Consider the following 58,137-nt stretch of genomic DNA (forward strand, 5'->3'; position numbering starts at 1 on the left):
CCTCAAACAGGAACATGACATGAGTCCATATGAGACGCATGAGAGACTACATTTCTGCTTCCGAACGTCATATCACATGGGTGACATCTCACTGCACCAACACACAAAATATGCTCACACGGACAGTTCTTTTGTTCTACACTGAAGCACAAGACCAATACGAGGGATTTAATTAGAATCACAGCATCTCGGGCTATTCAATAAATTGTCATCTTCTGAATCAGATTCTATCATCGGATCTCGTATAGCAGCTTTGACTTGATGCTCAAGACATTGCAATTCGTAATTATCAATGAATACAGTGGCACAAAATTGTTTAGGGCTAAATGGTGTAATTGTTTTAGGGAGGATGGGGATGGCATCAGCCAATGAACAGATTTCTTGGACTTTTCTGTTAGACATCACAATTTTTTGTCCAAGAAAACAAAGATTATTAGTTAAAGCATCAACTAAAGGTCTTAATCCGAAGGTTTCCAAAGTCGTGCGACAAACCCAAGTCTGAGGCCATACATCACAATACAACTAAACATTCACTATAACTCTCACGATTTGCAGAGGTTAGCATTCTTTACACCCCATTCAGACGTCGTCGTAACCATTACTTGACCCAGCCATGCTATGAAGTTCAATCTTTCAAGCACAACATTTCTGCAAGGCTTAGCATATCAATTTCATGAACAGTTTCACCGGTGATGTTGTTTTGAATACCTTTTAAAACCAAAATACTAATAGGTAACAACTCTCTTAAAAAATAAGTTGAAGGTAGACATGTAACAAGATCCATACCTGCATCTAAAGTGTAAAGAGCGAAACTTGATATCGGTTACTTCTGTACAGGAATAAGCCCATCAATCAGACAACCATCGGCTCATGTCTCATCGTCAAAGCTTTCCATGTGATAGATGGCTGCCAGATCCATCTTTCACGAGGCCAATCGACTAACTTTTTATTTCATGTCAGTTCCTTTCAGGGGCATCACCTGTCTCTTTTCTCGAACATAGTTCCCTAGTATATGACCATACCTCATCTGCATTGCCAGAAATAAGCCTCTCCACCTTCCCCTCTTGTTGTTCTTGTCGGCTGCCCTTGCTCAAGGAAGATGGCACTGTTACTGGACTTCCTATAAGTGGAGTGGAAGGACAAAATGGTGAGGCAGAAGGCGTATTCTGAAACGAGAATGGGCTGGGCGATATCCTCTTATGAATTGGAATTCCTCCCAGTCCTCCCCGGTTAAATATAGAAATGGATTCCGGAGCTGCACAATTCTTTGTAGCATCATCCACAAAGATCAAGTCATCAATCCTTGCCACGATATTAAATGCCAAACTCTCCATAACCCTCGAGTAGCTCTCAAGTATAGACTGCCCTACATCCTGAAAGAGAGGTTAACATGCTTAATCACATGTCCCCAGAGTTTCTCACATGAGATAATCATGTCTGCTAAACAAAATGCAGTACTGCTGGTGTAATTTCACTACACATAATGTACAACTAACATTCATGATGAGGCCAATAATACAGACAATTTGGAGGAACTATGCTTGGAATTTGTAAGTTAACAAGTAATATACACCACTAGTTGTAATAGAAATATTCTACTTAGAAGCATCTGAGACCATTTGGGCAAAATATCAGCTATTAAGAGGATGTTACGAATTACCTTATTGTACTGAATCTTGTTCATATCAAGAATAGTCTGTGGAAGAGCAGGGTAACGAAGTCGTAAGCTCTGCAAAAGACCCTCACCCCGTTCTGCAAGGAACAGAAATCTTTCCGTGTCACCAACAAGTCCAATGAACTTTCCACTCCATGAGTTCTTTGCCTTAGATTGAGACTGCTTGCTTTGGCCCTTCAGCCGCCAAACATGTATTGCTGCCTCAATCCTATTCGCTATTTCTAGAATATGGTGCTCAGATGAAAGTTCTAAGCAGTCGAGTAGACACTCAGGTGAAAATGAATCAGCGGTTATGTAGCGGTAGATGATGTCACCTAAACAGGTTTTCCCATACTGCAATTCATCACAATTGAAGAAAAATGAAGAAACTCAGGCATAATGAGATGTGATAAACTTTATTGGGTATATACAATTAGAACGACTAGTGAACTTAAGAAAAAGAAAGAAAGAATAGATGGGGGCTGGCTACATTGTTTTATCTGATTGAAGCTTACATATGATGGAAGTAATTCCAGATCAACATCTGCAACAGCTCAATGTGACATGTACCAGCTCAACTACTTGGAAAAGCCGAGAACATCACAACTGTCTCCACTGAATGCATCTTTTTTTTGTATGTATGATCATTTTATGACAATTGCACTCCTATTGGACATTCAGGTTTTTACATGATCATGCTCCTATCTCGGGCCAGATAACTTGGATATTATGCCATCTAAACTCATCAACAATGTGTTCCCTGCTTTTATTTGTGCTTGTGTCATCTCATGTTTTATTTTATGTATTTTTGCATCTTTTCTACCCAGTCTTCTGTGAATCATGTTCATCTTTTATGTATCCCATTTATCATGTGTGCTCATTTCAAAATTCCCTTAACATATCAATCTGTTGTTTTATTGTCTTTGGTGTATATGATTTTATTATTCTACCCAAGCATGAATCACTCTGCTATTTGTCCTCTTTCAGGTTACTAAATTCCAGCACAGAGGGTATCAAGGGTATGTTGCTAAAAGTGTCATGAAGTGTTTACAGGGTTTGTATATCATCATAAAAACAACAATCAGTATCACTTTTTTGTTCTCTGTTCATGCAGTCATGGGTCCAGTTGATGATAACCATAGCATTCTTGACAATCTTCTTCCTAACTAAATCTTGTCCTCCTTTGTGCCTTTCTGTTCCTTGGTTTCAAAATAACACAATCTATAGTGATGAGAAAACAGGTACAAATCAAATATCACATGAGTTCTTCACAACATTTCTTATAAAATTCTTTCCCTTTATATGCCTTACAATGCCATGTCATTGGCTTATTGCATTCATTACAGAGAAGCACGAAAAGGCCCCCTATCAAAACAACAGTTGCTCTCATGCAAATGTTAAAATCACTTCTTTTTTAGTCCAATGCATGTCTGTGTCAGTTTTAATATAATGCACCAACAACAAAGCATCAAAGAACTTCAGTCAGCAAATTCATGAAAGTTCCCAAAGGAATCCATCTTCCCATCAAGAACATGTTAAATAATTCATCTTTTTACATTATTTGTCATGACAAATTTTGATTACAAGTAAATAGTTACTAAAAGTATCTAAATAAACAATCAGGTTATATGATTTCCTACTATGGGACACTTAGCATAAAAGGCAGTTGATCAGAAGAAAGAACCTTTACAGAAAAGAGATTTGGTATTGCAACCATGTTGCACCTTCAATCCATATAGAAATGATAATTTATGTCTATATAAAGAATCAATTGCTAGATATCCTTCGAGGGTGGCAAAGAAGAATGTGAATATATAGTGAATGTGAATCAATTGTTAATAGTTAAAGCTAGCACTAGTTGAGCATGTCTTCAGTCCACATCTTGGATTATATAGAGAATGTGAAAGATGAAATATTCACCGACAAGTAGAATTAACATGAATCTTAAAATTGCTACATCATAGAAAAATAAGAGTTATTTAAAATTGTGAATAATCGTATTCTTCACTATGAAAAATTACACAGTTGTAGATGATCAACTATGCCAATGTCATTGTAATAAATTACAAAAACAAGCAAAGATGTACCCAATGTCCACATCCACAAGGGTTGATCTATTTAGTTGTCTACAACATATAGCTTCAGATTTAGTTGTGTACAACAAATAGCTTCAGATTTGCTATTTTGGGATCAAAGATTCTCTCTCTCCCTCTCTATAGTTTCAACAATGTCTCTCATTCAATCATATAGTATTATGTCACATATATGCTTCATTTTAACCAGGGAGAAGATAAATAAACAAGCTAGTCATGGTCTATACCTTAGGTAATGTTTCAAAGTAGACATCAGGAGTCTCCATCTCAGAGAGCACTGCACTATTGATTGCCATGGCTGCCTTCAGGATCTGATTCGCACAATCCCTGGACAGCTGCAATCTCTTCCTTGCCTCCTCTGACAGACCAGTTGGTGGAACTCCCGGACAAGGTAACCACCATTTTTCCTCCTGCCTCGAAGACGCCCTCCTGAACGAGGAAGATGGACAAGTCTTGCTTGCATCTTCATCAGCATCAGTGACCAGGAATCCCCGGTCTACATACCAGAACTCAGTATTGCAGAATCCATCCAGCATGCCAAGAAGCATTGCGTCGAGCTTCTTGAGCGCTGGGAGGTTCATCTGGAGATCAGTGCGGTGACAAGAGACCATCACCTCGAACGACCTGCCGCCGGGTAACTCTTGGATGGAGGGGACGAGTTCCACGATATAATCACTTACGCTCAAGAGCCAATCCATCTCCCTTCGCCACATTGTCTTCTTCTGCGGCGCCAGGGGCTCCAATCTCCATAATTCCCCAAAAACTGCAGCTGATTCAGCATTTCATAACAAGAACAAAAATGTCAACATGGTAATTCTAACAAATTAGAGTGAAGCAAACAGAAGGAACAGGGTATCACCGGAGAGATTCGTGATGGCGTTTGAGATCGCGAGAGCGGTGCAGACGCCTTTGGCACCGCCCGACATGTCTTCGCCAAGGAGCAGCTTGGCAAATCTCTCCTTCATCATCTCCACCTCTGAGAAAGAAATCAAAGCATAGTGTCAGGCTGATTAGCGCATCTGTTTCAGCATAACCGAGTCAATAAAAGGAAAAGGGATTGAGACTCGAAAGCGGAAATGAGGTAAAGATGTTGGTTGCAAACCGGAGAAATCCGTCGCCCTCTCCTCCACGTTCGCCTCCCAGAAGAGCACATCCCCTCCGGGATGCAGCGGGACGCCGGCGACGGGGAATCGGCGGCCAGACAAATCGATGGAGGAGTCGGACCCGGGCACCTTGGCGCTGGGGCTGTGGCTGTGGCTGCCCCCGCCATCGTTCGGCTGGTCGGAGGCGTACTCTTCCTCCGCCTCCTCGGAGGAGACGCTCCCCATCGCCGCAGCCCGGGGAGAAGTGATGATGCCGAAGCCAATTAGGTAAAGAATGCGGGACGTCCGCCGTCGGATTCTTGTAGGGATTGCCGCGATCGCTTTTCGCTTTCTCTCTCGTCCGCCTGAGGGGTGGGTTTCAGATCGGAGAAAAGAGTGGGGGAGAATGATGAGAGAGATAGAGAGAGAGAGAGAAGAAGGCGCCGCGAGCGAAGAGCTCTCACTTTTCTCGCTTTCCACCTCTCACTCTCACTCTGTTACAAATGGAAAGGGTAGGAGCGAGGATCGATGCCGGCCGTCGTCATCTTTTTTCCGTCTCTCAAATAATAAAACAATGGTTTTTGCTCTGTTCTTTATTGGTCCATCCGACTTTTTTTTCTACATTAATTTCTCGTGACAAGAAATAATGTACAAATATGATTTTTTTAATAAATGAACAAATATGATATTTAACTTTTATTACATGATTTTGTGGTAAATCGAATTAAACAAGACCAACTCGATTTGATTCAACCTTCTCGTTTTCTTTCGCCCATCTTCTCCATGACCCCTAAAAGATGGGGAGCAAGAACGGGTGAAGTAGGAAGAAGAGGTAGAGGAGAAGAAGCGGCACAGGTTGACCTGAATTGGTTCTAAATTGGTTCTATATATATATATATATATATATATATATATATATATATATATATAGTTTTTCAATAGAGCTGTGTTATATGTTAAAAATTAATTAGTATGAACTTTTTAAAGTAAATTATCCATAAATCATAATATTTCAGTTACCAATGCATATGCATAAATTCCTTTTTAGCTTACACGTATTAATTCTTTCCCTAGTGATGATATATTATAGGATATCTTCATCTGCTCTACGGATTTGAGTTGAACATGAGGAATAATAACTCATTTCATAAATTACCTATCAATAAATTGAAGGCCAGAGAGACCATTGCAAAGACTTTGCACAATTAATAAGATTCGAGTTTGAATGCCTTGCGTATTAAAAATCGGACAATCATATCCAAAAGCTTTTTGATCTTGTTGCTGTTGAGAAGTGAAAGTTCCTTATTTTATTTTCTTGTAACTTTCATTAATAGACATATGGTTTGCAGTTTCTATTAAGGAACTATAGAAAGGTGCATGATCCTCGTCCTCCTTGAAATGGGACGGGTGAGTTTTATGGCACTCAGAAAGTGAAATAAATGGAGAACATAAGTGAGCGTACGTTTATGCTCTCTGTGACCCATTGTAGCATCATCTTCCGCACAGAATGAGGGAATTCACTCACTCCATTAATGCTGAACCATTCATGACCGATCCACGAGGAAAAGGGTTGCAGGGAGACGGATGGTTGAGGTGGTGGAGCGAAGGAGTAGTTGCAAGAGTTAGCTTCTGGTTTTTACTCGACCCGTGAGGACTTGTTGGCTGCTGTTTCGTTCTCCGGTGAGGTGCAGTCGTGCTTCCCGAAAGAGAAGACGAGGGCGTGGTGCAATCATGAAGCTGGGAATCCCATGGATCACGCCCTCGCGTTTCTGAAGCCGTAAGGAACAAGCAATGCCTACCGAAGCTACGTAAAAGCACTATTTTGCTGGAGCACTTGTAGTAATCATCACTTGTTCTACGATTGCACGTGAATAAGTGTTTGATTAACATAATATAATGAGTTTGCCGTATAAGTCTTCCCATTTCTACAGTGATATGAGATATTTTGGTATTACCTTACGACGATAGTTACCTCGGAACCAACGTGATATCTCCGAATCGACATAACATGCATATATAAAAGTAATACAATTAATCGCATCTTAAAAAGATAAAAAATAATAATAATCACGTCGCTCGGATCATACGAAACAGCATACAAAATCGAATAAGATATCTCTGCATGGTATAGAATCGGAACAGTCGGCTCATACCTTCCGGAGTGGACGAATCAATCGTTTGGAATGTCGAGAGTCATTAAAAGCTCGCATACAACTAATCTTTGACGAGAGGTATAAAACGTTACTCCAGGACATATGTCAGGATATTAATTATTATTATCAAAAAAATTGACTTAAACTTCGGAGAGATTGGGCAATATATCCCCTTTCTCGATATCGACCTATTGTATAGGAACTGGACATCGAATGTAACCTTACGTCGAATGGAACCTTGGTTCCTGGAGAATGGACAAGTTCAAGAATGGAAATTCCAAGTTCCGTTTGCTTCTCTTATTAGCTGGGCTACTAACTAGCAGCACGACGTAGGAGCTTACAATCTAGTATTTGATCCCTTTTAAGATCAAACTGAGATCATAAAGGAGCATCCTCCTTGAACTAATCATCAGTTTGATATCTTAACTTGCCGTGACTGTGTAAGCTTGTTTCAGTGAAGAATGACAGCCAGCAAACCAAGAGTAGCTAAACATTTCTCTTTAATTTGTTTAGTGCCAGCAGTTGGAGGATTCAAATGCTACAGGAGTTTTCTCTGAGCGGACAAACGAGCTGCACTGTCTCACTCGTGGGTGAAGTCATAACAAGGCACAGATTATAGAACAAAGTTAATCGGCATCGTGACCCTCACAACATTAACTGCTTAGGACGGAGAGAGAGAGAGAGAGAGAGAGAGTGATTGATCGAGCTCACGGTACAGTACTAATAATACGAAGGGCGACGGAGAATAGTACGAATCTGCGTTGGAAGAAGCGGGGGATTGGGGAGGGCACACTGTGGGCGCAGCGGAGCAGCTCTGTGACCAGGTCCCCTTCTCTGTGACTGCGGGTCCAGCTTCTATCTGCAGCAACTCATGTGCGTCGCCTGCTCGCCGCTCGTCATTTTGCGCGGCCGAGGGGCTCCAATATGAGGAGGCGGCAGGCAGCCCGGATACGATTGGTGGCTGTCCTTCACCTGGTGCCCACTGTTTCCGTCAGAACTGCTTCCGTTACGTTTTCACGAACGTAGTAAGTTCCTAATTTCTACAAGACATTTTAGGATGAGTTTGATCTATGGATACTAAATCTTTGAATTATTCAGATAAGAAATGAGATCAAGCAGTTCGACCACTTGTTGACATAGTATTCTCCTCTGGAAGCTCCATTGGCAAATACTTCCAAGAAGCATTTAGGAAAACATGGGTGCTGGTGAAGTATTCGTATCTATGCCTGCAACCAAGAAAAGATAAGCTTCTTAATATATCTTTATCGTGCATTTTTCATGTGCCCCAGAAGTTATGTCAACTTGAAGGCCAACATGATCGAACTAGTATGGTGCTTTAGAAATCAATTGTTGGAAATATTTATATAAGTATCATGAGAGAATAGTCTCATATTATTAATTATTGAAAGAGTCAGATTATATATATATTAGATTTAACTCATAATTTAAAAGTTTAAATTTTAGGATTGAATTGATATCTGTCATGATATATGTTAACATTAACTAGAATGATTCAAATTAGCCATTTCAAAATTTTTGATATGATCTTAGAGCCAAAAATAAAAATAAATTATATTGCCATGGATAGACGCAGATGAGTGAATCGTCCCGTAGCATCGGAAAAGATGTAAACTCTACTACTCATAATCGAGAAACTGAAGGGTTGATTCGGTGTTAATCCCGATATATGTTAACATATATTCGGGCTTTACTACGTTATAAATTGACTAATGAATTGAAATCTGTCACAATGGGATCAACCTTCTTGTTGAAGACCTCACGATCATGATGCAAGTTACAGTAAGAAATTTGGTTGAATTGAATCCACAATTTTATACGTGCTAATTGATGTATTATGGTCATCAGCACCTAAAAATGGTTTATCATCTCCACGCTGTATCAGTCATCGTTCATGCGTTATAGAGCATGGCAAATCCGTAATGAATCATTCACGCTTACTGTGCAGCTTTATTGCTCGGAAGTTACAGTACCCGAAGTTAGACTTGATCGCTGATATTATTAGGATCAAAATTTTCGAGGGTGAGAATACAATGTACAGATCCTACTTGGAAGTGACTCTTTCAGAAGCCATAGAGGACCAGCTGCTGGTTGAGCCCCTCTGGAGCTAAAGCTGTGGTGCACCGACTACTGGCGATGGAGGCAAGCACAGCTCTCTCCACCTCTCTTGGGACTCGGCTGTGAAGCAAGGAGATGATGTAGTCCATGCAGGCGGCTTCGCACGGCAGCGTTATCGGCCCATCGGTCGGCAAACCGAACTCTTCCTCGGACATCCTCAGGAGCTCCCGGAAGATGCTGCTGGTTAGATACTTCAAGGGCACCATGAAGCGCTTGCCGTCGGTGGTGTACATGAACACATGGCCTTTGCTTGCAACCAGAGAACTGGGTGAGTCTGCTGTAGCACTAGTATCTGAATTCTTCGACATGATTCTTCTCCTACCCAAGGCAGACACCTTCTGCCACTTCCTCACCATCTTGATGAGCTTCTTTGGGTTCAGCATGGCTGCTGTTTGTGAAGGCTACAAGAATGCTTTGAGGCACAAGATGTAGGAGAACAGGGTTGGTGAGGGTTGTGAGGCACAAAGAAATAGGACGGATCGAGCAGTACATATATAGATAGATGAGCAAGAAAGGACATTCCATGTGGCAGTGGAGTCATGGACCAAAACCATGTGCTGATTGGATAAGCTAGCTGCCCTTGTAGTTGCATGTCTGGATTTTGGCGAAGACTCTTCTCTTGAGGTGGGGAAGACAACACGGAAACAGCCACATGGTAGCTGGGCCAATATCATTTTGTCCTTTTATATAAGATATGAAGCATGACAAGCTTACCAAATATGCAGGTGCTCTTGAGATGAAGCATGATAGGATTAGCCTAGATGCTCTTGTTCATTGTATAATGCAAGACATTATATGTAAGACATCATATAGTTTAATTGGTAAAAATTTTGACAATATATCGTAAGATACCTAAATTTCTTCTTCACTACTTATATTTTATTATTATTATTATTATTTTGGGACATAACACGAGTTGCTGCTCATGAGTGCCACAATTACAAAGATGTTGATGTACGAATATGCTAATGTTTTCTAAAAGCTAAGTGCATGTGATAATGTCCCTCTAACTTGGAGTTTCTTCTTTCTTGGTGGATCATGCATGGCAATCATTGTTGACAAGCATCATTGTCTAGTATCAGAAGGAAAGAAAAACCATGGTGAATCTGTATCTTTCTTCGGTATCGTTTGGTGAGAGGCAGAGTCATGTGCTTGGGAGACCTGAAAACGATCTGAGAGTAACCCTTGTTGAACTGGTTGGATCCATGCCTCATTGATAGTGATGCTTATCTGAACAGTTATCATCCTATTGTGGCTTGTGGCTATCTTTCTGTGACATGCTATCGTACATGCCATGCAACGTTTGATATTCTGTCTGCTTCCAACTTGCACTTCTTTTTTCTATAATTTTTGAAGATCTTTCTGGAATGCAGTTCGATACAACTCACCGAAGACTCTTGCCATCCATGAGAGAGAAAGAGAGAAAGAGAGAGAGAGAGAGAGAGAATTGTGATGTCACATGGAACTGGGGCTTGAGAAAGACCCACTTGTACCAATGGACAGTTTCTTCAGACAAGGAGGGCAAGCTTGTTGTTTGCTGTTCCAACTTACTTTGGCATCTGGTGCTTTTTACTTTACCTACATGTTTGGGGAGGGGCAAACATGCGTCTATGGATGCAATCTATCCACGAACTATTTCATGAAGGCTTTTTAGGTGGACGAATCTGAACTGCAAGAGTTCCTGGATACGTATCATAGATCCTATATATCGGGTGTGAGAATCCGATATCCGACCCAAAATGTTGGATGTGAATCCTCATTTGGATCTGTATAACTATCAGTTCCGGGTCCATGTGGATGCAATTGAGTCCGACCCGGTAACGTTCCTGCTCATAGCGTCGCCGGTCTTTGGTGTGGACTGAAATCCGGACAGACATCGGTTGGTCGACCTCATCGAGGGAGAAGGGAGTATGGGCGGCGGCGGAGGGCACGGTGAGAGCACGACGTACAAGGGCTTCACCATCCACCACCCCAAGCGGTGGCACGTCGTGACCGGGAAGGGCCTCTGCGCCATCATGTGGTAACTTCATCTTCCCCCCAGCCGCGAACCCTAACCCTCTGCATCCCTCTTTCCTTTAATTGTGATGTGATACGTGGTGTCGATTTTGGTGATGTGATCTGGTACTATTAGATGATGAATTCGTGAAAAAATCCTAATTCTCCCACTTTTGGGGTTATCCTAATCCCTGATCTATTTGTCATCGTGGTCCTTGGACCGTATTTTAGAACCTGTAATCTCGATCTCGACTTTCTTGATCTTGGTATATGCATCGTATACACTAACCACAAATATCTCGCATATACAGTGCTAATCTAAGCTCTCTTTGCGACTTGGACTCATCCCCTGATAACACTATTTTACTGTTATAATTTGTATCTTTAGGAGAGTCAGAAATCATAAGAAACTTTAACAAGTTATTTATTTGGATAGTTCATATTGATCTATTGCTGAAGACCATTTGATTGGTTCTATTGTTCTTTGTGGCATTCCATCTGTCACATATTTGACTGAGTATGGGAAGTTGTCGCCAGATGATGCTTATTCTGTAACCAGTCGTCTGATTATTGATTTGTCAAGTCCAGAAACACTTGCAAAGATCATTTCTCAATTGGAAGCAAACTGCAAGCTTTAACTGATTCTCTTTTTTTCGTGCTCACCAAAACCATCTTTATCAGCTATCTGACTTGTTTACATTTCTCAATAATAGCTTCCTTCCAGTATGAATTGGAATATTATATCAGGGAGATGTCTATGCTATATTTAGCAAAAAGTTTTTTATTTTAATAAAATAAATATTGACTGCATCATTTAAACATATAATTTAGCAAATGACTATTATATATGTTATGCAAAAGATTCATGCAAGTATAAAATAGTGTGCACTAACCCTTCCTAGATCGTGGGCTGGCAAGAACCTGCACACCAATTAAAGTTGGTTGATTCTTTCTCGATTTTGATTGATTTTGACAAGAGGTTGGGAAATTGGTCAAAATTAAATTCTGACAAATATGGATCCAGTGCATCAAACTGGATGCGGTTCATAATAGGAAATATTCTCCTAATCAGTTGGTTACTGTCTGAAGCACAAAGGGCCTGTAGCTGAAAATTAATTTATCCCAGAAATTACTCCATTCCCTTACTCTCATACCAAATTTCATTTTTCAGTTTTGCGTGTCTCTATTGGCAAAAGGTTTTCTGTGACTTAAGAAACTACTATAAATCTCTCTCTCTCTCTCTCTTGCTTTCTGTGACTTACGAAACTACTGCTGATGATTGCAAGAATATGTTGTGCCCTTGAAGCATGATGTCAGGACTTGGGATAGAAACCACTCAATGTATATATATTGATAGAAAATCTTAAAAGCTAGATACGATACCACAGTGGGATTGTGCCTTCACAAAACATTGATTTAGAATAACAGATAAATTGTCAAACATTGCTGAAAAATATGCTTTAGGTAACAATCCAAACTTTTATATGGAAATATCTCTCTGTGAAAGAAATAGAAAGTGTCATTTATTTGATTAATCAACAATGTAATATCATAACAATGGAGATATGAATTAAGGTGTCTATTATGGTGCATCAATTTCTGGTCAATCTTTGAGCAAGAAATAAAGATATATGGGAAGTAATGCACCTGTGCGGCAGTTGTATGTAATTTATCTTTAAGATCCAAAAGTGACAGTGAAATATATATTGGAGAATATTCTTGTGCCGTGTGTGAGTAGTGTCTGTTGTTATCTTTTCTTCTTTAAATGGTCCTCGTGCCATCGGTCTGGCATTATCATTTGGATATGAATTTGATATTCTGATACAAGATTATACATGTTTGGATGTGTATCTACTGTTTTCCTGATACAAGATTATACATGTTTATTCATGTCTTTTCTAATTGATGCGAAGACATTGTTACCATTCACGTCACTACAAATAATTAATCATTTTCAACTCAATCACATTTTTTTTGTATGATTTAAGTCTAAGAATAAATAGGTCCTCTTTTTGGTTGATAAATGTTTTCATATCCTTCATTATCTGTTTAAATTAACCATGTTAAGTGATCCTGTGTTTTACGATCTTGTTAGACTTGTATGGTATGGAGAATTGGTCAGGTTTGGACTTCTAGAATTGAAAATTACCTTTTTGATGATGTATCTTCTTCTGAATGCAATTTTCATTTTCGCCCTTGAGTGTGATGGAAGATGTGCAAAGGCTCTGGTGCATAAAGTTGTCTCCACCGGCTTTGACTAAATGTTGGCATCTGATTTTCTGGGACATAGCAAGTGTCGACAGCTTGCATATGACTTGTAGATGCCATTGAGTTGAAAGAACTAGTTATTCTTGAAGTGTAGTAATTAGCATAGAAACAATGTAACCCAGTTGCAGATATTTCCTTTTGCAGGTTTTCGGTACTTTACAGGGCTAAGCAAGATGGTCCAGTAGTATTGGTAATTTCTCTTTTGGAATATAACTACATCCACTGACTCCTTGCCATTTAATAATTTTAATATAAAATTATGATACCATAACTTTGTTCATAGGGTTGGCATCATCCTTGGGAAGGACATGGTGACCACTCTCATGACCATGGGCATGAACATGAGGTACGACAGTGCAACTTATGCCTTGAGTTCATCGGATGCCTCCATAGACATGGAAATATTTCGTAATTTTGTTTGTGCTTTTACATGTGTGAAAATTACGCATCTTCTTTCTGCTTGACTTAGAATACGTTGACATATGAGCATTAAGAACCATACATATTTCTGTTTTTTTGTATTGTTTGCCTAACTTCAGTTGCCTTATCACCTCTAGTAAAGAAGAAAACCTCTTAATAACTTTGTGTATGTATTGTGTTTGGCTTGGGCCGGTTAATTGCTAGGATTTTCTGGGCTATTTCCAGCGTACCTTGTTTAGAAAATCTAGTATCACATCACTATCAATTTTAGTTATGAGAGATTAAAAGGGAGATCCTGTGTCTGATTTCAGTCGATGCAAGGGCGATGTGCTTACCGTTACACTCTCAGTTGTCGTAAGACCTAGTGATATTTCATCATCTAACCGGTTTACTCCTGTTAAGAACACGCATGTTACTGGTTTTGCACAGATAAATTGAAGTTCTTGATTAATAAAGTTGGCATTTCAACTTCCATGTCACGCAGGCGTCTCACTAGGGTCCTCATTGAGGCTACAGAGGGAGTCCAGCTTGTTTCACTGGAGTGCTTACCGAATAAAGTTGGGTGTGAGATATGGATCTGAGATAAAGATATCTTTGTCTCCTGTTTACTGACAACTCATTTCATTTGCTTTTATTATCTTCTTTATATGTGACAGGTTGATTCTGATATATTAAATGAGTTTGACAACTCATTTAAAGAGTCATCCCTTCTTGTGGCAAAAGGAAGCAATGGCCATTCCCCAAAGTTAAAAGTGAGCATCCATTGCCATACACTAGGAACCGCTCGTTTAAAGAGTCAGAATAATTGGATAACTTTATTATTGTGGTGAGCTCTCACTATCATCTATGTCTGCCTAACTTTTTGGCTTTGTCAAACAATCATCACATGTTTTGTCGCTATTTATTGCTCATTATATCATTCTCTGTTAGCTTCTAGTTCGTCTTTGGTTGATCAAGATGACGAAGGAACAAGATTCGCCGAAAAGCAACACTAGCCTTTTGAATAAAAATGTCTCTAAAGCTCTTTATCACTGTGTTCTTTAATGCTGATAGAATTAGTTTTACCTGGAAACCTTTTTTCTTTAGTCCTGATGCATCAAATATATATATATATATATATATATATATATATATATATATGGTATTTCATGGTTCTTAAATGAAGAAAAATATTTCCGAATTTGTGTGCTATCTATTTTAATAAGAACGGTGCACGTGTGTAACACATGACTCAACTAGTACAACTATATAATCATATCTTCTCTTGCCGAATTCGTCAACTAATCTCGAGTGCTGTATCATCTTCTCTCAGTGTTTGAAAAAATGGCGATGATTCTGGATTTCTTCCTATCGAACTACCTACCGAAGCTGGCAAACTTCATCGAGGGTGAGATCTGCAAGGTGCTACAGGTGGGGGGCGAGCTCCAGAAGTTGCAGGAGACGCTGGAGAGGATCGGCGGTTTCCTGGAATCCGCAGAACGGAAGAGGCTCACGGACTCCGACATCGGCAGATGGGTGAGAGAGCTGAAGGACGTCATGTACGACGCCGACGACATCATCGACCTCTGCATAGTCAAAGGTGAGAGGCTGTTGGAAGGCCAGCCTCTGGCTTCAGCTATAAGCTTCTCCTTCGCTTCCCCTTGTTCTTACTTCAGATGCGTGAAGCTTCGCCATCAAATCAGTAGCAAGATCCAAGGGCTCAATAGCAGACTGAAGCAGATCAAGGAGGACAGGTCAATTCTTCCGAGACTAGAGCAAGTTCCCCAAGAACATAGAGCAAGCTCCCGAGAAACGTCTTTCCTAGAGGTTAAGACTGACGTCGTAGGGACACGGGTGGAAGATGATGCCCGAAATCTAATCAAGTTAATACTGGAGAACGACAAACAAAAGTATCGGGTATTCGGGATTGTCGGTATGGGTGGGATTGGCAAGACCACTCTGGCACGGAAGATATACAATGATGAATGGATAAAGGAGAACTTCCCCATACGAATTTGGTTGTATGTCTCCAACAATTACTCGGAGAACCAGTTGCTGAAAGAGGTAATTAGATGTGCAGGAGGGGACACTGATGGTTTTGAATCCGCAGCGACACTTCAGACTCGAGTAGTCTCTCTCCTGTCGACAAACTCCCTTATAGTACTGGATGACGTATGGTGTTCAGATGTGTGGGAGAATTTACTCAGGAAACCTGTAATGAATGGAGAAGGTAGCAGCAAGATCGTGGTTACCACCAGAGATGCCGGCATCGCCAGAAGCATGAATGCTTGCATCCACCATGTTGAGCAAATGGACGAAGAGAGTGGCTGGGAACTGCTCCGAAAGATGGCTCTCGGAGATGGTACGGAGGATGAGATCTCTACGTTGAAAGAGATTGGGGTTGAGATCGTCAAAAGATGCGACGGGCTTCCTCTTGCAATCAAAGTTATCGCAGGGGTTCTTAGAAAGGCAGAGGCGAGCAAGGAAGCGTGGGAAGCGGTTCTCAGAAGTGACTCGTGGCATATGAACCAGATCGACAAGGAGGAGCTACCGGCGGCTTTGCACTTGAGCTACGCCGACCTACCGTCTCATCTCAAACCATGCTTCCTTTACTGTTCTTTGTACATACCCTACAGCATTAGTTGTCACGATCTTGCTCGGGCTTGGGTGGCCGAAGGATTCATTGGAGCAGATGATGGAGAAAGATTAATGGAGGATATAGCCGAGGACTACTACTGGGAGCTGATCTCCAGGAACCTTCTACAACCAGATCCGAGAAGTATGGATGGGGACCGGTGCACGATGCATGATCTCCTGAGGTCCCTCGCTCACTTTTTGATGGAAGGAGAGGGCATTTTGTTCAACGATGGTGCCAGGTTGCATACGAGCCCTCTGACAAAGGTCCGTCGGCTGTCGATGGTTAACATCGGCGAAAGATTACAACTTCCTGAAGTGATACTGAAGCAGAACTGCTTGAGGACCTTAATTCTCCACGACTCTCCCAAGACCAGGATGGTCAATGATGTACTTGTAAGGTTAGAGCATCTACGAGTCTTGGACGTGTCCGATTCATGCATCGAGGGCCTTCCGGATTCCATCGGCAAGCTGTTGCATCTGAGGTACTTGGATCTTGATCGAACCAACATACGAAGGATACCAGAATCCATTGGAAGCCTTGCAAACCTGCAAACCCTGAACATCGCCGAGTGCAAATGCTTGGATCAACTTCCCAAGTCCATCATGATGCTGCGCAGTCTGAGATGTCTTCGGCTCAAGCGTACACCACTCACCCATCTGCCGAAAGGGATAAGCAAATTGGAGAACCTCATCGCTCTCGGAGGACTAATCATCGGCTGTGGCGAGTACGCGACCGGACCTGACGAGGGGTGCCAGTTGGAGGAGCTGCGATCTCTATCCAAGCTGAGATATGTGAGGATACACAACTTGGAGAGGGCAGTTGAAGGAGGAGGCGAAGTGCTCGCGAACAAGCCCTTCCTCAAGCGTTTGCTTCTGTCATGGGACAATCAAGCACCAGTGTGGCAGGAGCAGATGCAGAGAGCAGAGGTGACGTGCGACTCGCTGTGCCCTCCACCCAGCTTACGCGAGTTGAACATTAAGGAGTTCCCATATCAGCGGTTCCCGATCTGGTTTCGTTCAGCCTCCGTGGATGCTTCTTTCCCTAACCTGTCGTATTTGATGCTCAGTCACTTCCCTTCATGTGCAGAGCTTCCCCCTCTGGGCCGGCTGCCGAAGCTAAAATTCCTTTCTATTAGGGAGGCAGATGCGGTTGTGGCCATTGGGCCTGAAATCCTCGGCCATATTCCTCCAGGAGCTGCCGCGTTCCCCAAACTGGAGGTGATGCGGTTCGTTGACATGCGCAACTGGGAACAATGGTCATCATGCATGACAGAGGAAGACAGTCATGGAGAAAGACTTCAACTGCTGCCTAATCTACAGAAGTGTTATCTCATCGACTGTCCAAAGCTGACAGCTGTTCCAGGAGGCCTACGTCGTGCCACGAGATTGAAGTTGCTTAAGATTCGGAGTAATCACAGATTGACGGAGATCATGAACCTGGCCTTCTTGGATGAGCTCCATGTCAATAGTAATCAAGGCTTGCAAAGGATATCGGACCTTCCTTCGCTGAGGTATCTGGCCATCAGCGACTGCCCGCAGATGGTGTGTGTGGAGAATCTCGACTCGCTGCAGCACCTGGTCCTCGAATGCTCGCCATCAACGGTGCATCTTCCCCGGTGGTTGCCGCTGCTGATGGAGCAGCACCGGAGCGAAGGTGCGAGTTTCAAGAAATTTGAGTTGCAGTGCAGCTTACCGCTGCTGGAGAGTTGCCGCCGGAACGAGGCGAATTGGGATGTTGTGCAGCAGATCCCAGATGTCAGAATCCGTACCAAAGATGGCAGCAGATTCATATGGTACACGAAGGATCCTCAGCTGTATAGTACAAATGCAGGATTAGCATGAGAGAAGCCTCGTCGTCGTTCCTGTTAGTCTTCTTGTCTGTTCTTCCTTTTGGTGTGTAGCGTTTGCTGCATGTGCTTTGAGTTCTTGGCGTTGAATCTGCCATTTCTGTCGGATCTGTGCTAATATGACTGGTGCAAGTGACACCATCGTCTCTCCACGCTCCTCTCGTTGCCGCCGACCTCCTTGTTGACACCACCCTCGGGCTTGGATAGCCTAAGCATTCGCTGTTCCGACCAGTACCTCTTCGTCGGCGGAGAAGAAGGTCCTTTGTGTTGTACTCGTCTACTGTTGATTAACGGTTGAGATTAAACCATTTTTTCGTTCAATTGTAGTGCATCGTGTTAAGTTCTTGGTCGATAAGTGACTATCACATAGCTCTAGCAACATTATTACTTTCTAGAGCAAAAATCAAAAGATCAGTTATAATCTTATTTCTAATGCAGCCAATCTTCCTATATACATCTTATAAAATTGAAGTGCAAAAAAGAGGCTAGAGAGATTAAGAGTATACCATCATGATTAATTTCATGTTTAAAATGAATAATATTAATATTAACTTATAAGGGATTGATGAGTGTAATAAGTGTATTATTATTATTTTTAATTTAGGTAGACTAATATTAATATCAGATTAAACATTTTAGTTTCGGTTAGACGAAATAGATAAGCCAATTAGTCTATCAGGCTTAGTCGTGATATTTGGTATCATAACCGATCTAGTATTTAGGTAATGGTAAGAGACCTTAAGCATACACGATAGTGTTTGATTTAGGCTATATTGATTTTGACGATGAAGTCCCACATCTTAAGTGGATAAGATTAAGAATAATTTATAAGATTCTAATAAGTGTATTATTATTATTTTTAACTTAAGTATTTTGATCAGTGATTTATGTCTGATGGACTAACTAGTCTACCAAACCCGGGTCATGACAAAAGTTCTCAAAGTTTATATTATTTATGTGTTATTTTCTTTTTGTCATAGTTTACCTTAGGAGGAGGGGATGAAAATGACGTAAAAGTCTTTTGTAGCTCGGAGAAGAGAATTATCTAAGGAAAAAAAAAGGAGAAGATTAAAATATGAACTTCTTATACAATGATGATTATAGCCAATAAACTAAGGAATTGTGGCAAAGGGTTAAAAAGGACCCTTAAAAGATGTGTGATATTAATGTGCCTCGTCTAAAACTTAGATTGTTACAATAACGGAGTGGACCTATAATGAAAAATTAATTATTAGTTTCTTCTAATGCTTCAAGGGTTAGATTGGCGTGGTTATATCAAGAACTAGTGTGGGTCAAAAAGGTATAACCTCGATTTTGTCGAATCATTATGGTACATCTTGAGATGTCTCAAGGATACACTGAGATAGTAATGTTATAGTGAGTCAGCCAAAATGGATATATGTCGATAAATTTTAATTAGTTCTGCACATCATTCCGTCACTAAGAATGCATAATCAGAGAGGAAAATGTTATGCCAATGACCAACACATAATTTTTCTTTTTTTAAGAAGATACTATAGGAAAATATATTTTAGAATAATAATCTTAAGTAAATTCGTAAAGATACTAGAAACAATGCTATAGAGAAAAGGGGTCCATTTAGTGACTAAAAGCCCTTTTCAGCATTGACGCATTTCGTTCGTAGTGAGGCTCGGATATGTCTATCGATCAGGTAGAGGCTATTAGAGTCACTCGCTTCTTACAACTAAAGTGGTCATTATTATTTCTTTTGCCCATATACAACATTAGCACCTGAACTAAAATTAAGAGAAAATGTTATTCATGTCTTGATCATCCCGATTTGGTCGAAACTCATATATGCAAGATTGTCTAAAGTGCCTTCGAGATAAAAATGATAAGCTCCTAAGATGCCACCTAAACCAAAACCATGGTTGGGAGAGGTTTCCCAATCCAGTACTTCCGATATTCAAGTTAATAGCCTAAGATATGTGAGTACCGATGTGAATTCTCATTTCTCTATGTTAAAGGTGAGTTTTTATACATAATCGTAGAGAGCAAGAATAAAACCTGAGATTGCCTTTCTGATTATAAATAATAAGAAGGAAGCTTGCGATTGCCTTTCTTATCATAAATGATAAGAACGAAGTTTATGATTGTCTTCCTAATCATAAATAACAAGAAGGAAGCTTCATCTTCTCCTTTTTTAATCGTCATGTGGCGATGACATATCGAATGATTAGCCGATAATATATCCCCTATCATTTGTCCCTCATCCCAAAGGCATGCTTCAAAGCTCTTGCAAGAGGGGCTTGAAGTATAACATTTAGGATTTTCTCTCGTGGGTCAGGTTTTTCTAACTCAAGTACCTTGGGTACATTTGGTCTTATACTTTTGTCATGGCATATTTCTTGTCATAGCAAATTTCTTGTTATGCAGGTTAGGTTTTCTCGACCTATGCACCTCATGCATATTTTACTTTGTACCTTCGTTGTGATAGATTTCTCTTCACACGGGTTGGGTTTTCCTGACTCATGCATCTCGAGCACATTTTATCTTATACCTCTATTGTGATAGATTTCTCTTCATGTGGGTCAGGTTTTCTTGACTCATGCACTTCGGACATATTTTATCTTGTGCCTCCGTTGTGGTGGATTTCTCTTCACGCGGGTCGAGTTTTCTCGACTCATGCATCTCGAGCACATTTTACCTTTTTGCCTCTATCGTGATAGATTTCTCTTTATGCGGGTCAGGTTTTTTTAACTCACACACTTCGAGCACATTTTACCTTATGCCTCCGTTGTAGCGGATTTCTCTTCACATGGGTTGAGTTTTCTTGACTTATACGCCTCAAGCATATTTTATTTTATGCCTTTGTAGCGGCAGATTTCTCGTCACGTAGGTCAGGTTTTCTCAACTTATGCATTTCGAGTATATTTTACCTTGTCTCCACCGCGACATATATCTCTCCACATGGGTCAGATTTTCTTAACTCACATGCCTCGGGTATATTTACTTTGTGTCTCCACCATGATAGATTTTTTTTCATGTGAGTCGGGCTTTCTTAACTCACATGTTTCAAACATATTTTACCTTATGCCTTCATTGTAACATATTTCTCTTCACATAGGTTAAGTTTTCTTAACTCACATGCCTCAAACACATTTTACCTTATGCCTTCATTGTGACAGATTTCTCTTCACACGGGTTGGGTTTTCTTGATATGCGATTCATATATATTTTACTTTGTGCCTCCATCGTAATAGATTTTTCTTCATGCGGGTTAGGTTTTCTCGACTCATGTGCCTTTGACACATTTTACCTTATGCCTCCACTGTAACAGATTTCTCTTCAGGTGGGTCGGGTTTTTCGACTCATGCACTTCGGACACATTTTACCTTGTGCCTTTGTCATGGCAGATTTCTCTTCACATGGGTTAGGTTTTCTTAACTCAAGTACATCAGGCATATTTTTATTTTATGCCTCCATCATGATATATTTCTCTTCATACGGGTCATGCTTTCTCGACTTATGCGCTTCGAACATATTTTACCTCATCCCTCTTTTTAATCCTCTGTAGTCTTATGATTGTGATCCACTATAGACATGAGTATGCTAGTCATAGGTGCCCTATAAGCCAATCACATGAGTGATGATATGTATGACACGCTACACAGTCTTTTTACTTATTATTATTATTGATATTTTCTCACTTTATATTACATGTTGCATATATTATGATATTCATGGATCTATGCAATGAGAATCGGATCGTAGTGAGATCATGATAATGAGACTGATTCACCGTTAAATACATACCCTAAATAATTCTGATTGTAAGTTACTCGAGAGGGATATCGAGATAACCGGACGAACTGGTGTGCTATATACTCATCCATATGATGGAGGCAGCTAATATCATAGCTACTCGTGTGGAGACACTAGGAATATAGTACAGGTGCTCATTAGAGAATGAGTTTACTATCAGGTATAAATGTTTATCTTTAACATAGAGAAAGAGAACCATTTGCATCGGCCCTCGTATATATTGGGTTATTAACTTGGGTTTCGGAGGGATCGAGTTGAGAACCCCGCCTCCCCCCCCCCCTCCCCGACCTTGGTCTTGGTGTAGTGGCATTTTTGAAGCTTGTCGTTTTTACTTTAGAGGCGCTTCGGACAACCTAGTGCATGTGGGTCCATACTACATCGGGCCTATCAAGATTTCAACGATATTTTCTCATAATATTTTGACACTAAAAGGAGGGTCTGATGTCGTAAGAAAATTTACTTACCAATCCTACCCCTGACCTACAATACTTTCACTCGAGGGGCAACAACCTCCCTTTCTGCACGTGGATGCATCCACATTTACACAAACACTGACACGATACTAATATACGTTCAATGATCCAAGGGCGACCCTAAGTTCCTTGCTCGTCCCTACTGAAGCGTTCCTCGACCTCACCCAATAGATGCAGACACTAATGAGCATAATACAAGTTGTTGCTTCGATCTTTCCCCAACTAACCCAACAAGCGGTGTCATCACCTTAGTCACGATCAACAATTCAATTGTTGGGAAATCTAAAGCAACATCACATGCATAACAGAAGAATAGAAAACAAAATTTCTAGATTTTCACAGAAAATAGTTTCTTGTCGTCGTGCGAAGATTAGTACGTAAAAACTCGTAAAACCAAAAAAACTGCACGTGTTAAGGGATATGTGTTACTTAGAGAGATCGTATATCCCTAAAATCCTACAGATCTATGGGAGAGAATAAAGGAGGACAACTATTCTATTCTTTAGCGGTGATCCACATAGTAGATGCGGTGAAGACGCTCCTCAAATTGCTGTACAAACCTCTTCTTCACGAGCACAACAGGATCAAGAAGGGGGTCGACCCTTCTTGCTGTCCACATACCTCAAACAAAGGTTATTGGCTAAGGAGGAAAGGGAGAGAGGAGAATATAATATGGTAGCCAAAAGAGGCCTAGCTTATGCCCTTTTGGTTTCTTTCTATTTATAGAGGTCCTTATCAACTTTACCTTAATGGATCTTATCCTATCGTGTACTAAATCTCCATCCAATTACTCAAACCTCTTGAATTAGTGGATCTTTACCCAATAATATGTCATTGGTTCTTATTGGATCTTATCCATAAGATCCAATAATTCATATGTTTATTGGATATCCAATAAGATAAGGGTTCAAACATATATCTCATATCCGAACCTCTACTCGTCGCAATACCTGCCATATGTGTGTGACCCTCTAAGCCCAATATCAAGCTGACCATAAGTCATACCTATTATACCTCCTTCTGACTTAGTGAATTAGGATCTCTTATAATAATTTACTCGATTCATCGACTACGAGCATACTATGCCACTATGTCATAATTCTCAAACGATACAGGGGGATTCAATCCATTGACTTGTCTATCCTTAGTTACTATGTATCTATAGTCCCTCATTCATCTAACATCCTAGAGACCGTATATCGAGTATGGTGTTGTCAGACCCATATGGAATCTACTTGTGTCTCGCTCTAATCAGATTCACTTGAAGAACTCTTTATCTCTCAATCCGAATGACTCTAGCTAGGGATTTGCTTAAGCAAGAACACATAGGATATTCCTCTCATGACACCGAGAGTAATTGATCATCTATCAATATTCAATTGTCATCGTAAGGTTGGCTACCACTCACGATAACCGGTTGTGCTAGATTTAGAACTTCCAAACCTAGAAGTCTGGTATCAAAGAATGGAGTACTCATATAGGACATCCTTTGTGTCTCAAGTTTAAGGACCAAACATACAATTGGGATCACGAAATTGTTGTTTAACAATGAGCATCTTAACTATCCAGCATTCCATGTACGAATCATGTGCGAATCAAGGATAAGAAGGAAGCATTACCTTTTCGGTCATAAATGATAAGTAAAAAATTTACGATCATCTTTCTCATCATAAATGATAAGGAATATTATCTTTCTCTTTCTTTTATAACAGTGACGTATCAGATAATTAACTAATAATGTATCTCGTATCTGATATCATTACCGATATTATGACCTAAAGCAAAAGATGGAATCTCCTTTCTAAAGTCCTGAGTAATTTCACATGTACAAATGTTAGTATATGCAAACACGTCCCAGTCTCTCTGTGTACGAACACGATAAGACCCGATATCACAGGCAGATCGAGCCAAGTTTTTTGGATGCTGAGTAGGAAATCGAAAATGTCAACTTAAAAGAGTAACATTAATTATGTGAGGATTGGTCTATCCCTTCAATCAATTACCACCCAAATTGTTCTAAATTTCTTTATATTACGATTTCTAGTTGACTCCTCGCGAACGCATCGGGTACGCAGCAGCAGACGAGGCATACGGTTCCCCGAGCACATACACCTCGCACACGCGGGGAAGAAGAGGACAGCAGGAATCTCCGGTGACTAAAATAAGGCATCTAGTCTAAGCCATGCAGGCATGCGTCTACCGGAACGAAGGAGAAGAACCTACTAACCTTGGTTGGCTTGATGCACATTCCATTAGTTTAATGCATGATGCCATGGCACTCGTGTACCTTGCCACGAACCACTACAGAATGGTTTCTCCATGCGTTGAGCTGCCTTCTGCTGTTTCATTGATGGGACCATCTGAGGTTTTTGGACGCCACCTCTTCCCAAAAGCCATTACAGCTTTGTTCCCCACCTCCTCGGGAACTCGGATCGCCAACCCAAGAAATGCCGTCTCACCCTCCGACTGACATCTTTGCTTTGTCTCCACATCCATCTCTCTCTCTACCGTTTCTCCATTTCTTTATGATGTTTCCTTCCTTCTTCGTCGCCGAGGGAAAACCCAAATGCACACAGTCGTAGAACTCGTGGGCAGTGAGCGACAAGAAACGCCGCACGTGGATCCGAAACCACAGGCGCATATGATCGCTCCGGGAATCCACCGCCGGTACAAGTGGCAAGGAGACATCAGGAATCTCGACCCAACAGAGAAGAAAGAACCTCGCCATTTGTTTTGTCTGATCTCTGTCGATTGTATACTAAATCAAATAGAATTGCCAAATCATCACTAACCAATTATGATATGATTCCTAAAACAAAAAATCAAACATGAGATGTTGCTTGCAAGAATTTTGTTCTACCATTATTATGATTTAAACATCTACAAGATGGTTCATAAAGTAAATTATATATTTATTATTTCATTTACTGTACGTGGAGACTCACAAAAGATCGACACGAGCCTACAACAAATGGATAACAAAAGAGGCAGAGACAGATGGGATCCGTGGTCCTGCTTTTATGCGTTGCCATGCTTCCAGATCTCGATTTGCATTATTGACATGGTTGGATCTTGCTGTTCTGCCATTTATTATCTCTCCTCCATCCCCGTTCTCCTCCTCCTAACTCATTCTTCATTTATGCAGACAAGCTTTGGCCATCTTAAGATAAAATCCAGTAATTTGCGATGCTCATAAGTTACACGATCTTTATCTAGTTTAAGTTAAACACGAGATCAACTACAATTGAGCATGGATTAGATTAGACCTTGGTTTATTAGCTGATACCCTTAGCTACTCCTCCCCCCCTCCAACCTGTAATGACTTAGATCAGACTACTAAACTATGCGTTTTATTAGTAGAGACCACGAGATAATGTTGGGTCGCCACGTGTTCCGTCCCACGTCTGTTCCCTCTCCGCGCAGATCGGCGAGTGGAGTCCTGAGCGCCAGCCCATTCCGTGCTTCCTCTGTTCTTTAATCCCGTCTCATCTCCGACGCACTCCTTTCTCTACTTATAAATCCCGTTTCCTCTCCTCTCTCTCCACCGATCAGCAGAAGAAGCCAAAGATCAGACAGACAGTTAAGCAAGCATACCCGAGATTGGAAAGACGAGATGATCTCCGGATTCCGCCGCTCCCTCTCTTTATCGGGCCTGAGCCCTAACGCCAGCCCCGCCCGCCGGCGCCCCCGCGACGCGCCCCGACACGCGCGTTCCGCCAGCCTCCCCTGCCGCTCCCAGTCCGCCCTCTCCCTCATCCAGGACGAGATACGCTCCCTACGCTCCGGCACCGCCTCCGATCTCGAGCGGATCGACCGCCTTCTCGCGGCACTCGACGACCTCCTCCGCCTCTCCCGGATCCAGGATCCCCTCCGCCGCTGCCCCGCCTTGGCCGATCGCCTCCTCGACGGCTTTCTCCGCCTCCTCGACGCCCAGGGCTCCTTCCGCTCCGCCGTCCTGGCGCTCGGGCAGCACCACGCGGAGGCCTGCACCGCAGTCAGGCGGCGCGACCCGGTGCGGCTCGCCTCCGCCGCCCGGTCCCTCCGGCGGGCGGAGAAGGAGCTCGTCCTGCTCGCCACGGCCATCAAGGATCTCACCAGATGTCCACCCTTCACCCCGGGGCTCTGGGCGGACGCGGCCGAGGCCGAGGTCGCAGGGATCGTCACTGAAGCGGTGGCAGCGACGGCGACCGCGATGTCGGCGGTTTACCTGGGGATCGCGGCGGTGTCGTCCGCAGCGGCATCAGCGGCGGCGGCCGCCTCGACGTCGAAAGACTCGTGGATGGTGTGGGCATTGAGGAGGCCGTCGCCATCGAAAAAACGTGAAGCAGAGGAAGCGGAGATGGGGGCGATGGAGAAGCTGGAGGAGAGGATGGAGGGATTGGAGGAGGGAAGCGAGAGGGTGTACAGGAGTTTGGTGAACATAAGAGTAGCCCTCCTCAACGCTCTTACTCCCTCTTTGTAGAATGGCGAACCAAAGAAACACTACCGAAGAGTGTACAGACGATGAGGATCAAAGGGGAATGAGATGATCATGTTCTCTCTTTATAAATGGAACGGTTTTGACTAATATAATTTGAATCGTTGTTGTTACCTCCACTCTTCAATTAACACCATTTTGATGCATTATGGAAACATATTATGAAGGAATATGACTCTAAACTAACTATTAATCTAAATTATCAGTCTATTTGCGTCGCTACATGTTCAGATCCAACCTTCCAACCCCATTCCATAGAAAATTTAAGTATATATATATATGTCAACTTGCAACTCATATGTCAATAGAACTTTTAGATTACTTAATTGACTCATAATATCTTGAAGGTCATTGCTATATTACTTCTATATCAATATCTCAAATGAATAAGTCTTTTAACCATAAAAAAATTATTTTATGAGATTTTCCTCTTGTATAAGTTTATCAACTTCATCTACAAATAATATTCATTTGTTCCCTAAGATAGATGATGGAATACATTATTGTCATTCATCTGTTCCCACTCTTTATCTATTTTTCATTTGGTTTTGACCTTCTATGCTTTAATGAAATTATATAAATCTTTATAAAATGACCTTCCAGATAGAATAATTAGTTATTATTAATTAAGATATAGTACTATCTCAATCTTTCATTTGATTCATACAAGAATTTGAGATCACTTTGGTGTGAGAAGAGAGATGCCGCGAATCTATGGAAGCAATAAACACCATAACTTATATAATTTAACCACCAAATATGAGATTGTAAATACTAAACAAATTACGAGAGAAGATTGATATGAAAAATCATTCAACATGAATAATGAGATTAAATATTTTTTTAGTTTAATCGGATGATATAAAACACTATATGAAAACAGATACTTAGATGAGGTTCGTAAAAATCATAGAGAGAAACTAAGTAGAAAAAAAATCTCAAAATACACACTAATCAATTTAGAGAGTATGGGTCTATCTAAATCATCATATCAGAAAATAATGACAATTGGGTTTGAACTATCTAAAAAATCATGGAATCTTTGTTTTCCTGTGTATGGTGGCTCTATTTTTGATTTTTCATCTAACCCTATATTAAGTTAGCATTTTAATTAATCCTATGGATCTCACTGCTTAGCTCGTGGACGAGACCACCCAACAACAAGTTCTCTCGTTCCCCATAGATCAAGACTAATTTAAAGTACATTTACAATAGTATATATACTTGGTGAATTTTGTTAGAATTAGAATACGTTAATCGGAGAATGGGGTTAGAATTGGGTTCAGACTGATTACATGGAATTTTAGTTGTCTTATAAACTCGCATAACATTGCTTTAAATACAAAAAATATATAAATGAGAATCTTGGATTTAATTTTATTAAGAAGATTTCGATGGTTGCTTTTTCTTGATATCGTTGACTTTCATGAATACTTGGAAAAGTATTCCAAAATTACAAAATAGATTATTTCAATTATGATTTGGTTTTAATTGCATGGAACAACTGATTTATAATTACCCACTAAATACAAAAAAAAAATCAATGGAATTTAATATCATGGATTAACACCATTAGCATATTACATACAAAATCATACCATCAGCAATGGTCACTTTGTGCTGTTTCTTTTCTTCTTCTTCTTCTTCTTCTTCTTCTTCTTGATTATGATTTAAGGGGAAGCAGAATGGAAGCTCAACCTCCATTTCAGTTGTGGTCTTCTCTTGTAATCCTCTTGTCTGGAACTTATTATGATTAAGGGGATGTTGTATCTTATTATTTCTTGAAATTTCGTAAATAGACATGGTAATAAATTAACTCTTCATGATTAATTGTATATTAATCCTTGAGAACCATATTTTATGTAGGTTCAAGCCTGTCCTACTATAGTTTCGTGACTCTTATTCCATTTTATTATCATTCATTTTAAATCATATATATATATATATATATAGACATGAATAAAATCAAAAAATAGTAACAATAAAGAAGAATAATAGAGAAGGCACTTAAAAAAATAAACTAATATTAAACATCATTATAGCTTACAATCTTTCAGAGATTTATATCTTTCTTTTGCCTCTATTTATCTCCTATTCCAATTACATGACTAAAGCATTATATGAGTGATAAACTCAAGACTTTTACTTCAACAATGAAAGAAACCTCAATCTTAACTAAAATTCCTAAACCAAATTCACATCTAATTACAGATTTTTATTTAATATTCCAACAACGTTCTTTCCTATATTTGTATTGGTCATCTTCAATTAATTAAATAATATAAAAATAAACAATAATAAAGTGAGATTTTAGAGCTGATATGCAAATACAAGAGAGTACGAAGATGCAAGGTATTATTATATGTAAACAATTTCCTATACATGTAGCTATGATATAGTTATTTCGACAAAATGTTACATACAAGCTAACGACAAAGCACTATATATATATATATATATATATATATAGAGAGAGAGAGAGAGAGAGTGTGTGTGTGTGTGTGTGTGTGTGTAGATTATACCTCAACAAAGTCTAAAAATACCTATTTGAACACAGCCAAGGGTACTTTTCACCCACTTCTGCAAACGAGAAAGAACTCAGTTCTACTGCTAAGAAAAAAAGATATAGAAGAGATTAGAAGCAGAGAAGAATCAGATAAAAGATAAAAAAGATAAAAATATAGATAGATGTATGTTTGGTTTCATCAAAACCTAATCCTATTACTGTCATAAATTTCTCACACGCTAATAATAACAAAACAGAAAAACACACTTGCATACCAACCAAGGCCTACGTGAAGACAACAAAAGTCTTCATATTTATTATTTGGATCCTCTCATTATATTTTGTAATTATTGAATTTATTTTTACATTAAAAATAAGTTAAATATTAATTTATAATGATTTGATAGGTATATTATTACTGGTTTTAGTTTAACCATTTTGAATTAGTAGTATAAGCTCAATGATAGTTAACATGTCATTTGTCCGAGATTGGATTAATAATTAGTATATTAGAACATAATGGATGAACTTTGATGAGAACGATAAATCCTTAAGTGAGAAAAACCCTATTTAACCATTAGATCAGATCGTGATGAAACAAAGCCTTGATTATATGACCCGAAATCTTTGAACACAAGATACCAAAAAATATATTCATCTAGTATAATATATAATCACACTTATCCTCCGATTAACATGGCATTAATTTGATAATTTGATGATTTCCTATCTGTCACGAACTATACTACCCATTAACTTGGACCATATGACACAAAATACTTAAACCAAGGTAAATAATATGTTTAGCTGACCTTATAAGTTTATTTTAAATGCATTTAAGTTTACACATTTTGATTTGATTTCCTGCATCCATATTTACGATTAGTATTCATAACAGGACGATAATGTTTTGACGTTGTTGTATGTGACAAATGGGCTCTTTCATCCGTGCAAGTAATGGATTAAGCGACGAGGTTTGTCTCAGTCACGGAAGAGGTCAGTGCACTTAAAGGCAATTATTACCAACAAAGTGTATAATATACAGTTGGAACACTGTGTGCAGTTCAAGTGTTGAGGACGAGTGCAAAGTTCATCGAACCGACCCCGAGCGTGAAAGCAAGTGCATGAACCAGTCTTGAGGAAACGACGCAGAAATCCCACTTTGGGCGGACATAATGCCGCCATGGAGGTGTATAGCAAGAAAACTTTATAGCATCACGCTCCAACCTAATCACCTTTCCTCCTCCGGCGACCAGAAGTGCACAGAATAAAAGGAGAGGAACTTTGGTCATCGATAATAGCTATCGGAGAGCTGACGTAAGAACAACGTGACATCTGTATGACATGTGAGAGAACTAGGTTACCAATCCACACTCATCATCGTTTGTCAGTCCAACGTTATACGAAAGCCTGGATAGATCGACCCACGACGTAGGGGGTTGTACGAGTCGACTACTTGCATGAATATACCGTAAGAGGTATGAGCGACCTTCATAGTCGTAGTTTTCTCTGGCCAACTTTATAGGTATAAAAATTGGTCCTCTATACTTAAAGATGGGACTGATCTCAAAAAATACTCACTATATATAAAATCAATTTTTCATCAACTAAATTAAGCATTGAAGTGGTTTGATTGAGAATCCATTCCCATATCGACCTATTGTGTAAGGTTTCAATGAAAATCGAATATATTTCAGCTTCACCTCGGGATAATCTCATAGTCTCCCTCGTCAATCCTTGTTCAGTCTCAGTCACTCCATCCATCCCTTGAGAAGACTCATTAGACGATTTTGTGCCTTCAAGACAAAATCAAATCATATCGACTCGTGATCAATGACATCAAGTTATTAATATTTTAACGTCAAAAAAAATCTATAAGCCTTTGGCTCTCTTACGGAGGGGAGCACTAATAAGAACATTTAATTTTACATTGATTGAATAGTAGAAAAATCAAGGGTTTATAAGTTTATGGGATTATTCTAACTTTTAATTTCATTTGAGACTCATAAATTGATAAAATCATATGGGTATATTTAAAATGAATAATTTCTTATAAATTTATAGAATCATATCAATATCGATCAAATATTAACTTACCAAATCCTATTGGATCAGATCTCCTCTTGGAAAAGACCAGCCATGCGTGGCCAATGCAAAGCAGGTCAAAGCAGCGACACAGCCCTTCTTCCCCACTCTCCTGGAAGCTCACCCCCAACAGCAGCACCACCTTATCTACAAGCTTGGAGCTTTTACACGTTGGGACAGAAAAGTTGAGCACGTAAAGTCTCTCTCGTCCATGTCGAGTTACATGCGTGTATGTTACGGCCACTTACAGTGGTTCCCGTCTCCATCCTCGGGGTCAAATGCTGCAACTTTCGTTATGCTTTGGCGGCCAGAAAACGTTAGGGTTGGGTGAAGCAAAATGAAGGGGAAGAATGAGGATAGTCGAGTGGTCCAAGTACCAAGTGATTGGAAACATTGATGAACTGTAGTGAAATGGTCATGGATTGTGATAGGCAAACAAATTCCATTTTGCGTTATTATCTCATGTTGATGTGGTATTGTGATAGCCATGCACTTGTTATCTTCGCAAAATTATCTACCCAAAACGCATCGATGTTATTGTGCCACGCCAACTTTGTAATGTGCATGTCCTCATCAACCATGCTACTAATTAAATAGACAAATGAGTTTTATTGAGTTATGTGGCATCAATAATTATTAAGAAAACATTAGTTCACAGGTGGCCATTATTTTGTCCAAATATTATAATGTTATTTGTTGGCCAAAAATGTTATACTTAATCTGAAAATTAAGGTTTCAAATACACAAAAATGTCTTATGTCATGAAAATCACATGTAGCCAATCCTTATCGAATGCTTTCTTCAATCCGTAATCGATCAAAGAATAAAACTCATAGTTTGGTAGGAGAGATCATGTAAGTTTTATTTTATTTTATTTTTGATGATAGCAGAACACATGACATATATACGAAGAATATATAACATCTATAAAGTTGATTGACCTTCTATAATTATTCAAAAATAATTATCGCATCACAAAACTTTCCATCTCTATAATTTTTTTTCTTAGTTCGACTCTAATTTAAGTAAAGAAACTCCCTCATTTAAACAATAAAGTTAACATCTTTACTATAAGTTGCATTTCATATTTATGTTTTTTTCTTTCTTAATTAAAACTCTTAAATAAAGTAAGGACAGAGATGGCCAACAATAGCCGATGAGATAAGATTAGGGATAATTTCATCTCTTAAAAAATAACAAACGTTCTATGGAAATAAAATAAAAAGAAAACACTTTATAAGAAAAAAAATAAAAACATGATGTTTTAAAATATTTACCTAAAAATTTCATATATGTGCTTTTTTTATTAATTCAACTCTAATTTAAGTAAGTTAGAAAATCCTTAATTATACATTTTTAGTATTTATACTACATTCAATCACTAGAGATAATTTTTTTTCCCTTTTTTGCTTAGGGAAAAAAGGAAACTAAGTTGGAGAGCTGCTATCAAACTTACCTCACACCCTGGTGTCATCCATGAAATAAGAAAATTGAAAGCTCCACCTTCATAGGGATGATCGGAGGGTCATCAAAGGTTATCAATAATGTCTCGTATTCTAAAATCAAAATACTGATTTGAAACCAAGTTCAACCTTTCCATCTTTTTAGATGGGCCCAACGTGCACCAAGAGTCGAGTCGATTCCAATGGGTCCCATTTATCGATCCACTGCAGCCGGTCGAGTCTTATCTCCACACATTTGACCAAATGTGCATTTGTGTGTTCATCGTCAGTGGCCATTGTACACACGACAACATGTCCTGCTACGGTCAAACAAGGATTGTGACACCATGTTTTCGTCGTAATCCTAAGACAATACTTTACACTCTCGCTAGTGATTTCGGGTTTCCGTCAGCTCAATAAAGATAGGAGGAGACCACAGTTTTCCCTAACGCACACCAAACACATTCATCCGCATCCGCATCCACGTTCGATGTCACGACAATGGTCACCCCAATTTCTCGTGGCAGTCATGTCGCCTACAGTCCCCCAATCACGTGCTCCCATGCCGCAATCGGGCTTGATGGAACCCGAACTCAATGCCGATGGAACCACACACGTACACCGATTAAAAGATATCAATGGACGGGACGCCCGTATTAATAATGCATTCATTTTGATGTGCCTTCGAATCACATGGCGCAGACGCTTTATGACGGGGAATGAAGGAGCGGTGGCGGTGCCGCTACAGCAGTTGGTGGCGCGTACACGGCTGTAGTGTGTCCGGTGTGCGATGGGGGTGGGGGCCGCGGTTAGCCGTGGCGGCGCATCACGGTGGTTGCGCCGTTGCTATCCGTCGGATGGCCCCTTCCGCCTCATCCACCGGAACGAAAGGCACGCCTTGATGGCGGAAGGCGATCCTAACGGCATTAATTAGACCGGCGAATATCGCTGTGGATTAAGTATATTCGCCCACAGGGACATGTGAGGCCACCGTTCGTTCTCATATGCGATCTGCAACATTTTGATGCACTTTAATTGGAGATTTTGGTCCAATTACATGCCGCGATCGCAGGAAATTGGAGTCCCGTCTCGAGTCCGAGACCGGTGTCCGGCACACCTCGAACATGGCGATCAGGTTCGGCACGCATCTCGCAGCGGGAGCCTGGGACGCCGACACGTCTCCCACCCGGGTCCCGGTAATGATGAGGGCGACGTCGGCAGGAAGGGGGCGTGACATCACGTCCCGGCGATGGAACGGCCTTACGCAGTTGCATGCCGCTGCGAGTTCTCGTCACCGGCAGATTTATGCGGTGAAAGATTTAAAATGATTAATTTAGGCTGGGAAAAAAAAATGTAAATAAAGGTGGTCATGAGTATTGTGCCGCCGGCCACGAGGTAGACTAGCATCTAAACAGAAGATCTCCATTGTGAACCTAAGCTGTAACTGTTACATGAGATGACAATGGAAGCGGCAATAAAGCAGACGCAGATGTTTAATATTGCATTCCTTCTGCACGAGGGAGACAAAAATGCTATAAATGTTTGTTTAATTTTAGAATTTAATATAAAAATCGTTTTTTTAATGTCGAAACAGATGAAGTCGCAGTAATTACAGATTTTTAGGAACTAGATGTGTATCTGTAAAGTGTAGAATGAGGTTGGAGACGACGTTGGAAACCCTTGCAGGCTCTTGAAACCGAGGGAATCATGGCAGGATTCGGGCCGCTGCAGGAAGGAAACAGAGGTGCAGGTCATCAGCAGCAGAAACACCATCTCTTCTTAATCAGACCAGCAACACCAGCATTAAATTTGCCTCCCTACCGAGTTGGAGATAAGAGCACAAGTGCAGAGAGATCCTCTGCATGAGCTCACACGGTCACAGTGTCACGCTCACCCACCTTCAGCTCAGCCGTCTGCGAGAATGTAGGTGGCGATGGCGAAGGGAGGAATCGGCTTTTTACTGAAGGGATCCTCCTCCCTCCTCTTTTGGCAATCATCCAGCTACAGTGTTGTGCTACCCCTCCTCCTGCCACTAGTTCGCTTGCCACCACCCCCCATGTAGCTTCTGCCCCCCCTACCCGACGCAGTTAATGGCCACAGCAGAGCGGATATATAAGACAAGTGCATAGAGATGTAGGCGTGTAGAGGTACTAAACTGTGGGGGTGTGCGAGTTTCCGAGGGAGACGGACGGTTTACACGTGTGGATGACTACGGTGGTCATGATTGCCTGGTACTAAACCCGAGGTGCCGTGGTGGCTGATTTCTCTCCGTTTTATATTGATCTTTGGAGAATATTTCCTTGAGATATGATACTATACCATAACATTCATTCTTCCTGTATTCTACTGTGTATATACTTTTTGAGTTTGCCATGTCGTTCCATCTTTTTCGATTGATGAAAAGTACGCAAGAGAATGACATCTGCATTTACGTGGGCGAGAGAAAGACCACTCTTTTTCTCTCTCCGCCTTTTTTTTTTTGTTAGACAGGAGTGAAAGGGTTATATGTAGGGATTCGAGGCTCTCTAAAGGCTCGGCCCGGGGAGCGGAAGTCTACAGTTCCAAAGCAAAGGCCAGGGAGTAGGAGGAAAGGTGTGGAGGGGGGAGTTGGGAGATGGAGGAGATCACGGTCGGAAAGTCGAGGTTCAAGAGGGTGTGCGTGTTCTGTGGGAGCAGCACCGGGAAGAGGAACTGTTACCAAGATGCAGCCGTGGAGCTTGGAAAGGAACTGGTAGCTTTCACGGTGTCCACCTTCGTGTTCTTCTTCTCTGCCGCGCAGCGCAGCTGAGGAGACTTGTCTTCTGCGTGCAGGTGGCGAGGAAGGTCGATCTGGTGTATGGAGGGGGCAGTGTGGGGCTGATGGGCTTGGTCTCCGAAGCTGTTCATACTGGTGGAGGCCATGTCATTGGGTCAGTACAGCCTTCCCTTTAGTCGCCTACCTGTTTCTTCTCCTCTAACGTTTGCTCTTCTTTATCCTACAGGATCATCCCAAGAACTCTGATGTCCAAAGAGGTAGTCATATTCATTTTTTTCTTCCTCCAAATTCTTACTGCAGATGCCATGTCTGTCGACTGTTGATTCGTGTTTGTGTCGGGGGGGTGGGATTAGATTACGGGGGAGACGTTTGGGGAAGTGAAGCCGGTGGCCAGCATGCACCAGCGCAAGGCCGAAATGGCCCGCCACTCTGACGCCTTCATCGCACTACCTGGTCCTATTCTCATCTTTCTCCATCAAGTACTTTTGCAACCCACTACTGCCCAGTCTTATCCCATACTGATGATACTGTCCGTCATTGCTTTTAGGTGGGTATGGAACACTGGAGGAGCTGCTGGAGGTCATCACCTGGGCTCAGCTCGGCATCCACAACAAACCCGTAAGCATTTTCCAACCTCGAGGATCCATTATCCACCGTCGTCTCGTACGCTAACAAGCCCAAGCGTGGTTCAAGGTTGGCTTGCTTAATGTGGACGGCTACTACAACTCTCTGCTGGCCTTCATAGACAAGGCCGTGGAGGATGGTTTCATCCAACCTTACCAGCGTCACATCTTCGTCTCCGCTCCCAACGCAAAAGACCTCGTCCAAAAGCTCGAGGTAATATAATAACCTCTCTATACCTTTAAGCTCTTGGCAGAGACTCCCATCACCCATGTAATGTTCCGGTGTGGACCTCCCCTTCCTCCGAAAGTAAGGCTGTTGCTCCACTTGTCAAGCAGGAATACGTGCCCGTCGAGGATGCTCTGATCGCCAAACTGAGCTGGGAGATGGAGCAGGTGGGACTAAACTCCACCCTTCAAGCTGAGATCGCCCGGTAGCAACGCCGGAGAACAGAAACCATGCATCGATCTCTGATGTGTTTTGGTGCTTTTGGCTATTTTGTTTGGTGGACGGGGAAAGAAGCATAGCGTTTGTATGTACTAAGCGCCGGTATTCCCCGCGATTGCACCTTTTTGTTTGTATCTCCTCTTACAGCTATAATTGCATGTAGTACTTTAGTGCTACTTGGCTACTGCTGCCAGCACAGGGACACAGTCTGTGCCTTATCTTTGGTGCTTCTATCTTCTGTGAGCTGCTGTCTCTGGCTTATCTGTGGTGCTTATGTTCTGTGAGGTCATTGTCCACCTCCGCTGATGACACTCCTTCAGGGGTTGTTTGTATCATCTGCTGCTGTGATTTGCAAAGCAGTCGGATAGGAAAGTGGTGGGTTGGGGTATGTTACGGTGCTCGCAAGACAAACCAGAGCCACTTAACGAACCATGGTAAAAGCAGGGCTTTTTCCTAGTTTCTTAGGCCTTCGTCTTCGTCTGGCTTTTTGTGCATTGAGCTGCGCGTTGCAGGACTGGTAACTCGAAACGATGCCCAAAGTGAGCCGTATCTGTTAGTGTTACAACCTGTGGTGTTTTACGGGTGTCGCTACAAAATAAGCTTGGTCTTCGGGGTCGAAGTCTCGTCCCTGTTCCCACAGCAGAAAGGTACTAGGTGGCCATGTGATGAAGGGCAGCCTGTTCCCTACTCCGGGTGGCGGTGTGGCCGGAGAGCTTCCCACTTCCTGTAGCAGTACTGTGTGCCCAGTGGTGTTCTATAAGATGAGAAGGATTCCTCGGTGAAGCCAGGCATTTGACGGCGTCATGCCCTCGGTAGTTCCTGTAGCCCTGTCGATCGATTAGCAATTGTGTTGCATGTTTCATTTTTATTCTACCGTCGAGATCAATAACTTCGCGGTGGCCGAAACAAGGATCTGTTTATGGAGTACAGGTTCTTTCATCACTTGTTTTGATGATGCCTCTCGCAATAAGTACGAGTATAGAGAAAAGCCAGAAACAGTATTACGATTGCCAAAAAGGAAAATTAGTCTAAGATCATTGGAGTTCACGAGGAATGTGAAACAAATGATGAGAGAGACGAGTACTTGTCCCTTCTACCCTACCGACACAGCTACTTCAATCACAGACTTCTGTCACGGTAAATAAAGGTCCTTTGGAGAAGCTTTTGGTGTTCCATCTGTGGCCATGTAGTCGGCTGGAGGAGAACTGCTCTCTCCAGTTGCACCTTTATGATGAGGGACTACCATGGGTGCATGAATGTGGTTGGTACGAAGGGCTTCAGACTGTAGCCTTTCTTTCCCTGAAGTGTCGAGGCACTGAAGCAGCTTCGACGCTGGGGATCTTTCTGAAACTGGAGACCGGAGTTGGGCGGTGCAATCCGCCCCATGCAGTCCACTGTAACTCCGAACAGGAGCTTTCATGTCGCCATTCTGGGTGTGGGGCTTCCGTGTTCCCTGTGGAACTATTGTTTTCCCTTTGGTTTCTCGAGCGTGCATGCCATCCTCCCTTCCCTTTCCTCTTTGCCAAGCTTGTCATGGTGTCTGTCGTCTCCCCAATTAATAGGTTGCCAACCTAACGTTTGCTTCGCCCATTAATGCATCGTCTTTTTCTTATTAAAGTCAAGATCTCAAGCAGTTCCCGACGGCGACAGCGCTGTCGAGAAATCGAGTTGGCAACCATCTTTTCTAGAGCATGCAATGAAGTGGTTGGTCAAAGACGGCACAAGGCAATGTGGTGGAGACCTTGTGCTGTTCGTAGCCATGGATTTACACAGATAAACCGTGTGTCAAAATAGCATCTGTTGCAGAGAAGCTAAGATCACGCATATGCATGCAGACAAATGGAGAGGTTGAGAAGAACGAGATGAATCACAGTTATATGTTCTTTTTTGTCTTTGGTTGTTGTTTCAATGCTCTAAATACATGTTATTTTGATGATATATGGTTAGGTAATTGATGCTGCGGATAACTTTTTTCTTTGTTTTCTGATTTATTGAAAGCAACCAAGTGATCAGCTTAAAAAGACACAATTGCCATAGATCTCAAGATAAACTCTAATTGTAAGAGAAAATGTTCTATTATTAATCAGTATTAATCTGTATATTTTAACTATCTGATAAGATTATTTAGTTCCATATTGGTTGAGAAATATCGGAACCAGGGCTCATAAGTCCTCCAGATCTCCCTTACCCTCAAAGATACTTTTTTGAGCTGATATGCTTCGGAAAGATAGATGATAGTTGATTGAACGATCCCTATATTGTTACTGATGTCATTCATTCGCTATGCTTTTATACACATTATCATTTGCTTTTTCAAGCCAATTTACTTTGAGGAGCATCCATTTAATTAAAATTGGAGATCTTTGTCTCCTCTTATCATTTGAGCTTTTATACACATTATCATTTACTTTTTCAAGCCAATTTACTTTGGGGAGCATCCATTTAATTAAAATTGGATATTCTCTTATCATTGTGGGAGATGATATTCATATTTCACATTTTTGATATGTAATCACAAATTATAGAGATCTTGTCTCTCGATTCACATTATGAGATTTTTCAATCTAGTATTTCTATCTTTTATCATGGAGTATTAATAATCTCCAAATATTCTTTGTTTTTGTTTTGTGTTGTCTTCTCTTGATGTTTATTTTGTCGTACGTATGACTAAATATGTTTATCAATATCACTTACGAGAACTGAAATGTAAAATATGGAGTCGTATAAAGTAGAGATATTCTTAAATGAATGACCCAATATGTTGTAACAATGTATCCCAAATTAAAAGAACATTGGATGAACATATTGCATTGTGCTACGTACATACCCATGTGTACATGTGATGTGGCAAATGAGGTCCTTAAATCCCAAATTAAAAGGACCTGAGTTGGTCGAGCAACTCGACAAACTCAGGTCAGCAAATTGGCCCAAGTCAGGTCAAACTAGTTCTACCATCTCATCTTAAACTCATGATGCTAGATAAAGCAATCTTCTTTATTGCCAATGAGTTTTGATGGTGAGGATAATAATGATGGTGAGGATAATAATGATGCTAGATAAAGCAATCTTCTTGGGAACGTACTAACTTGATTGCCAATGAGTTTTTATCAAATAAACTCACGATGAGACAGTGTAGGAAGTTAGAGATGAGACACAATCAGTTTCCACTCTTGAAGTGGAATAAGGAACAAAAAATAACCAAGTTTCCTACTTTCGCAAAAAGTAGTCCTACATCTGAATTTTAAATACTTAACATTCTTACTTGAAACACGACATATGTTGAGTCAATTTGGTCAAATCAAATTGATAAACAAAGTTGATCCTATCATAGAATTTGATAGATTGTAAGTTATTATGATTAACAATAATTTTTTGTTTTGAATTATCTCTATTATCACTTATTTATGAATTCTTGATGCTAGGGAGAAAAATATTATAAGTTATTATCATAAAAGTTATTTTATTTATTAAAATAATTAATAAAAAAATAAAAAAAAATATATATTCACGTATAATTCTTATGGTTCTTATTGACTTATGATGGATTCCTAAATATTTATTATAGTAAATTTTAGAAAAAAAATATTTATCTATTAATTATAAAGTTATGTTTTATAATATAGTTGCTAGTGTTATAGTTATAGAAGGTGTATCTAGTGAGCTTCGTATCAGCATAGAATTAAATTAAGAATCTGTATTAAATCTTTATTTTTTTATTGATAATGGATAAGTTTATTGGTTATTTATATGATAGACCAGTATATTATTTGTTGGTAATATTATCTTAATTGATAAGAACTTAAGTGAAATTAATTATAAACATGAGCTACAAAAGTAATTCTTATAAACTAAAGATTTTTAGTTAAGTAGAACTAAAAGTGAACATATGAGATGTAATTTGTATAATTCTAAAAATAAACAAGTGAATATAGTTGAGTTGGATTATTTAGAAGTTTTCTTAACTAAAATCTTTAAAATTTTAGATCAATTATTTAATAAGATAGAGAGATCAACGAAGATATTATTCATAGAGTAGAAACAAGATAGTTAAAAAGGTGAGTGGCTTCATGAGTCTTGTGTGATTATTGGATAACTTTGAGATTAAAAAAAAAAAAAATTATAAGATAGTTTGAGACTAATAATGGTTTATTGATCTGAGTGTTATTAGATAACTTAGAAATAAAATATATAAAAAAAATTACTAAAATGATAATATTACGATGGATGTATAACGTTACTTGGAAAGATAGGAATAATACTAATTTTATTTGTGAAGTTATAAAAAAAATATGAGAAAAAAATATTTAAGATGAAATAGACATATACTTAAAAAATCTCCGGATGCGATACTCAAAACAATTAATGTTAGTGGTACGAGAAAAAAAAACAAAAAAAATACCTAAAAAGATTTTAATAAAATTTTTAAATTATTTTAAATTTAATTAAGTGTATGACTTTTAAATTAAAAATCTATATAATCTGATAAGGTATATTTTGGGTCCTAACCACGTCATCACCACATCATCTGCCACGTCACCACCGACGCCATGCCACGCTACAGAATCCGTACCAAGGCGTTGCTCGGTATGTCCCATTCCGAAAAGCCCGGGACGACACCGCATGACACCATTCCGCACGTTCCGGGATGACGGTCGCACAAAGGTACCATCTCAGCTCTCGAGGATCGATTACCACGCCAAACCCGTATACGACCGACCCTCGTACAATAGTGTAAAAACCCCTGGTCAGCATCGGACCTAAGGACGAGGCAAAAGAGAGAGAGAGAGAGAGAGAGAGAGAGAGAGAACCATCCCGATAAAAAAAGGTTACCACTGACTTGCTCGTCGGAGGGGCCATGGTCGGAAAACACTTGACGGGGGCCTTCTGTGCAGGAAAGCGGATCTCCCCAAGGCGAGACCATCCCGATCGAAAGAGGTGCTTTCAACATTCCGATGCCAGCACCCTATCTGAAGGGCATGACCGACCTTGATAATCAACCCACCCGGTCGAAGACTCCCGACATTGACCCGTGAACCAGGCTGTGATGACTCATCAGCCACGGCCCATCAGTTCATCAATATTTTTGGTGCTAGAAGGAGGGCTATATCGCAGGAGCATCTCACAGGGGCTCTCCCAGAGGGAAAACCACCGGTCAACCACCTTTCAGTTGGGCCCGGAGATCAACCCCTCCCCGTCCTCCGAGACGGGGGGGATCCCGGCCTCGACACCATATCGTTACTAGCGTCTGTTCAACGATCCGGGGTTGTCGCTTTCTGGAGTTACTATAGGACCCTCGACTGTGTCGCCCGAGACGTTCCTTAGCCTGACCAAGCAAGTACAGGCAATGACGGGGATGATGCAGACGATCGCCCCACTCATCCCCCAAATCGTATGGCTAGTGGCTACCCCGGCCGACTCAACATGGCAAAGGCTGAGCAGGGAGCAGGTCGGGACGGGGGAAGCCCGAGAGCAAATGATGGACCCGAGAGGTCCACCCGAGCAGAGCATACCCGCACCCTGCTGAATCACTCCGCCCCGCTCCGAGCTTGACACCATATCGTCCGACTCAATGGATGACTTGTTCAAGATCCAACTATCCTGGATCAACTAACGCCTGGACGAGTTCCAGCGTGAGTTCCAGAAGTCGCAGGGTGAGTCGGGCGAAGGCGGCTTGAGCGGATCCCCCTTTACTCAAGAAATATAGGACAAGCATGTACCCCTCAACTTCAGACTACCGGCATTGGAGACATACGATAGCGGCTCCGATCCCACAGAGCATGTCACATTGTTCCGAGCTTAGATGGCCCTCTATGGCACCTCTGATGCCCTAATGTGTCGGGCATTCCCGACCACCTTCAGGGGACCAGCACGAGCGTGGTTCAGCTGGCTGCGCCCATCCTCGGTCTCGTCTATCGACCAGCTCGCAAGGGAGTTCGAGTAAAATTTCCTCACCAGCATGCGACCCAAGCCTTCCATAGCCACCTTGCTCGTGTTGTCCCAGCGCAGAGGCGAATTGCTCTCTCAGTTTGTGGCACGCTTCGCCACTGAAATCCAGGGATTCCCGGACGCTCATCCCTCTTTAATCATGCAGGCATTTCTGATGGGTTTAAAGCCTTCAAATTTCTTCTAGTCATTGATCGAGAAGTCGCCATCAACCATCCCCGAGATGCTCTAGCGTGCCAACCAGTACATCATCGCCGAAGCTCTAGTGGTGGGAAAGTGCATAGACGGAAAGAGGCCAAGGGCCGAATAGTCCCGAGGAACGACATCAGTCGCCCGAGTGCAACCCCGTCGGAGGCTCGACCGACAAGAGGTGCTACTCTCGAGACCCCCGCCTCTTCCTTTAAACACATCTTGTACTGAGATCATTCTTTAAATTAAGGAGAAGGGTCTCTTGCGATAGCCCAACCCCATGAAAGCTACTCACAAAGACCGGTCCAAATATTACAAGTTCCTCCGAGACTACGGCTGATGAGGGTAATAATGGCGACATGACGTGCCACGACGTCAGCCACGCCTAGACGACACTCTGCCCAAAGAAGGCAATAATGCCGACGCTATGTGCGCTGACGACACCCGCTCTCAGACAACGACTTCACCGTTGTCTGACCCAACACGCTCGGCCGAAACAGAGGAGAACGACGACCGAGGCACGCCCATGCCCTGCGACAGTTCGGTTCTTCACGCAACGCCAACAACAATGTCAGACGCCATCAAAAATACGATCCTGCTCCTGCGGGCAGGCAAATCAGGTAACACTAAACTTTCCTACAAATACCCCCGAGTTTTATACGAAAGGGGGGGAACGAAAAAAAGAACATACCACTTCCCGTCACTAACTTGATCGTCGGAGGGGTCGGGCCGAGCTTCCGACCCGACCTGTGTGCAGGTACAAGGACGGTGTTGCTTCTTCCCGACGCTGCGGAAAAGCTTCCCACCCGATGCAACGTCCCGACCGGACCACCGTAATCGGCCACCTTGGCGGTCTCGAGTAACGTCGTACAGGATCCCCGCCCATTCGGACCTAAACCAAGCCGTGTTGCCCCCGAGGCCACGGCATAAAGTTGTTTACACAAACAGATTGGCGCTAGAATGAGGGCCTCCGAATGTCGAGCGATCAGCAGATCCACTCTGACGAACCTGCATCTGAAGGTTTGCGTCTGGTCAGCACCCCGGAAGAACATCCCCCGCGTAATGAACCCTGAGACGAACGTCCCGCCACAACATCGGAGCGCTACTGGCGGTTGTTCAACGACCCGGGGTTATCGCCGCCCGACGGTGCCCCCGCCGACCCGTCGCCTGTATCGCCCGAAGCCTTTCACTACCTCGCTCATCAAGTCCGAGCTCTGACAGGCATGGTGCAAACTATCATCCCGCTCGTCTCCCAACCGACGCCCCCGCATATGACCTAGCCTTTGCAACAACGGGAGGCCCCCACCCGGACTCATGCACCACTTCCCGAGCTCCCCACTTCACCTCGAAACTGATTAGCCCAACCCGAGAACCGAGGGGCGGAAGATCTGGTGAGTCACCCGGAGCCTGAGGCACTATATGCGGACTCAACGAACGCCCTGCGAGCCCAGTTGCGCCTTGTTAGTCAGCGACTCGACGAAGTACAATAGGAGGTTCGTAGGTCAAAGAGAGAGCTCGGGGCGGACAGACACCAAGGGTCCCCGTTCGCGCCCGAATACAAGATCAAGTGATTCCACCGCACTTCTGGCTCCCTTCGCTAGACGCCTATGACGACGCCACCGACCCAGCGGACCACGTAGCCGCTTTTCGCACCCAGATGGCGCTATATGGGACTTCTGACGCCTTGATGTGTAGAACATTCCCAACGACTTTGAGGGGGCCGGCCCGCGTATGGTACAGCGGCCTAAAGACCAAGACCATCACCTCCTTTAACCAGCTCGCCAGAGACTTCGAGCTCAACTTCCTGGCCTAGGCTCGACCAAAGCCGTCCGTGGCGTTGCTCCTCGGACTCAACCAAAGGGAGGACGGGCCTCTCTCCCATTTTGTGAATCGCTTTACGACTCAAATCCGGGGGCTATCGGACGCTCACCCCTCTCTGTTAATGCAGGCATTCATGATAGGCCTGCGACCTTCCAGGTTCTTCTGGTCTCTTGTGGAGCGACCCCCCACGGCGGTGCCCGAGATGCTTCAGCGAGCAAGCCAGTTCAACGCCGCAGAGATGTGGATGGCTGGGAGGCATGAGGAGCACAAGAGGGTCAGGTCGGAGCCACCCCGGCAGCAGCAATCCGCTGCACCACGGTGCAGGTTGGACCGATCTGACCCGCCGGCATCAAGGCCCCCTCTACCCACCTTGGGTTCATCCCAAACAGAGATATTCCTCCACATAAGGAGAAGGGACTACTCAAAGATCCTCCCTCAATGAGGAGCCCGCGAGAACTTGCGGACCGGTCAAAGTACTACTGTTTCCACCGGCAGAATAGGCATGACACTGAGCAGTGCCATGAGTTGAAAAGACAGATCGAGGAGCTTATTCGTAGAGGGCACCTCGGCCAGTATCTTCGGCAGGAAAAGGAACTTTCGTCGTGCCCTGAGGGTCCCATCGAACAGCACATTGACGTGATAGCAGGCGGACCCGCATCTGGCGGAAGCTCGATGACCGGAAGAAAGGCGTACCCCCGAGCTGCCACGGCCGAAGCTCCCAAGCACGGGGCTGAGCCCGAGATCACTTTCCCGGCCAACACGTCTGAACAATCCGAGCACGACGATACGCTCGTGATATCGGCCAGGATCACCAACGCGCAAGTAAGAAGGATTATGGTCGATATCGGGAGCTCGGCCGACGTACTCTACTTCGATCCCTTCCAAAAGCTCGGCTTGTCTAGAGAGAACATGAATCCGATGTGTTCGGCGCTCACCGGATTCACCGATGACTCGATCTCGCCGCTGGGGGCAATCACTTTGCCCTTAACCCTAGGAGCCCCACCGAGGTCGAAGACGGTAATGACCACCTTCTTAGTGGTTGACCTCCCCATAGCATACAACGTCATTCTCGGTCGGCCAACCCTCAACAAAGTCAGAGCCGTCGTCTTAACTTACTACCAAACTGTAAAGTTCCCGACCCACGTTGGGGTCGGAGAAGTCACGGGAAGCTCCCGAGAATCCATGCGCTGCTACCTGACGGCGGTCTCGTTACATAAGAAGGCGAGGGTCGAACCACCACTGGGAGATCCTCGGGAGACGAAGAAACCAGCCCCCCCACCCGAGCCGATGGGATCCACCATCGACTTGCCGCTACTAGAGGGTCGGCTAGACCAAACGGTCAAACTAGGGTCGGAACTACCCAAACAGGAGCGAAAGCGGCTCGTCGGCTTCCTGTAGGAAAATACCGACGTCTTCGCCTGGTCGCCATCTGACATGACGGGCGTCGACCCGGAGGTCGCGCAACACCACCTCAACATTTCGCCCGACGCTCGCCCGGTGAAGCAAAAGCCCAGACGACAGGCCCCTGATCGGCAACTCGTCGTACGAGAAGAAGTGGAACGACTTTTAACAACGGGCTTCATAGAAGAAGTCAGATACCCACGATGGCTATCCAATATAGTCCTCATAAACAAACCCAATGGAAGCTGGAGGATGTGTTGATTACACAAGTCTCAACAATGCATGCCCAAAGGATTGCTACCCCCTCCCAAAGGTCGAACAGTTGGTCAACGCAACGGCTGGACATGCCCGCCTCTCATTTATGTATGCCTTCTCCGGATATAACCAGATCAGAATGACGCTCGAAGACCAAGAGCATATGGCCTTTCTCACCGATCAAGGGGTGTACTTTTATAAGGTCATGCCGTTCGGATTGAAAAACGCTGGAGCTACATACCAGAGAACAGTGAACAAGATGTTCGCCCACTAGATCAGGCAGAACATGGAAGTTTACGTCGACGACATGATTGTAAAAAAGTCAAGCGGCAGAAGCTCACCTTGCCGATCTGGCCGAGACATTCGCTACACTATGCAAGTTCGGACGTTCAAAGACCTGTAGCGCCTTAATGGGAGGCTCGCCGCCCTGTCCCGATTTCTTGCCCGATCGGGTGATCGCTGCCTCCCCTTCTTCCGGGCGCTGAAGAACCTAAAGAACTTTCGATGGACGGCAGAATGTGAGGAAGCCTTCGAACAAGTAAAGCAACGCTTGGCCAACCTCCCCCGACTTGCCTCAGTGTCTCCAGGGGAGAAACTCGACCTCTACCTGGCTGCCTTCCGGCACGCAGTCAGTTCCGTTCTGATCAAAGAAAACTCCGACGAACAGCTACCGGTCTACTACATCAGCCACGTCCTGAACGGGCCCGAGAAACGGTACCCATCGATTGAGAAGCTGGCATTGGCGCTTGTGCTGTCAGCCCGGAAGCTACGCCCCTACATCCAGGCTCACCCGGTGGAGGTCATCACCGACCAACCACTCCGATAGATTTTGTCTAAGTTTATTCTTGCAGGACGTCTTCTCAAATGGGCGGTGGAGCTCGGCGAGTATGATGTACGATACGTGCCAAGAACTGCCATCAAAGCCCAGTCCGTGGCCGGCTTCATTGCGGAATTAACTCAGATCGAGGATGTGGATCTCGAGCAACCTTTTGAAGGATGGGTCCTGCACGTGGATGGATCGGCCAACTCAAAGGGCGTCGGCTTGGGGCTGGTGCTACTAGCTCCCGACGGGCGATCGTTCGAGTGTTCCCTCCGCTTCGGGTTCCAAGCCACTAACAATGAGGCGGAATACGAGGCGCTCCTAGCAGGACTCAGGTTGGCCCTCGAAATGCAAGTGGTTGCCATACACGTCCTCACCGACTCGCAGCTGGTAGCTGAGCAACTCAACGGCGGATACGAGGCTCGGGACCCAATCATGGCGAAGTACCTGGCACAGGTAAAGAACCTGATCGCCAAGTTCCCTCATTTTGTATTATCTAATGTCCCGAGGGGAGAGAATGAGCGAGCCGACGCACTAGCTAAGCTGCCATCGAAATCAACCCCCGAAGCCCGGCCCGAGGTCGAGGAGCTCTCTTTCCGTGCAATCGAAATCGCTGCTACGGCCTCGGGCGGCGTGCCGACCATGTGGGTACAATAGATGCTATGCTTCAAGCGGGACGGGACCCTTCCCCCCGATGAGGCTACGGCTCGGCGCCTGCATCGTAAACACGTGTGGTACTCCGAGATGGGCGGACAGCTCTATAAGCAGTCCTTCACATACCCTCTCCTACGGTGCTTAGAGCCCGACGAAGCTCGGACGGATCTGGCCAAGGTCCACGAAGGAGTCTGCAGGGAGCAAATTGGTGGGCGAACCCTGATGCACAAAATACTTCGCCAAGGGTACTGTTGGCCGACCATGTGCCGGGACGTGAAGGTTTACGTGCGACGATGCGGTCCGTGCCAAGAGCACGCCTGCGCGCCTTGGTAACCCGCGGTCCCACTCACCCCCATCGGTTACGCATGGCCATTCGCACAGTGGGGTCTGGACCTGCTCGGACCTTTCCCGCCAGCCTCGGGACAACTGAAATAAATCATCGTTGGAGTGGATTACTTCACAAAGTGGGTTGAGGCCGAGCCATTGGCGACGATCACGGAGCAACAAATACGAAAAGTTCGTGTGGAGGAACCTAGTGACTCGGTTTGGCCTGCCCAAAACCTTCATTACAGACAATAGGCCTCAGTTCGCCAGCGGAAAGTTCCGGGAGTTATGCGCAAGCCACGAGATTCAGCTGAGGTTCAGCTCGGTGGCTTACCCTCAGACAAACGGGCTAGCGGAAGTAACCAACCGCAGCCCGATCGGCTGGACGGACGAGCTCCCGAGCGTCTTATGGTCATTACACACCACCCCCAAAACCGCGACCAGAGAGTCCCCTTACAGCGTCGCGTTCGGGACCGAAGCTGTCCTACTGCCCGAAATAACTATTCCCACCCCTCGGAAAAAGAACTACAACGAGAGAACCACAAACGAGGGAATTCGAGCCGGCCTTGACATGCTCGCGGAACGGCATGCCGACGCGCACTTGAAGGCTCTATCTTATAAAAGAGCCGTCGCAAAGGTCTACAACTAGAAGGTACGACCCCGACCAATTAAGTTAGATGACCTGGTCCTCCGTAAGGTCGAATTCAGCGACCCGACCCGAGCGAGGGGTAAGCTAGCCCCCAAATGGGAAGGACTACATCGGGTCGTCGAGATAATCCGACCGGGCACGTACCGGCTCGCCATGATGGATGGCTATCCTCTACCAAGGACGTGGAACGTCCAAAACCTTAAAAAATTCTACGTGTAAGAGAACAGAAGATTGATAACATGAGAAAGTGTTCTTTTATTTGAGGAAAGTTAACATTACAGGACTCAACCTCGACTTACAGACCGACAAAAAACACACAAAATACAAGACCCTCTTATTACTATAGGACGTCCAGGCGATCATCAAAGGGGATGTCCTCGGGCATGTCCACCTCCAGATCCTCGGGGTGGGGAGTGAAGGGGTCCTCCTCTACCTCGGGACGTTGCAATTCGGTATCCATACTCAAAAGACACTCATTCCGTCCGGATCAGCCCGAGTTCGAACCCTCGAACTTCTTGTACGCCTCGATGAGCTCCTTATCCTTGACGGGTCGGAGACGTGCCTCCTCCGCCAGCGCTTCTGAGGCCGCTCTCGTCTCGGCCTTCGCCTTCTCCAGTTTTCTGCTAAGGTTGACCGCCTTTGTCTTCAACAAACGGAGCTCGGTCCGCTCCACCCTTATAGTTTTTTGGAGCTCCTCATTCGAGTTCCCGGAGGCCTCGAGTTCCGACCTGAGGCGAGCCGCTTCCGCCTCCGAGTCCGCCGCGCGCTTCTCACCGGCCGCCACGTCTTCCGGGCTGGCCCCGACTCGGGCCTCCTCGACCTGACGACGGAGCTCGATGTTGCGACTGACTAGGCCCCCGATGACCCAGCCGGCGTCACCCACCCTGTCAATCAGGGTCGTCGCATAATTAAGGCCCTGTAAGAAGGAAGATGGGTCAGGAAGAACAGTGTCGGAGAAACAACCTTAAGGTGGGAGGAGAAGCACTTACCCAGCTCAAGGACTTGGCGGGATGAAGTGCGCCTCGAAGGATGAAGTGCGGAGGAGTCCCCTCCGGCCCACACCTTGTCCCCCCGGGACACGCCTCCCAAGCGGGCCACCAGGGGGTCGCTTGCCTCCCCGGTCGGGATCTCGCCCACCAGCTGCGTCAGGAACGACTCCTCGTCCCCGACGGGCAGCCGACACAGGTCATGCACGGAAGGAGGGCGCGGGCCATTCCCAGCCGCCTGCCGACTAGGCCTGGCCTCGCACCAACGGGGGCCCGTTTCAACCCCCTTAGAAGGTGCTGCCTTCGCCTTCTTCCGAGGGCGCCCAGCCTCGACCTCAAATGGGGCGTCCTTCGAGCCGGGCTGTGGGTCGGCCGGCAGTGCTGGAGGTGGAGCTTGCGACGCCCGACCATCGAGAAGCGATCGAAGGTTCACCATCTCTGCAAGAAACAGGAAAAGTGTTAGTCCTAAGATTAAGCCATGAAATGTCCGAACCAAATGCTATTGACATATCCAGAGGCGACGGACTGAGGCCCGCCTCGACCAGCCATAGCTCGGTCATGTTTCGGATGGCTTGGGTACTGGGGAGAACCTCTTTGAGCCTCCCCAGATCCCGGTGCTCTTCTTCACTCGGGCTTCGGGTGGTGTTGTCGATCGCCCTCGCGGACCACCGAACCCCAAAACCCTAGTCCTTTGCACAGCTAATATAAAAGAACCTCCCCTTCCACCCTTTGTTATTGGAAGGGCCCCCCCCGACTCGAAAGCCCGCCCGAACAGATAGAAAGTAACCCCTCGAACCTTTGGAGAGACGATAACAGGAAAGGAATAGGTTGAGGGTACGGGTGATGTTTGCACAGTGGCATTCCCCTAGGAATACCACTAGGTAGCGCCAGGAGTTCGACGCCACCTGAGACGACGAAATCCGCCAGAGGGAGATACAAGACACAATAAGGGGGTGGAGGGGAAAGCGCAGACCTGCCTCCAGGGCGTCTAAAGTCAACGCAAAACCCTTCAGGACCGGGTCATAGGCCCGCTATCCCGATTCGGGAGCGCTAAGGATATAGACCTCAGGGATACTATAGCGCTCCTGGAGTCCCCCCAGTAATGACCCACTTACGGTGGAGTCCATGTCGTGCGGCCACATCAAGGCCTCCAGGGCCCGCGTCGCTTCCCCATCAGAGGATTGAACGGGGGACGGCGGAGGACATCCCCCCCCCAGCTCCGTGGGAAGGGGAAGAAGGAGAGGAAGAGAAGGATGTAATCTTCACTGACCTTAACGGGGAGGTACTACGGGGAAAGGAAGGGCAATGCAGGAGGCGAGGAAAGAAGATTGGAAAGGGGATGGCAAGACCTGAAGAAGAAGACTCAGCAGCGAGAAATAAAAACGAAGCCGGACGCTCGTTATTTAAGTGAGATATCCCACCAGAACCAACGCCCCTTCGCCTCCTGAGTATGGGCGGTAGCCCACCCGCGCACGTGCGTAACCGTCACGTCACGTTAGGAATGCCGAACGACACCCCGCCATAATAAAGGTCTGACGTGGCGATCCCGCTGAAGAGGCAGAGCCCTGACACCTCGATCTCGGCGTCCGAAAGCGTGCGGCAAAAGCAACCATCTCCCCCATAGAGAGGAAATCAGATACAGTAGTTTTCGGCCCCCGCTACTGTTAAAGTAGACAAGGAGGGAAAGTAGCATAAGTAGCTTCTCGGGCCTGCCCGCCTGCATCGTGCTCCTTGGCTGCATATTGCTCGAGACCACGCTTGCGCGGCCTACCCACCTGCATCGTGCTCCTCGACTCCATGCTCCTCGAGACCATGCCTGCGCGGCCAGCCCGCCTGCGTCGTGCTCCTCGGCTGCATGCTCCCCGAGACCACACCTACGCGGCCTGCCCGCCTGCGTCGTGCTCCTCGGACGCATGTTGCCCGAGACCACACATGCGCGGCCTGCCCGCCTGCATCGTGCTCCTCGGACGTATGTTCCCCGAGACCACACCTGTGCGGCCTGCCCGCCTGCATCGTCCTCCTCGATCGCATGTTGCCCGAGACCACACCTGCGCGGCTTGCCCGCCTGTGTCATGCTCCTCGGCTCTATGCTCCTCGAGACCACGCCTGCGCGGCCCGCCCGCCTGCGTCATGCTCGTCGGCTGCATGTTACCCGAGACAACGCCTGCGTGGTCTGCCCGCCTGCGTCGTGCTCCTCGGCCGCATGTTGCCCGAGACCACACCTGCGCGGCCCACCTGCCTACGTCGTGCTCCTCGGCGCAGCCTGCTCGCTCGAGACGTGCTCCTCGGCCTTATGTCGCCCGAGACGTGCCCGACCTCATGTCGCCTGAAACTACCATGGTACTGGAGGCTGAAGCCATGCCTCGGACTCCCCCTTTTGCAACAACCGACACATATCTTCTTTCGGGGGGGAGTATGATGAGGGTAATAATGGCGACATGACGCGCCACGACGTCAGCCACGCCTGGACAACACTCTGCCCAAAGAAGGCAATAATGCCGATGCGATGTGCGCTGACGTCACCCGCTCTCAGACCCAACACGCTCGGTCGAAACATAGGAGAACGACAACCGAGGCACGCCCATGCCTTTCAGCAGTTTGGTTCTTCACGCAACACCAACAGCAATGTCAGACACCATCAAAGGTACGATCCTGCTCCTGCGAGCAGCCACATTAGGTAACACTAAACTTCCCTATAAATACCCCCGAGTTCTATACGAAAGCGGGGGAACGAAAAAAAGAACAGACCACTTCCCGTCACTAACTTGATTGTCAGAGGGGTCGGGCCGAGCTTCCGACTCGACCTATGTGCAGGTACAAGGACGGTGTTGCTTCTTCCCGGCGATGCGGAAAAGCTTCCCACCCGACGCAACATCCCGACCGGACCACCGTAATTGGCCACCTTGGCAGTCTCGAGGAACGTCGTATAGGATCCCCGCCCATTCGGACCCAAACCAAGCCGTGTTGGCCCCGAGGCCACGGCATAAAGTTGTTTACATAAACAACGACCATGACACGGAAGACTGTCGAGACCTCCAGAATCAAATCGAGGACCTGATCCGAAGATGTCACCTCAGGAGCTATTTTAAGGAACCCCGGGAAGCGACTTCACGCCCTAGGGGACCCGTCGAAAGACAAATCAACGTCATCTCCGGAGGACCAACAGCTGGTGGCAACAGCTCAACGACGAGGAAGGCCTACACCCGGAGCGCGGTCGAGAAAAACATCCCCTTCCCGAGCTTGAGCCTGAAATCACTTTCGGAGCCGGAGAGGTCGAGCGCTCCCATCATGACGATGCTTTGGTGTTCTCCATTCGGATCGCCAACGCTCAAGTCAAAAGAGTAATAGTTGACACCGGGAGTTTTGCCAACGTGCTGTACCTCAATGCCTTTAAGAAGCTCGACTTGACCAAGGAGGACCTCACCCCCATAGCATCAATGCTCACTGGGTTCATGAGAGATTTCATCTCCTCGCTTGGGACTACCATCCTTCCTGTCACCATCGGGGAAGAGCCGAGGGCCAAGACAATAATGACTACCTTCATGGTGGTCGATCTACCCTCGGCCTATAATGTCATTCTTGGCCGACCGACGCACAACAAGTTGAAAGCAATGGTGTCCACCTACCATCGGGCCATTAAGTTTCCAACTTCGCTAGGGATCATGGAATCCCGAAGCGATCCTGTAGAATCAAGGCGATGCTATCTTACAGCGGTTACCCATTTGGAGAGGTCACGACCCCGTCAAGTCCCGGATCCCTAAGAAGGAGCCATGGCGCCGATGCGCCTGGAGCCTCCCGAGTAACTCATCGAGGTGCCCTTGAAAAGGAACTGACTCGATTTGACCATGAAAATCGGGACAACACTCCCCGAAGCAAATCAGCTCCAGCTCATCGACTTCCTAAGGGAAAATGCCGATGTGTTTGCATGGTCCCCCAATGAGATGCCCAGGATCAACCTAGAGGTGACCCAGCACCAGTTCAACATCGACCCCGAGGTTAGGCCGGTGAAGTAAAGGCCGAGGAAGTTCACTCCCGACCGGCAGAAGGCGATCAGCGACGAGGTCGACCTCCTTAAAGAAGCAGGATTTATTACTGAGGTGAAATACCCTCGGTGGCTATCAAATGTAGTCCTCGTTAAGAAACTCAATGGAAGCTGGAGGATGTGCGTTGATTACACCGATCTCAACCGGGCATGCTCCAAAGACTGTTATCCACTTCCTAGGATAGGCCAATTGGTCGACGCTAATGTAGGCTACAAACTCCTTACGTTTATGGACGCATTCTTAAGCTACAACCAAATCCGGTTGGCACCATAAGATCAAGAGAACACTGCCTTCATTATCGATAGAGTGTATTACTACAAAGTAATGCCTTTCGGGCTAAAGAACGCTGGGGCGACCTATCAGAGAATGATCGACAAGTTGTTTAAACAACAGCTCGGGAGGAACATGGAAGTATATGTGGACGACATGATCGTAAAGAGCAAGACTGCAAGCTCGCACCTGGCCAACCTGGCGGAGACATTCCAAACGCTTAGGCGGTTCAACATGCGCCTAAATCCTTCGACGTGCGTCTTCAGGGTTAGCTCGGGAAAATTCCTCGGTCTCGTCATCCACTAGAGTGGGATAGATGCCAACCCGGAAAAGGTTCGAGCCATAACCGAGATGCATCCACCCTACTCGATCAAGGAGGTGCAACGTCTCACCGGGACGTTAACAGCCACGTCCTCATCGGGCCCAAGGTGCGGTATTCCCCAATCGAGAAGCCGACCCTCGCACTGATGAAGATGACCTGAAAGCTGCAACCATATTTCCAAGCTCACACAATCAAAGTGATTACCAACCAACCATTGCGACAAATCCTTTCCAAATTCGACACAGCGGGTCGACTACTGCGATGGTCGGTCGAGCTCAGCGAATTCGACATTCAGTACTCCCCCAAAACCGCCATCAAAGCTCAGGTACTGGCTGACTTCATCTCTGAGCTAACTCCTGAAGATCATGCTATTGGAAAGGAAAACAACGAGAGCATATGGACCCTGCATGTGGACGGCTCGGCCACTGCCAAAGCAGCCGGGGTCGGACTTATCCTCAAGGGCCCGTCCGGAGAAACCTACGAGAGATGTCTTCGATTACAATTTTGGGCCACCAACAACGAGGCCGAGTACGAGGCACTACTTCATGGCCTGCACCTCGCTCTGGAGATTCATGTGAGCAACCTCGAAGTCTTCAGCGACTTCCAGTTGGTGACGGGACACGTCAACGGGAGCTACGAATGTCGGGACCCAACAATGGCGTTATACCTGATAGAAGTGAAACAGTTCGCCCCTCACTTCAACTGCCTCTCGGTCACTAGAGGGCCTCGGGCACAAAACATGCGGGCCGATGCGTTGGCCAGATCGGCCTCTGCTCGTAGCCTAGCGGTAACACCAGCAACTGAATTCGTAACAACACCAACAATACCGACGCATGCAGTCACCGAAACGAAGGACTCGTCAAACTAGATGGAAGAGATCCTTCGCTTCAAGAAGGATGGGATAAAGCCCGATGACCCGACAGTTGCACAACGACTGAGGCGAACCCATGGCTGGTACTGTGTGTTCGGTGGATAGCTATACCGCAGGGCTTTCTCTCAACCCCTCTTGCGTTGTCTCGCATCGTCAGAAGCTGAAACAACCCTCGCCGAACTCCACAAGGGATTTGTGGGGAACACATCGAGGGACAAACTTTGGCTTTCAAGACTCTCAGACAGGGGGGTACTACTGGCTGACCATGCTCCAGGATGCCATATCATACGTGCAGCGATGCTAACAATGTCAAAGGCATGCCCGACTGCAACACCAGCCAGCAATTACTCTTACCCCAATGGAGGCAGCCTGACCCTTTGCCCAATGGAGGCTTGATCTCCTCGGACCCTTTCCTCCAGCGTCGGGACAACGACGGTTTCTTATAGTCGGGGTCGACTACTGCACGTAGTGGGTTGAAGTCGAACCCTTAGCCTCCATCACCGAGAAACAAGTTCAAGACTTCACGTGGAAGAACATTATTACCCGGTTCGGAATCCCGAAGGCTATCGTCACCGACAACGGAGCTCAATTCAATAATGCTAAGTTCAAGGCCTATTGCCAGTCATACAGGATACAATTGAAGTTCAGCTTGGTCTAACACCCCTAAACTAATGGCCAGACCAAAGTAATGAATCATGCAATTCTAGAGGGCCTCAAGAAAAGGGTCTCGGGCGCTCATGGAGCCTGGGTGGATGAGCTTCCCAGTGTCCTATGGGCAATGCGAACGACTCCCAAAACCACCTCGGGAGAGTCTCCGTTCAGCCCGGCGTTCGGGACCGAAGCAGTCCTCCCACCTGAGATGGTGTTCCTGACTCTGTGCACCTCCGACCACAAACAAGAAGACTCCGAGGAGGGCCTACGAGCAAACCTAGATCTCCTTGAAGAAAGAAGAGCCAAGGCACACCTACATACCTTGGCGTATAAAAAGGCTACGACTTGAATGTACAACCGCAAAGTTCATCCACGACTGATCAAGGTCAGGGACCTTATCCTTCGAAAGGCGGAGGTGAGCAACCTGACCCGAGCAAGAGGAAAGCTCACACCCAACTGGGAAGGCCCCTATCGGGTCTATGACGTGGTCCGAGAAGGGACCTACCGACTCGAGACTAAGGAAGGAAACCCTTTGCCAAGGACCTGAAATGTGACAAATTTAAAGAAGTTCTACCAATAAAGGACGTAGGTCAAAGTGCTGAAAAGACATGTATTATTAAGAAGCATGCACATCCATAATCGGAAAAGACAAGTCAAGATTTCAAAACAAGAGTGTTTCTTTTTTCATTGATGGAAAAGAAATACACGTTGTGGTCGGACGATACAATTTCAAAATTCAACTCAACCAAAGCAAAAGAAAAGATGAATATAGTCCTTAATTTGGAAGAGTCTTGGGCCCATTATCAAAGGGGATGCTCGTCGGCATGTTGACATTTTGATCTTCCAACTGGTCGGCGAATAGGTCCAACTCCAGTTCTAGGTCTGGGTACCTTGCTCGGAAACGAGCGTAAGCCACTCGATACCCAAACTCGTATGTCACTCGCCCCGACCTCACCAGGCCGCGCTCAAACCCGACGGATGACTTGTACTCAGCAATCGCCTCCTTGATCTTCTCGGGTAGCGCCAGCCGCTCCTCCTTCAAGACCTCTTCGACAGCCCAAGCCGAAGACCTGGCAAACTCGATGTCGTTGGAAGGGTTAGCAATTCATCATCCAGCATCCGGATGTGGGATCGGCTTTCCTCCAGCTCAGCCTCCAAGCGCTTCACCTCTTCGTCCGGAGCCGAGGTGCGCTGTTTGACTGCAGCCATGGCCTCCGGGCCAAATCCGGTCCTCAGCTCCAAGTTCTCGAAGCGAAGAAAGGCATAGACGTCCGACTGACGCTCGATCACCCACCCGGCGTCGAGGACCTGGTCGATCAGCGCCATGGTGTAGTGTTGGCCCTGCACCAAAATTGATGTTAGGACCCATGCAAAGAAGGAAGAATCAAAGAAGGAAAGAGCACCACTACTTACCTAGAACAACGACTTGGCCGCCCGATCCGCCAATGCCTCCGAGGAAGAGCAATAAATCTCCTTGGCCATGGCCGGGTGAAGCACCCCCCGGATGAACTCCTGGGCAGCTGACCCGTTAGCCCAAATTCAACTATCGACCATGAGAGTCGCCCATCGAGAGGCGTAGGGAGTTTCCGGCTCCACTACAGGAAGATCGACCATACTCAAGCCTGGTACCGCTCGCCTTCGGCCTAAGCGTGGACGCGGCACAGGTCCCACATTGACTTCGGGCGCCCCAGTGCCCTCTTCGAAGGGTCATCGCTGGACGATCCGGCCACCCCCTTCCCCTTCGTGGTCCTCGAGCCCTCGCCTTAGAGAGCAGCTCCGGACGACCCCGGGACAACACTCTCACGAGCAGCCGAGCTCGCGGAGGCCTTCCAGACCATGGTCTTCGCCTTCTTCTAAGGGTGACTCGCCTCCGGGGACCCCGACGCCCTCCTTGGTGTGCCCTTCTTTGAGGCACCCCCAGCTCTAGAACCCTCGCCACCCCGAGACGGTGGCGCGGCGGCCTTGGTGTGAGACGTCCTATTCACAAAATGAAGATCCACCATCTCTACAAGGAAAAGCCTAGTCGGTCAGCTAGCGCGGGTCGAGCGGAGGATCCATAATATACGAATGACCATACCCCCA

The 58,137-nt window shown here is 44.8% G+C and overlaps 7 protein-coding genes across 9 annotated transcripts; 5 read left to right on the top strand and 2 right to left on the bottom strand.

Moving 5' to 3' along the window:
- Positions 1-420: 420 nt before the first annotated feature.
- On the bottom strand, positions 421-5,354 carry LOC135597544 (rop guanine nucleotide exchange factor 1-like). Its single transcript, XM_065090634.1, has 5 exons — positions 4,850-5,354; positions 4,607-4,723; positions 3,975-4,516; positions 1,661-2,008; positions 421-1,373 (listed from the first exon to the last, which is right to left on the bottom strand). The coding sequence occupies exons 1-5, from the start codon at positions 5,073-5,075 to the stop codon at positions 957-959; spliced, it is 1,650 nt and encodes a 549-aa protein (XP_064946706.1). The 5' UTR covers positions 5,076-5,354; the 3' UTR covers positions 421-956.
- A 3,571-nt stretch (positions 5,355-8,925) lies between these two features.
- Positions 8,926-9,575, bottom strand: LOC135612448 (auxin-responsive protein SAUR64-like). The gene has a single exon (XM_065108770.1). It carries the CDS (start codon positions 9,499-9,501, stop codon positions 9,064-9,066), a length of 438 nt encoding a protein of 145 aa, XP_064964842.1. The 5' UTR covers positions 9,502-9,575; the 3' UTR covers positions 8,926-9,063.
- Positions 9,576-10,851: 1,276 nt separating this feature from the next.
- LOC135597550 (NADH dehydrogenase [ubiquinone] 1 beta subcomplex subunit 2-like) lies at positions 10,852-14,523 on the top strand. The gene is made up of 4 exons (XM_065090652.1): positions 10,852-11,138; positions 13,526-13,571; positions 13,665-13,727; positions 14,286-14,523. The coding sequence occupies exons 1-4, from the start codon at positions 11,029-11,031 to the stop codon at positions 14,295-14,297; spliced, it is 231 nt and encodes a 76-aa protein (XP_064946724.1). The 5' UTR covers positions 10,852-11,028; the 3' UTR covers positions 14,298-14,523.
- On the top strand, positions 14,306-18,414 carry LOC135597547 (putative disease resistance protein RGA3). Of its 3 annotated transcripts, none has more exons than XM_065090643.1 (3): positions 14,306-14,358; positions 14,458-14,627; positions 15,114-18,414. In XM_065090643.1, the coding sequence occupies exon 3, from the start codon at positions 15,125-15,127 to the stop codon at positions 18,257-18,259; it is 3,135 nt and encodes a 1,044-aa protein (XP_064946715.1). In that variant the 5' UTR covers positions 14,306-14,358; positions 14,458-14,627; positions 15,114-15,124; the 3' UTR covers positions 18,260-18,414. The 3 variants fall into 3 exon arrangements, with proteins under 3 accessions (XP_064946715.1, XP_064946720.1, XP_064946712.1); XM_065090648.1 differs by lacking the exon at positions 14,306-14,358 and having other exon boundaries at positions 14,379-14,553; positions 15,114-15,380; positions 15,457-18,414; XM_065090640.1 differs by lacking the exon at positions 14,306-14,358 and having other exon boundaries at positions 14,379-14,553.
- Positions 18,415-26,136: 7,722 nt separating this feature from the next.
- On the top strand, positions 26,137-26,985 carry LOC135611354 (uncharacterized). The gene has a single exon (XM_065107087.1). The coding sequence runs from the start codon at positions 26,137-26,139 to the stop codon at positions 26,983-26,985; it is 849 nt and encodes a 282-aa protein (XP_064963159.1).
- Positions 26,986-35,561: 8,576 nt separating this feature from the next.
- Positions 35,562-37,040, top strand: LOC135612453 (cytokinin riboside 5'-monophosphate phosphoribohydrolase LOG1-like). The gene is made up of 7 exons (XM_065108776.1): positions 35,562-35,764; positions 35,845-35,942; positions 36,015-36,045; positions 36,142-36,241; positions 36,336-36,406; positions 36,482-36,625; positions 36,748-37,040. Exons 1-7 carry the CDS (start codon positions 35,648-35,650, stop codon positions 36,844-36,846), a joined length of 660 nt encoding a protein of 219 aa, XP_064964848.1. The 5' UTR covers positions 35,562-35,647; the 3' UTR covers positions 36,847-37,040.
- Positions 37,041-48,029: 10,989 nt separating this feature from the next.
- Positions 48,030-48,912, top strand: LOC135611359 (uncharacterized). Its single transcript, XM_065107094.1, has 2 exons — positions 48,030-48,147; positions 48,512-48,912. Exons 1-2 carry the CDS (start codon positions 48,030-48,032, stop codon positions 48,910-48,912), a joined length of 519 nt encoding a protein of 172 aa, XP_064963166.1.
- Positions 48,913-58,137: the final 9,225 nt, after the last annotated feature.

Source organism: Musa acuminata, chromosome BXJ1-2, assembly GCF_036884655.1.
Source record: "Musa acuminata AAA Group cultivar baxijiao chromosome BXJ1-2, Cavendish_Baxijiao_AAA, whole genome shotgun sequence".
In the NCBI taxonomy this organism is placed as follows: Eukaryota; Viridiplantae; Streptophyta; class Magnoliopsida; order Zingiberales; family Musaceae; genus Musa; species Musa acuminata.

Excerpts from the sequence above, each read along its gene's own strand:
- LOC135611354 (XM_065107087.1), top strand. The coding sequence starts at position 26,137 with ATGATCTCCGGATTCCGCCGCTCCCTCTCTTTATCGGGCCTGAGCCCT.
- LOC135611359 (XM_065107094.1), top strand. The coding sequence starts at position 48,030 with ATGGGCGGACAGCTCTATAAGCAGTCCTTCACATACCCTCTCCTACGG. Across the intron at positions 48,148-48,511 it reads AGTCTGCAGGGAGCAAATTG|ACAATAGGCCTCAGTTCGCC; the intron begins GTGGGCGAACCC and ends CCTTCATTACAG.
- LOC135597550 (XM_065090652.1), top strand. The coding sequence starts at position 11,029 with ATGGGCGGCGGCGGAGGGCACGGTGAGAGCACGACGTACAAGGGCTTC. Across the intron at positions 11,139-13,525 it reads GGCCTCTGCGCCATCATGTG|GTTTTCGGTACTTTACAGGG; the intron begins GTAACTTCATCT and ends TTCCTTTTGCAG. Across the intron at positions 13,572-13,664 it reads AAGATGGTCCAGTAGTATTG|GGTTGGCATCATCCTTGGGA; the intron begins GTAATTTCTCTT and ends CTTTGTTCATAG.
- LOC135597544 (XM_065090634.1), bottom strand. The coding sequence starts at position 5,075 with ATGGGGAGCGTCTCCTCCGAGGAGGCGGAGGAAGAGTACGCCTCCGAC. Across the intron at positions 4,724-4,849 it reads GAGGGCGACGGATTTCTCCG|AGGTGGAGATGATGAAGGAG; the intron begins GTTTGCAACCAA and ends TTTCTTTCTCAG. Across the intron at positions 2,009-3,974 it reads ACTTTGAAACATTACCTAAG|TATGGGAAAACCTGTTTAGG; the intron begins GTATAGACCATG and ends GATGAATTGCAG.
- LOC135612453 (XM_065108776.1), top strand. The coding sequence starts at position 35,648 with ATGGAGGAGATCACGGTCGGAAAGTCGAGGTTCAAGAGGGTGTGCGTG. Across the intron at positions 35,943-36,014 it reads GGTGGAGGCCATGTCATTGG|GATCATCCCAAGAACTCTGA; the intron begins GTCAGTACAGCC and ends TTTATCCTACAG. Across the intron at positions 36,407-36,481 it reads TCGGCATCCACAACAAACCC|GTTGGCTTGCTTAATGTGGA; the intron begins GTAAGCATTTTC and ends GCGTGGTTCAAG.
- LOC135612448 (XM_065108770.1), bottom strand. The coding sequence starts at position 9,501 with ATGCTGAACCCAAAGAAGCTCATCAAGATGGTGAGGAAGTGGCAGAAG.